The sequence below is a fragment of the Sorex fumeus genome, unplaced genomic scaffold, assembly GCF_029834395.1.
Source record: "Sorex fumeus unplaced genomic scaffold, SorFum_2.1 ptg000094l, whole genome shotgun sequence".
Lineage (NCBI taxonomy): Eukaryota > Metazoa > Chordata > Mammalia > Eulipotyphla > Soricidae > Sorex > Sorex fumeus.
The window spans coordinates 6,194,429-6,266,517 of record NW_026606151.1 but is presented as its reverse complement, the minus strand read 5'-3'; the positions used below and the strand labels follow the sequence as shown (position 1 = coordinate 6,266,517).

The window sequence follows — 72,089 nt, the reverse complement described above, 5'->3', positions numbered from 1 at the left end:
TCCAAATATTAATGGTGGGACTTCAAAATACTGAATGTAATCAAAATAGAGAGAGAGAGTAATGTGGAAATTATATGCTACACTGGTAGGGGGAGGGGTGGGATGGGGGTTACTGGGGTTTTGGTGGTGGAAAAAGGGCAATGGTGAAGGGATGGGTGTTTGATCATTGTATGACCAAGACTTAAACCCGAAAGCTTTGCAACTGTTCTCACAGTGATTCAAAAATAAATTTATAAAATTTAAAAAAATAAATTTGATAGCACAGCGGGTAGGGCGTTCGCCTTACAAGCGGCCAACATGGCCGACCCGAGTTCGATTCCTCCGCCCCTCTCGGAGAGCCCGGCAAGCTACCGAGAGTATTCGATATGCCAGACACAGTAACAACAAAGTCTCCAATGGAGACGTTACTGGGCCCGCTCGAGCAAATCGACGATCAACGGGAGGGCCTTTTTATAAACAGATCAATGTGGAGAGTATCATGCTGAGTGAAACAAGTCAGAAGGAGAGGAACAGACATAGACTGATTGTACTCATTTGTGGGATATTTTAAAAACATGCATGAGATTAATACCCAAGAACCGTAGAAACAAGGGCCAGGATGAGAGGTGCATGCTTCGAAGCCTGTCTCAAGGGCAGGGGAGAGAGAGAAGTTGGGAGAAGGTACCAATTATGGAACCACGATAGAGAAGGGACCATTATGACACTGATGGTTGGTTGGATGCTCTGGGTGGGAGATGTGTGCTGAAAGTGGGTAAAGAACCAAATATGGCAACCTCTCAGTATCTGTATTGCAAACCATAATGCCCGATAGAAGAGGGAGAGAGACAGAGACAGAGACAGAGACAGACAGAGATAGAGACAGAGAGACAGAAAGGCAGAAACAGAGACAGACAGAGAGAGAAGAAAAGTGCCTGTCAGAGGCAGGCTGCAGGGGAGGGGGGCATGGCAGAAGGGACATACAGGGATATTGGTGGTGGGAAATGTACACTGGCAGAGGGAGGGACGTTGGAACATTGTGTGACTAAAACCCATCACCAAAGCCTTGTAACTGTATCTCGTGTTGATTCAACAAAAGTATAAATTTTTAAAAAAAAGAATAAATTTAAAAAGAAGAAGAAGAAGAAGAAGAAGAAGAAGAAGAAGAAGAAGAAGAAGAAGAAGAAGAAGAAGAAGAATTGTATTTTTCCAGTTTCACAGGACACTTGACACTGATGTTGCTTTTTTGGGCAAAGGCCACATGGAACTAACCAGGGTAGAAACCCCTTTCTTATGCCAGCAGAGCTGACAGTCTTGGCACAGAGCCTCTGGGAAAAGGACCAGTGCTCTCTTCCCTCCCCGCACTCCTCAGATGCTGAAAAGTTTCCTAGATGAGATTTTTACATTTAATACACGTTCACTGTCTGGGACCCACAGGGCTTCTTCCCTCTCAATGCTCTCCTTTGATGAGAAACTACCCAAAATGTCATTTTATCAAGATAAAACAGCATCAGATCTGAAAGGAGATGTGTTTGCAAGGTTCCCAGTATCATATAATTACACGGTGATGTCCACATGGATTATATTCTCAAGGTACAATAATTATTTCAGACTGCAGGTAGTTCTTTAATCTTGAAATAAAAGGTGCACAAACATCCCTGGAGTCTAGTAGAAATGTACATTGATTAAGGAAAGAAAAGCACAAGCAAAGGATAATCTATTTTTCATTTTCGCTCTTAACTGACTTACCTTGATTCCAACTGTATAGAATATCTGGGGTTTCATTTCACATCTTGATTTGTGTGTGACTGTCACCTCTTCTAACACCAATATCCCAGCTCCCCTCCCCCACCCTCCCTCCTTTTCCCCTTCTACACTTTTCCCTCTGGCGACCACCATCATTTTCACCAAGTCTAGGAGTTAGTTTTGTTGGGTCTTGCCAGTTCATTTGAACTGGTAATTCATATTTCGCACAAGAGTGAAACTGAAATCATACAAGAATGGTTTTGGTTTCCTTACTCATTTTACTTACATAATAACCTCGAGTTCCATCCATTTTGCCCCCAAATGTATGATTTCATCTTTTTTAATATCAGAGAAATATTCCATCGAGTATCTATATCTTAGCTTTTTTTTTTTTGTTTTCCTTTGTGAGTCACATTCAAGGTTTACTCCTGGCTCTGCGCTCAGGAATTACTCCTAAAAGCAGAATAGGAGACTAACACCCAAGAATAGTAGAGATAAGGACCAGGAGGTTTGCTTGGAAGCTGGCCTCACATGCTGGAGAAAAAGGCAGCTCAGACAGAGAAGGGAACACCAAGTAAAGGGTGCCACTCAGGTTGGGAGCTGCCGAAAATAGACTATAGACCAAACACAATGGCCACTTGATACCTCTATTGCAAACCACAATACCCAAAAAAGAGAGAGAGAACAAAAGGGAATGTACTGCCACAGAGGCGGTGAGGGAGGGGGGAAGAAGAGGTGGGGGGAAAGGGATACTGAGATCATTGGTGGTGGAGAATGGGCACTGGTGGAGGGATGGGTAACCGATCATTGTATGACTGATAAACATGAACATTTGTAAGTATGTAACAGTATCTCATGGTGATTCATTATAAAATTTTCTTTAAAAATTTTTTTTAAAAAATTACTCCTGAAGTGCTTGGGGGACCATATGAGATGCGGAGGATCGAACCCAGGTCGGCAACGTGGAAGGCAAACACCTTCCCCACTGTACTATTGCTCTGGCCCCCTACTTTAGCTTCTTTATCTATCTTCATTTATGCTGATCCCATGAACAATGCAACTATCAACACAGGGTTGCAAGTACCCTTTCAAATCAGTGTTTATCTGCCCTTCAAACAAATGCCAGGAGGGCTATTCCTGGATCCAAGAAGCCTCCACACTGTGTCTGTGCAGCTATAGCAGTTCACATTCCCACCAAGAGGATTCCCAGGCTCCTCTTCCACCTCCTTGCCAGCTCTGATTGTTGCCGATAGTTTTATATAGGTTGTAATCTGTTCTTTTCCCAGTCATACTAGAAGCCATTGAACCCACTAAGTATACAAACCTCTAAACAAAATAGAATCATGTCACTAATAATAGAAATGGTAATAACCATCATGGAAAAACAAGTTTTGGACACACACACACACACACACACACACACACACACACACAGTCTGAGAGACTGAAAGACCTTCATTTACCACTCGCACAAATTACCTCAGATCGCAGAGATGCGTTCAAGGAAGACCTCAAAGAGAGAAGAGCAGAAGAACTGGTAGATGCGGCAGAAACTGGGAAAAGTATTCGTAACGCCCGCCTGTCCTTCGCCAACTACAAGACCAAGATGACTGCCCTCCGACGTCCTGATGGATCCATCACATCCTCCAGAACAGCAATGGAGAAGATTATCCATGACTTCTACTCAAATCTCTTCCATAGCCATGTCCACTTGCCGACATACCAAATTCCACAGGATGGATATGTCGTTCCCAACATTCTCCCTTCCGAAATCTGACCCGCCATTTTGGTGGTAAAGAAACAAACAGCACCCGGCCCAGACAAGGTCAGACCTGAACACCTGAAGAACCTGCCATCAGTACTCATCAATACACTGGCTCGGCTCTTCAGTCGCTACCTGTCTGAATGCAAGGTTCCGTCCCAATGGAAAACCAGCAGGACCGTACTACTGTTCAAGAAGGGAGACATCCATGACATTAGCAACTATCGCCCGATCTGCCTATTGTCTGTCATCTACAAATTGTTCACTCGAGTCATCCTAAATAGGATTGGCAGAACACTAGATGAAGGACAACCATGCGAGCAAGCCGGGTTCAGCAAAGGATTCAGCACCATCGACCATATACACACAATAACCAAACTCATTGAGGTTTCTCGGGAGTTCAAGATGCTGCTCTGTTTAACGTTCATTGATTTAAGAAGGCCTTTGATTCTGTTGAGACGGAAGCGGTCATTGAAGCCCTAGCCAATCAGGGCATTCAAGCCCAATACATCAGGATCCTCCGTGAGCTGTATTGCGGATTCACTACCAGGATCTCACCATTCTACAAAGAAGTGATCGTTGATGTCAAGAGAGGGGTTCGGCAGGGTGATACCATTTCACTGAAACTCTTCAGTGCCACCCTCGAGAACATCATGCGATGACTGGAATGGGAAGGAATGGGAGTGAAGATAGATGGTTGGCAATTACACCACCTCCGCTTTGCTGATGATATTGTTTTAATAACACCAAACATCAGCCAAGCGGCACAAATGCTGGCCGACTTTGACCATGAGTGTGGAAAGGTAGGACTACAGCTGAATCTTACGAAGACAATGTTTATGAGAAACAACCTCGTTCCTGATGCCCCATTCGCTCTCAACGGAACGACCATCTCCGAATGCAACAGCTATGTGTACCTAGGTCGAGAAGTCAACATGACAAATGACCTGGCACCCAAGCTGCGCAGGAGGAAGAGAGCGGCTTGGAACGCCTTCAAGAACGTCGAGGAAATAGCTAAGAGGACGAAGAACCTCCGGCTCCGGGCACATCTCTTTGATTCCACTGTTCTTCCTGCATTAACATATACCTCAGAGACCTGGGCCCTACGCAAACAGGATGAGAATGCTATTCAGGTCTCCCAAAGAAGAATAGAAAGAGCTATGCTTGGAATATCATGTTTCACTCAAATGAGAGAAAGAATCCGGAGTTCTGACATCCGTTGACGATCAAGAATCAGGGACACTGTCTCATTTGCCAAGGTGTCAAAAATCAGATGGGCTGGTCACATAATGAGATTTAAAGATGACCGCTGGACTAGAGCTGTTACTGACTGGATTCCACGGGATGTCAAAAGACCACGTGGCTGCCCACCTACCAGATGGTCAGACTTCTTCGTGAAGATCATGAACGATCGGTTTGAGGCTCTTCATGATCCCAGAGCGAACAGATGCCATTGGGCTACATTAGCACGTGACAGGGACAAATGGAGATGTTACTGGCACCCGCTCGAGCAAATCGACGACTAACGGGAAGTTAAGTGATTAAGTGATTAAGTATCACAGATTTAAATATAAGAATAGAGATCAGGATGGCAGAGAAATAGAATAGAAGATGGATTCAAGTACTTGCCTTGTGCACTGCTGGTCACAGTTTGATCCTTGGAACCACATATGCTCCCAAAGCATCACCAGGAATGACTTTTGAGTGCAGCACCAAGAGTAAGCACTGAGCACAGCCCTGCCACATGTGATCCAAAGCCCCACAAACACCAAACACCAATTTTTTTTTCCTTAGGACATAAAACCATGAAACTCCTAGAAAGAAAGCACAAGAATAAAGTTCCTTTATATAGGTTTAGTAAAAAAAAAATGGATATAACCCTTAAAACACAAAGAATCAATCAAAAATAACTGAACTGAACAACTTTTCTATTGCCAAAAAATTAAGTTGGAAAAGTAGAAAGACACCGTAACTGGGGGGAAAAAATCACAAAGCATATATCTTATAAGGGGTTAATATCCAAAGAACTCAAGAATTCATGCAGCTCATAAGTGGATCAACATGGAAAGTATCATGTTAAGTAAAATGAGTCCGAAAGAGAGGGACAGACATAGAAAGATCATTTGTGGAATATGAAGTAACAGAATGGGAGACTAACACCCAGGAATAGTAGAGATAAGTACCAGGCGGTTTGCTCCACAGCTTAGAAGCCAGCCTCACATGCTGGGGGAAAAAGCAGCTCAGCTAGAGAAGGGACCAAGTAAAGGGTGTTAGGAGGTCCCGCTCAGGATGGGAGATGTGTGCTGAAAGTAAACTATAGATCGAACATGTTGGTCATTCAATACTTGCATTACAGACCACAACACCCTAAAGGAGAGAAAAAGAGAGTAAAAGGGAATGCAACTACCACAGAGGCGGGGGGTGGAGGGGGGAGTGGGAATGGGGGGGGGATAGGAGGAATATTGGGAACTTTGGGGGGGATAGGAGGGATATTGGGAACTTTGGTGGTGGAGAACGGGCACTGGTGGAGAGATGGGTACTTGATCATTGTATGACTGAAACATAAGCATGAAAGTTTATAAGTCTATAACTGTACTTCATGGTGATTCATTAAAAAAGAAAAAAGAAAGAGAATTCATGCAGCTCAATAGCAAAATAATAATAAACCTAAATAACCCAATTGAAAAATGGAGAAGGCTCATTAAAGATATTTCTACAAATGATTAAATGCTACCTGATTAAATTCTCAATATCACCTCATATAGGTTAGAACGGTCACCATCAAAATGACAAGAGAAGCTAGGGTGTGAGTCAGCAGTAGAGTACATGCCTGCATGTATGAGGCCTTGGATTTGATCGCCAGCACAACATACACACCTAAGACAAGAAGAAACAAATTCTCACATGGATTAGGGAAAAGGGAGGCATTGTGCACTGTTCATGGAAGCTAAAGTGGGTACAGCTAGGATGAAAAACAGTCAGATGGAACAGAGGAGACTCAGACTTAAAAAACAAAAGAGACGGGGCTGGAGTGATAGCACAGCAGATAGGGCGTTTGCCTTGCTGGAAGCCGACCCGGGTTCGATTCCCAGGATCCCATATGGTTCCCCGAGCACTGCCAGGAGTAATTCCTGAGCGCATGAACCAGGAGTAATCCCTGTGCAATGCCGGGTGTGACCCAGAGAGAGAGAGAGAGAGAGAGAGAGAGAGAGAGAGAGAGAGAGAGAGAAAGGAGCCTTTGAGGCCAGAGAAAGAGCAATAGGTAAGGAACATGCCTTGTACACAGCTAACCCTGCTTCGATCCCCAGAACCACACAAGTTCCCCTGCTCACCACCAGGAGTGATCCCTGAACAACAAAGATCCAGGAGTAAGCCCTGAACATAGCCAGCTGTGGCTCCCAAACAAAACAAACAAACAAAAACCAGAAGGAGACCAGGGACAGCTCAAAGCCAGAGCTCCTGTCTTCCAAATGTTAAGGTCAGTAAGACTGTGAGTTTCGTCCTGGGTACCACCCGAGTAAGATGCTAGCAGCACTGCTATTTGGAATCCCTACAACAAAGTGTGATCTCTGAGGTAGTCCCAACAGAGTTGAGCAAGCACCATGGCTAAGTGTATCAGCCTGAGACCAAGAGTGTGGAATCCCTAGCAAGCACTACCACAAACAAAATGAAGTGTGTGAACACCCCAACTAGAAGTATACATGCCCCAGTAGAAACAGTAAGTTAAAACAGTAAGAAAACGGTAAGCAAAAATGTGTGAGAGCACCACAACTATTTGTACTTTTTAATTTTTTTTGTTTGTTTAAAGTTGTTCACAATAATTTATTACATTCAATATTCCAACACCAATCCTACCACCATTATTTTGAATTTTCCCATTTTGCACTTTTTTAATGTGCACGCTCTGCCCCCAAGTATTGTGTGATTCCCCCGACACACACACACACACACACACACACACACACACACACACACGTCATGGCAGTAGCAATGAAAGAAAAGGGAAGGTGGGAAATATAAAGCAATAATTTACAAAATTAAAAACAGCACTGCCATATATGCTCCGCTACAAACTGACAAAATTGTCAAAATGCAAGTAACATCACTGTGATTCAGAGATCTAGACTATTTCCTAGAAAGAAAGAAGGAAACTAAATATAGTTACTATGTGAAAGGCTCAGAATTGAATAATTACAATGTTTTCTAGGACTCTTATATAAAAGTGTCTTTAAGCTGGTGACTTAAACTCCAGAAATGCTTGTGTGGTGAGAGTGCAGTAACTGTATGGCAAAACCATAGAGGCTAATACTATTGTAATCTTGCTACCTCAGCAAGCCACCACACAAACATTTTTAAAAAATTAAACCATGGAAGTGAATTCTTTCTCAGTTCTGGAAGCTTCAAGTTCAAAGTCGATGTAAGGGAGAATTGGTTCTGTCTGGAGATGCTGAGGAGTGCGTCTCTGTGTCTCTCCCTTGACCTTTAGGAGTGCTGACAATCCTCTATGCTCCCTGGCTATAGACACAGCTCTTGTCTCAATCTCTGACATCATGTGGCCTCCCCACCTTCCTTTTATTCACATCCTCTCATGCTCCGCATCTGCATCCCTGTATCTGTGTATCTCTCTTTCCAAAGATGCCCCCTACTGGGTCAGGGCTCACCCCAATCCAGTACAAACTCATTTTAATCAATTACATCTGCAATGACTCTGCTTCCAAATCAGATCAGATATCAAGGTTCTAGGAAGAAATGGGTTTAGGGGAGATAACATTCAATCCAGTAGAAGGAAACAATGGAGATACATGAAAATACCCCAAAATTCCAGTTCATTTTATATGTGAATGAGCAAGGCCTATGCCCTTGAAGTTGCATAAAATACAGTAGCACTTTATCCATGGTTCCGCTTGCCGTGGTCTGTTAGTCATGTGTAGTTGCCATCCCAAATATTACACACAATAAAATTTATTGAAAGACAGACCATATTCTCTTCACTTTTATAACTGGATGGTGTTATAATTGTTCTATCTTGTTATTTGTTGTAGATTTCTTACTCTGCCTGCAATATAAATTAAACTGTGTTATGGGTGTTTAAAAAAAACTACTATTCATGGACATCTAATGGAAGTCCATGCATTAGAAGAACTACTGATGTGCTATTAGACTAACCTGTTTCCCCACAATTTGGGTTAATTACATTAATTCATGTTCGGTCTTAAATGAATGGCATCCACTTTCCCACACTTCACCTGCCAAGAACCTGCTCCTCCCTCCCCATAAATTCAAATCAATTTTCCAGGAAGAGGAATGAGTCATTGTGGATGTGATAGACATTCTACCCAGGTAACAGAGTGGTGAATGGAATCTGAGTGCTGACCTTGTGGAACTTGCATGAACCCTGACTTCATGGAACTTGCATCCTAAGGGTAAGATGGACTTTACATTATGCAGAGTGGACATGACAGTTCTATTGATGAGTTTTAGGACCATGTGTGTGAGAACCCCCCAAATCACTCTCCTGTTCACGATTCATTAGGGATACTCATAGGATGGACTCAGTTATGGCTGAGATTTATAGCCAGCACAACCCCAAAGAGAAAAGGTACATGAGACTCCATGAGATGAAACCAGATCTGGGCCCGAGAGATAGAGTAGATAGATAGATAGATAGATAGATAGATAGATAGATAGATAGATAGAACAGCAGATAGGGCGTTTGCCTTGCACACGGCCAACCCAGGTTCAATCCCCAGCATCCCATATGACCCTACAAGCACTTCCAGGAGTAATTCCTGAGTGCAGAATCAGGAGTAACCTCTGAGTATCACTGGGTGTGGCCCAAAAAGAAAAGAGAGAGAGAGAGAGAGAGAGAGAGAGAGAGAGAGAGAGAGAGAACCAGAAGACCCAAGCTTCCCAGGCTCTCCTCCTTTTGAGATATCCAAGATACTCTTCAGCCCCCAGCCACTGTAAAGCATTGTCAACCAATGGAGGCTGTAGTGATACATGCCTGGGGTAGCAGTAGGGTCTGCTCATGCAGACAGACTCTTACCATGCAGACCCAGGGAACACACTAAACTTTCAGACTCCCAGAAGGAAAGTAGGTGCTCAGCATGAACCACATCGCTTGTAGAATCTTGGACCCATGAGCCACTCTTCTGTGGTGACAGTGCTGGCCGTTCCAACATCGCAGGGGTAAGGAATCTCCCAAGAGCCAACCTGTCCGGCAGACCCAACAGTTTAGGCTTCCTAGTATCATAATTCATTGCAAAATCATTGTTTTCTGTTTTCTTAATAATGCTAGCAAGATCTTTTTAAACTTCACATCACACACCTGGCCTTTTTTTTGAGAAAACAAACCTTGGAAATTTGTTTTCCTGTGAAATCCATGATGGGGCAACGTTTCTGCATGCCCTGAGATTCAACAGGTCAGCAGACTGTCATGAGTGGGTATTAGAACGCGTTCCTCTGAAGCCACATTCACCCCCTGAACAAATCCTGTGTTCTTGTCTGGATAGAGCAACAGTCCAGGGAAACATGGGGTAGAAACAGAGCAGGTTTGTGTACTGGGCTCCAGCCAGTATTACAGTTGATGAGTCAAGTTGAGAAGGCAGTTGGGAATGAGAGGAGGCCACCCTGAGCTGCCAACTGGGCCAGCTCGTATCTGGGCATGGTCACAGAGAGCAAGACTTACTGTGTGTGTCCCCTGGGAGATCACTGGCGAGGGAGACTGGGGTTGTGCAAGGTAATCTTCATGATATGCAATCTTTGAAGCAACCTAGAAAATGACACCGTAGCACTTTAAGAAATGGTGCCTGGGATCTAACGAGTAGATCTAAATGATGAGGTTAAGATCTTGTGAGACGATGGAGTCAGAACTTTAGAAACGTTGGGATAGGGTTCGAGGGGACATGGAAGAACCCCATGGAAAGACCCTGACCCTCGTCAATGTAACTGATGACCGGTCTAACGTTAACACCTTCAATCTCCTGCAGAGAATGAGACTAACAAACAAAAAAGGAGACAGACAAACATGCAATGACTTTCCAAGTTTTGGGGGCAGCCCTAATCGAGCTCAAAGACTGACCATTTCTGTAGTACAATATAGCTCCCCCTCGAGGTCTCCCTTACTGTGAGCCATTGTTTAAGTTGACAGAATTTTTTCTTTTTTGCTTCTTGGGTCACACCCAGAGATGCTCAGGATTTATTCCTGGCTCTTGCACTCAGGAATTGCTGCTGGCAGTGCTCGGGGGACCATATGGGATGCTGGGAATTGAACCTAGGTCGGCCACATGCAAGGCAAACGCCCTACCTGCTCTGCTACCGTTCCAGCCCTAAGTTGACAGACATTAAGGATAGTTAACAAGACACAAAAGCACAACAGATACAAGAGCAGAGGCTGAGCACTTCACTTAGCTGACCAGAAGGGCCCCTTGGAGTATAGAGTCCAGGCCTGACAATTTCCTATTCTACTTTGCTTAAGCTGCTCTCTACATCCAAAGACCCTAAACTGTTATTCTACCCTTTCCTAGACAGTTTTTCTTGCCCTGTAATCTGTTCTGCTCTTTCCTGGGCACTTCTTTTTTTTGTCTGCCCAATTATATTCTGTGAGACCTAAAATGTTTTGCTCAGGGGACTATCCCAGTCTTGGGGTTATTGTTAGAGAGATGGTCTACCAGGCCTAGGGCATCTTTGATTCAAACACAGGGCTCTAGGTGGGTCATGCTTCAAAAGTAACCCCTCTCAACTCTTTGATTAAAGAAATAAGATACATATTTTTGAGCTTCTGATTTTAAACTTAACAGAAGATGCATCAAGAGGGATCAAGAAGTTGGTTCAAAGGACCAAGCACATGCCTTGCATGAAAAAGGCTCAAGCTTCATCCCTGAGCACATGCTTTGCATGCAGAAGGCCCCAGTTCCATTCCCAGCAGCACTTGGACTCTCTCGCACTTCCAGCAGGAGCACTCAAACGGGAGTAGCCTCTGAGCACTGCAGGCTGTGGCCCCCAAACAGATAAGCAAACAAACAAACAAATCAAACCAGGTTCTCCAGGCTGCAATCTCTTAAGTGATAACATCCGAAAGTCAGCATCGAGGCAGGCTCCTCCTCAGGACTGAATCCTGAAGCGAAGCAAGAGTCAGTGGCGTTGAAATGGGATTAATCAGCACTTGGAGGCAGCATGGAGACTCCCAACTTGGCATTAGTCAAATGTCAGGCGTGAAAGAAATAGTAGATAGTTCATTAAGAAATCAAGTTTGTGTTTGTATGTGGTTATGTACTCGTGAATGTGAGTGCATGTGTGTGTGTGTGTGTGTGTGTGTGTGTGTGTGTGTGTGTGTTTCTGGCAATAGAAAAATCTCTCTCACATACAAACACACCAAAATACTTTCAGATACTTTCAGGTAGAACAGATTCTTTTTTTTTTTTTTTTTTTTTTTTTTGCTTTTTGGGTCACACCCAGCAATGCACAGGAGTTACTCCTGGTTCATGCATTCAGGAATTACTCCTGGCGGTGCTTGGGGGACCATATGGGTTGCTGGGAATCGAACCTAGGTCGGCTGCGTGCAAGGCAAATGCCCTACCCACTGTGCTATTGCTCCAGCCCCAGAACAGATTCTCTTTTAAGTAAAATTGTCTTTCAGATTTCACCCATCAGCACTATTTTTAATTTACATAAATAGACCATGGGAATTTATGATGATTTTATTAAAACAGCCAAAAGATATGAGTTTAAAAAAAAAAGTAGGTAGGCCAAAATGTCAAGATGAGAAGTAATAAAATTTTTCATTTTATCATGAAAATCTTGTTATGTTAGACTTATTTTGGTAAGTATGAGGGTAACCCAGATACTCTTCTACCCTCAAAAAGGTGGAAGAATGACTGGCATGAAATTCAAGTTTTGCTTTCATAGTGAGCTCTGATAAGAGGCAGAATTTGCCTCCGAGTTAACCACCAACTTCTGAGCAATGTTCATCACCCCCAGAAACCCAGAGGAAGGGCAATGGGTGGGTGTCTCTGCTCTGAGAAAATGTGCTGTAAGAAGAGGTGTTGCCAGGGCTGGAGCGATAGCACAACAGGTAGGGCGTTTGCCTTGCATGCAGCCAAACCGGGTTCAATTCCCAGCATCCCATAGGGTCCCCCAAGCACCGCCAGGAGTAATTCCTGAGTGCAGAGCCAGGAGTAACCCTTGTGTATCACTGGGTGTGACCCAAAAAGCAAAGAAAAAAAAAGAAGAAGAAGAAAAAGAGACGTTGCCAAGAGGCTTCCAGAGCCCCTGTAGCTAAGAAGGAAACACTCATGTGGAATGATAATGAGCCTCTGTGTGCTCTCTTGTTTTCTTGTAAACTGCCCCTGAGTTCATGACTAACAACAATAAGTTACTAAGTAAGCCTGTGCAACTTATTAAATCCATTCTCTAAGTTTAGAAATTACCAGAGTTTCTTATGCAAGGTAATAAAAAGGGAAAACATTTAGTCAAGAAACTTGACCTGTTTCTCTTCAATCAGCAACAGTAAACCACAGTGCTAAAAATTATTGGGGGAGAGGGGGAAACACCTCACATAGAGCCTGGTGGAAGGGAGGGAAATGGTGTGTGTGTGTGTGTGTGTGTGTGTGTGTGTGTGTGTGTGTGTAGGGGGAAACTGGGAGAGGTAAGTGGATACTGGCGAAGGGATTAGTGTTACAACACTGTATGCCTGAAACACAATCATGACTAAACTTTGTAATGCAGAGTGACTAAATTTTTAAAAACGTTTTTCAAAAGAAACCTGGGCTAGCCACCAAGTTCCATTATATTCAAGTTCTCTGGCCTCAAATCTCAAATCTTTAAGTCTCTGATGCTCATTTGTTGAATGGTAGGAAGTTGTTATAAAAAAGTTAAGAGGAGTGTGTGTGTGTGTGTGTGTGTGTGTGTGTGTGTGTGTGTGTGTGTGTGTTTAAAACAAAAGTCCCCAGCAATAACTTTAGAGTGAAAGACTGATTGTTATTTAAAACGCAGAACTAGAAGGGCAAGTTCAATGTGTGTTTGGCAGGGGGAACCATTGTTTTCTCCCGTATCTGAGTTCAAAATAAATGTGTGAGTTTTTCTTTCTAGCAGAGCAAACAACATGAATTACTGACATAGACATGTGTTCTGTTTCCGTACAGGCCAGTGGCTTTGGGGATCTAATAGACAGTACAAGAGGTAAGATACTTGCCTTGCACGCAGCAGACTGATCTCTATTCAATCCCTGGTACGGCTTATGGTCCCTTAAGCTCCACCAGGATGGATCCTGGAGCACTTCTGGGTATGGCCAAACAACCAAAAAATGGAGCCAGACAGGCCTTTTAACCATTGTTCCTTTGCGTGATAAAACCACTCAGAAAGTATCATGCTATATAAAATGAGCCAGAAAGAGAGAGACAGACATTGAACGACTGCACTCATTTGTAGACTATAAAATAATATAGTATGAGACTAACACCCAAGGACAGTAGAGACAGGGGCAAGGAAGATTGCTCCATGGTTGGCAGCCTGTCTCAAGTGTTGGGAGAGAAGGCAGCTGGGATAGAGAAGGGATCACTAAGTCAATGATGGTTGGAGGGATCGCTCAGGATGGGAGATGTGCGCTGAAAGTAGATAAAGGACCAAACGTGATGGCCTCTCGGTGTCTGTATTGCAAACCATATGCCAAAAGTAGAGAAAGAGTGAAAAGGAAAGTGTCTGCCAAAGAGTCAGGAGTTGGGGGGCAGTGGGAGGGATACTGGGGACATAGGTTATGGGAAAGCTACACTGGTGGAGGGATGAGTGTTTGATCACTGTATGACTGAAACTCAATCATGAAAGGTTTGTAACTGTGTCTCACAGTGATTCAGTAAAACAAGTTAGAAATAAATCCACTCAGAAAGCTTGCTCCCTATACTTCATTCACTGCAGATAAGCTGCAAGACCATTCTTCCCTGTTGCCATCTGAGTGGGCAGCTGGCAGGGCTGCACAGGGCTACAAAGCGTTGGCCCAGGAGTTTCCTTTGCTGGCACAGAGGCAGCCAGCATACAACAATAACAGCAGCAGATGAACCAGACTCCGGGATGCAGAAATGTTTCAGAGCCAGGGTCGATACATTGTCAACCTTAACCTCCTGGCACAAAAGCGAATGGCAAAGCTTAAGCCCAGTGGTTACAGTTTCTTTTTCCTTTCCTTTCCTTTCCTTTCCTTTCCTTTCCTTTCCTTTCCTTTCCTTTCCTTTCCTTTCTTTCTTTCTTTTTTTTTTTGGGGGGGGGGTAGTTGGGAGTTTTTTATTTATTTATTTTATTTTTATTGAATCACTGTGGGACTGGAGTGATAGCACAGCGGTAGGGCATTTGCCTTGCAAACAGCAGACCCTGCCAACCCAGGTTCGGTTCCTCTGCCCCTCTCAGAGAGCCCAGCAAGCTACTGAGAGTATTTCACCCGCATGGCAAAGTCTGGCAAGCTACCTGTGATGTATTCAATATGCCAAACACAGTAACAAGAAGTCTCACAATGGAGACATTACTGGGCCCGCTGGAGCAAATCGATGAACAGCAGGAGGACAGTGACAGTGAGAGTGAATCACCGTGAGATAGACCTTTACAAAGTTGTTCATATTAGATTTCAACTATACATCGTTCCAACACCCATCCCTCCACCAGTGCACATTTCCTAGCACCAGTGTCCCCAGTTTCCCTCCCATCGACCCTCTCTTCCCAGACTTTAATATCCATGGTCAGAGAAAACAGGGGCTCAGAGTACTGGTCAGTGGTTGAAATCAACCACAAGTGTGTGCGGGGTGGAGGGTAGGTAAGATAGAGAAGGGACCAGTATGACAATAATAGCTAGAAATGATCACAGTGGACAAGAACTGAGTGTTAAAAGTAGGTGAAGGGATATACCTGATAACTTCTCAGTATCTGTATTGTGAACCACAATGCCCAAAAGGAGAGAGGGAGAAAGAGAGAGAGAGAGAGAGAGAGAGAGAGAGAGAGAGAGAGAGAGAGAGAGAGAGAGAGAAAGAGAGAGAAAGAGAGAGAGAGAGAAGAGAGACAGACAGAGAGACAGAGAAAGACAGAGAGAGACAGAGAGAGGTGGCAGTTTTCTAAGCAAACCAGTTTTACCATGTGATTTGAGACCCAGTCCTGGAAGCTGAGCTTCAGAGGAAATTCCTAAGAATTGTGTGAGCCATTGTTTTTTTGTGCTTCCTTCCTCTTCTCCTTTGTTGTTGTTGCCCTGTTGCCATGACCCCAGCATTACACAGCTTGTGGCAACACTCATACCCTTGGCCTGGATGCCTCTCCCTCCCTGGTGGCAACAATTGCTGGAGGTCACTGTGGGACTCACACAAGCCAGTGTTCTCACACCTTCACTTGCGAATCTTGCTCATGCTCTCCTGAGTGCCAGGGGCTCAGATGGCAGAGCCTACGTAACTGTGTTCTTGTGATGGGCCGCACTGGGGATCAAACTCTTGACCTTGGACTTGCAAGACAGGACTTTTAACTGAGTCATTTCTCCAGGGGCCCTCAAAGTTATTTTAATTAGATTTTTTTCATTCAATTAGACAGAGTCTGGTGTTTTTGTGTCTGTGTGTATGTTTTTGGCAGGAACTCAAACTAGTGCAAACGCCTTTATAAATGCAGAGTGGTCAAATCTTATCTTTGCGTCAGTGGTCCAGTGGTCTCCCCTGTCATCCTGGTGCCTCTCTTGCTTATCTTGCCCCCAGGTTCTCACGCGCCCACCCATGCACCCCAACCTGCTTGCTGTTACCCTTTGTTTTCACCTTCACCCTTTCCACAGATCTTTTGCCGTGCCCTTTCTGCAAGGGCTAGAAAACCAGTCATAAAGATTGAAGGAAGTAAGGTCATTGGAATTACAATACCAGAAAGCGAATAAAGCAGAAATGTCAGGGGGACTGAAAAAAGAGAAACCACAGAAATCATAACTCAAGTATTCTGGGTTGGTCTGCTGCACTGCTGATTGTGACGTATATGTTTTAGGTGAATTCTATACTCAAACAACAAGAAAAAGAAACACCAAATAGTCTTTAATGAATCTAGGTTTAAGTGCTCATAATGGATCAAGCTCTGGGGAAGGGAAGAAAACTTTGCTTCCCTCCAGCATTCACTTTGTCTTTCTTTCACCTAGTGATAACCACCCCGGCTTCACTTGTTGTTGTTTTATTTTGCTTATTTATTTATATTCCCCCTTCCCTTCCCTTTTTGTTGGTGCTACTGCTTATTGCTCACACTTGATTGCAGTTCACCACTTTATAGTGGCACTAGGGATCCTTAACAGCAGCTCTCGGAGAGACGATTCAGGGATGTGGGGTGCTGTTGGGAACCGAACCCATGGGCCCTTCTGTAAGGCAAAATTTCCACAACAAAACTATCTTCCAGGGGTACCAGAATAATAATACAGTGGGTAGAGCTTTGCCTTGCATGTGGTCAATATCCAGCATCCTGTACGGTCCCCTGAGCATCGCCAGGAGTGATTCCTGAGTGCACAGCTAGGAGTAAGCCCTGAGCACTACTGGGTGTGACCCAAAAAGCCAACACATAGTCGTTGGGTAACTCAATTCCTAATATGTTTGTTTTGTTTTGTTTTTTGGATACACCTGGCTCTGTTCAACGCTTACGCCTGGTAGTCTTGGAAGATCAGATGGGGTGCCAGGGGTCAAAACCAGACTGGCCACATGCAAGACAAGAGATCCAGTGACTATACAATCACTTTGGCTCTTCAACCCTATTTTTATTGGATATAATTATTTCCTTTGCCCCAGATGACTACATTTCCTTAACTTTGGCAGGCTTGGTTACAGAACCTGTAACTATTCTGGCCAATGGGATGTAAGTGGAAAATATGTTAAACTTCTAGGTCATGCTGTTAAAGGGAAGATGCATGCTCTCCCCTTCTCCTTCTGACTGCTTAGAAATTTGGTGCACTGCCTTGGCAGAGAGTAACAGCCATCAATAGGTATGCCAACAAGGCGGGGTCACCAGATCCATTCAATAGGAGTATGCAAATGAGAAAACATCTCATCGTTGCATGTTACATACCTTGGGGGATGGGGGCCATGGGAGATGCTGAACTCACACCCTAAATAGTACACCAATTTGGTAGATCAGCAGAAAATAAATTTCATAAATAATCTTCAGTCGGGGGCTGGAGCAATAGCACAGTGGGTAGGGTGTTTGCCTTGCACACAGCCAACCCAGGTTTGATTCCTCTGTCCCTCTCAGAGAGCCCAGCAAGCTACCAAGAGTCTCCCGACCACACGGCAGAACCTGGCAAGCTCTCCATGACGTATTAGATATGACAAAAATAGTAACAGGTCTCACAATGGAGACGTTACTGGTCCCCGCTCAAGCAAATCAATGAACAACAGAAGGACAGTGCTACAGTGCTATAATCTTCAGTCACAGAATTTGTAAGAGGATCAGAGTAAGGTCTGGGGACTATAATGACTGGAACAATATCCAGAGCATTCTACAATCCTACCCCAGCAAAGACTGCCCCAGGTTATACCCCAAACCTTCACCGCCCTTGAACTAGATGCCTGTACCACCCTGAACCCAAGAGAAGTTGAGCCGGATTCTCATATGTTCATCTCCCATCAGCCTCACTGGAACACACTGGAACACTGATGGGCAGCTAATAGGTCCCTTACCTAACTGCAAGGGATTCTGGGAAAGTAAGTTTCTGGTGTCGCTCTTGGAAAGGTTAGAAGGTAACTATGCAGCCCAGCATCTACACACAGCTGAACTCTAGGGATCAGCATTCATGATGGGGATGGCGTGTTAGTCTGAATATGCTAACACTGGCACACACATCCTCTAAGCCGAAACCTAACCTATCGGACGTGGAGCCCACTCATGTTACAGTCCAGCCAGGCATTCACCAGGCAGCTTCTCAGCAGTCACTGTTCTACAAGGGGTCCGGAGATGATTTATGCGGCAGATAAAAGATGCTTCACTCAGGGCTATGCTCGAGGGGAAATGATGGCAGGCAGACTTGAGCCAAAGCCACTCTGAACACTGTTGTAGCTGGATCGTGAGTTAGATGTAGGTGAGAGTTAAGAGGATGCGAGAGGGTACCTCAAAGGTGCTGATGATACACTGCTTATATCCCTGTTCACCTTCAAGAAGCCATAGTTAAGCCCTCTATATCTGCAAATCCTTCCAGCTTTGTTCAATACCCAGCACACCAGGACTGGGCTAGAGAGGATTGGTGACTGACTTAAGCTCAATATTCTCATCAATGTATTTTGTTTGATGCCACACTCAAAGGTCCTCAGGCTCTGTGCTCAGGGACCACTCCTGGCTGGGCTCAGAGGACCATATGTGGTGCTGGAGATTAAACCTGGGTCAGCTGCATGCAAGACAAGCACCTTCCCAACTGTACTATCTCTCCAACCCCCCTCACCAATCTTAAACCAACCACAAGCCAACATCCAGAGGAATTGCATGTTACAAACTCAGTTTATTCAACTGTCCTTTCAGGGAGCTGGAACGATAGTACAGCAGGTAGGGCTTGCCTTGTATGCAGCCGACCCAGGTTTGATCCCTGGCATCCCATATGGTCCCCTGAGCACTGCCAGGAGTCCAGGAGTAATTCCTGAGTTCAAAGCCAGGAGTAACTCCTGTGTATCGCCGGGTGTGACTCAAAAAGCCAAAAAGTTAAAATAAAATAAAATCAAACCAAAACCATCCTTTCATTGCCTCCCAACCACACCAGGCAGACCTTCCATGAGCTCAATTACTAATGGCCAGTGATTTACCAACCACTCCAAAACGCTAACGCTTCAGGAAGACCCCTTCAGAACAGGATTCTGAGATCCTCTGGGCTGGTGCACACCTCACAGTGCCGAGTGTGTGGCGCCCTGGGAGAGGGCGGGAAAGGAGGCCTTATCACTTGTCCTACGGCAACTCTCCCCTTTGTTGGTTGCTGAAGTCCTGTGAGTCATAAGCTTCAAGGGCAAGTGAAAAGAAGGCATTGACTTGAGGTCTTTGGGGAATGGCTACAATTTAGGTGCACTGTTTTATGTTCCAGTATAGGAAAGAAGCGCAAAGCTTGTCCACAAGAACGGCCTCCAATAAGTCAACTAATAATATTAATTTCTTAATTTCTTAATCACTTCACTTAATCACTTAACTTCCCATTAGTTGGCGATTTGCTCGAGCGGGCGCCAGTACCGTCTCCATTTGTCCCTGTCGCGTGCTAGTGTAGCCCAATGGCATCTCTTCGCTCCGGGAACATGAAGGGCCTCAAACCGATCGTTCATGATCTTGATGAAGAAGTCTGACCATCTAGTAGGTGGGCAGCCACGCGGTCTTTTGACATCCCATGGAATCCAGTCAGTAACAGCTCTAGTCCAGCGGTCATCTTTAAATCTCATTACGTGACCAGCCCATCTGATTTTCGACACCTTGGCAAATGAGACAGCATCCCTGATTCTTGATCGTCGACGGATGTCAGAACTCTGGATTCGTTCTCTCATTTGAGTGAAACGTGATATTCCAAGCATAGCTCTTTCTATTCTTCTTTGGGAGACCTGAATAGCGTTCTCATCCTGTTTGCGTAGGGCCCAGGTCTCTGAGGCATATGTTAATACAGGAAGAACAGTGGAATCAAAGAGATGTGCCCGGAGCCGGAGGTTCTTCGTCCTCTTAGCTATTTCTTCAACGTTCTTGAAGGCGTTCCAAGCCGCTCTCTCCCTCCTGCGCAGCTCGGGTGCCAGGCCATTTGTCATGTTGACCTCTCGACCTAGGTACACATAGCTGTTGCATTCGGAGATGGTCATTCCGTTGAGAGTGAATGGGGCATCAGGAACGAGGCTGTTTCTCATAAACATTGTCTTCGTAAGATTCAGCTGTAGTCCTACCTTTCCACACTCACGGTCAAAGTTGGCCAGCATTTGTGCCGCTTGGCTGATGAAATTAATATTAATTTCAAAAGGAGAAAACCCACGCAGAAGGGGAGGAAGTCTGGATGCCGGTTCTGCTCAAAACTCTTCTTGGGCCTGAAGACATAGTCCAGGAGGTAAGTTACCTGCCTTATAGTCCAGGAGGTAAGTTACCTGCCTTGCCAGTTCTATTACTGGCACCATATGATTCCCCAAGCACTTCCAGGGAACGCCCCTCAGCACAGAGTCTGGGAACAGACCCCAGGCACTGCTAGGTATGCCCCCTAAACCAAGATAGGTAGGTAGATAGATAAGGTAAACTTTGAATGGGGTCAGTTCAGTGGTAGAGCTCATGCCTTGCATATATATATATATATATGTATATATATATTGGAGTGATTGCACCGCGGTAGGGCGTTTGCCTTGCACGCAGCTGGCCCAGCTGAGCCGGGTTCGATTCCTCCGCCCTCTTGGAGAGCCTGGCCAGCTACCGAGAGTATCTCGCCCGCACAGCAAAGCCTGGCAAGCTACCCGTGACATGTTCAATATGCCAAATACAGTAACAACAAGTTTCATGATGGAGACGTTACTGGGCCCGCTCGAGCAAATCGATGAACAACAGAGGACTGTGACCAATATATATATATATATATATATATATATATATATATATATATTTGAGTCCTGGGTTCATTGTGCATTTTTAAACACTACTTATTATCAGAATGATAATTTTGAATATCTTAAGTAAAAGTGTACATGGATATTTGAGGTTTTTTTGGTTTTGGTTTTGGTTTTTGGCTACACCAGCAGATTCTCAGGGATTTCTCCTGGCTCTGCACTCAGGAGTTATTCCTGGTGATGCTCAAGGGACCACACGGGATGTTGGGGATTGAACCTAAGTCCATAGTGTTCAAGGAAAGGAGTACCCACTTTATTATTTCTCTGGCCTCCCGAAAGTATATTTTTGAAATTAATTTTATGCATTTCTTTTTGCTGTTAAAACATACCCAGTAGCAAAGTTAAATTTAAAAGGGCCACATTTATAGCTCTATTTCTTTTGGACACTGCTTGGTCTTTTTTGCAGTCTTCCTTGCAGTGCCAAAGAATGAACCCAGGACTCACATGTATATATGCAAGGCATGAGCTCTACCACTGAACTGACCCCATTTAAAGTTTACCTTTATCTGAACCCTCAAACAATGGTCGTTTTCAGCATGCTCCAGTAGCATTATCGATCTTTCAGTCCCTAAGCTGTAATAACGTGTAAGTCTTAATCTTTCATTTTCTATGATCCGAATTGTTTTTATTACTTTTGGTGCTAGATGTTGAACCCAGAGCTTCTCCCATGCCAGGCAGATGCTGTGACCCTGAGCCATAAAACTAACCCCCGTTATCATCGACTCGTCCATCATCATAAGTTCATATAACTATTTCCCTCCAATTACTTTCTCTCCCCCCTCAAACTCAGCATCTTCAAACTATTTCTCACCAATATTGCAGTAAGACTCACTTCTTCAGTCTCCCAAATAGACTATTTTAATCTGTCTTGACTTTGACACAAGATTAATGCTCCAAACATGTGTTTTTTTCCAGCTACTGAGGGAAAGTGGGTATATGGGAACTTGAATAGCCATCTTTGATCCTCTCACTGAGTGATAAATTGCAGAAAAATTTGTTTTCTTTCAATGGAAATAGAATCACTCCTCCATCAACTCCCCCCTTCCCCCACCCCCCGCATCTTTCATCCAGCCCATCAAGGAGAACCCAGGGCTTTTGCAAGACCCTGACTCAAACTTCCACAGAACGCTAGAGCCCAGTATTTCTTTTTCTTTTTTTTTTTTCAAGATTTTTTTTTAACTGGGGCTGGAACGATAGTACAGTGGGTAGGGCATTTGCCTTGCACATGGCTGACCCAGGTTCGATCCCCAACATCTCATAGGGTCCCCCAAGCACTACCAGGAATAATTCCTGAGTGTAGAGCCAGGAGCAGCCCCTAAGCATTGCTGGGTGTGACCCAAAAAGCCAAAAAAATTTTTTTTATTGAATCACTGTGAGATTACAAAGCTATTCATGGTATGTTTTAGTCATACAGGGTTCCAACACCCATCCCTCCACCAGTGTACATTTCCCAGCATCACCAGTGCCCCCAGTTTCCCTCCCTTCACCTGCTTCTTAGCCTGACTCCAAAGCAGGGTCTCTCCTCTCTCTCTCTCTCTCTCTCTCTCTCTCTCTCTCTCTCTCTCTCTCTCTCTCTCTCTCTCTCTCCCGGTATTTCAAAGATAGTCTGATGCCTTAACTTCTCCCCACCAGTGCCAGAACTTTAGGCTACAGAAAGTAACTGACACAAAAACCACATAGACCTGCTGTAAGTTAGAGGCAGAGACAAAGAGATTGAACCCCCAAATAAGAAAGAGGTTTGCACGTAGATCACCCCCATCCATGCAAGGTGAGAGGGTCTGCACAGAGCCACTCCCTTTAGTATTGTCAAGACTGGGGGGGAAAGCCGTATGGGCTATTAAAATTAATTTTACTGTGAAGGAAACAAGATTAAGAAACAAAGATATAGAACTCAGTATTTAAAAAAAAGCCAGAGAGGGAAAATATCTCTATCACTATTTCTCTATAAAATAATTAAATAAAATATTAATTCTATAAAATAAAAATTCTAAAACAGGGGTCAGTGTGATAGCACACCAGGTAGGGTACTTGACTTGGATACATCTGACTCTCGTTCCTTCCAGACACCCCATATAGTATCCTGAGCCCCACCAGGAATGATCCCTGAGTGCAGAGCCAGGATTAAGCCCTGTGCCCAGCCAAGTGAGAACCTCCCCATGTGCACTGGTGGAGGGATGGGTGTTGACCGTTGTGTGATTTTAACCCAAACATGAAAGCTTGTAACTATCTCACGGTGATTCAATAAAAATTTTTTAAAAATGAAAAAAAAGAATGTAAATAGTAAAAAAAATCCTAAGACATAACAGAGGAATTATGAAATGAATATTTTTGTCAGCAATGTGATTCATGAAAGAATATAGAATTGTGAGAATTTATTGGGATGCCACATACAAAGAAAGGCAAAATGTTTGGGAAAGACTGTGCTTTCAACATGTCTCTACTGACATATATTTTTTAAAAAAAAATTAAGTTTTCAGAATAAGATTCACACTGGGATTACTGTTTTGAACAATAGATGCTGTCATTACCAGAAAGTCTATAATTATCTTCAAAAGGAAAATAAGGAAAAGGACTGGGGTAAAAAAAAAACAAGTGGGACCCTCCCCACCAAAAAGACCTAAAAATAAGATGAGAGCCTGAGAAATAGTAGGGGTAAGGCTTTTCTCTTACGTGGTATTGAGCTAGTTCTATCCCTGGTACTTCAAATGATGCCCAAGCATCACCAGGAGTGATTCAGGAGCACAGAGCCAGCGGTAGTTCCTGAGCACGCCAGATTTGACCCAAACCCTTCCCACCATCGCCAAAATAAAAAAAAAAAAGATGATGATGTAATTCAGTGATAGAGCTCTTGCCATACAGATATGAGGTTCTGAGTTCAATCTCCAGCACCGCAAAATAAATAATAAAAAGCAAGATGGGGAAGGGAGCAATAGCATAGCAGGTAGGGCATTTGCCTTGCACGCAGCTGACCTAGGTTCAATCCCCGGCATCCCATATGGTCCCCAAGCCCCACCAGGAGTAATTCCTGAGTGCAGAGCCAGGAATAAATAACCCCTGAGCATCACTAGGTGTGACCCAAAAAGAAAAAAAAATCAAGATGGCTTTCTCATAGGATATGTTCTCTGAAATACTAGTCCCATTAGCAGTTTTATGGAATTCACATTAAGGCAATTTGAAAGAAAATAGGAAACATAAAGTTACAATATGGAAAGACAGATCTACCATTTGAACTAAACACATCAAAAACAGAAACTATGACAACAATCTTTTGTCTGAAACATTTCTTTGCAAGCAATGCCTTGTGCCACAAGCAATTTCAAACCACAACACAGTTGGTGTACCCAACTAAAGGGAGTAATCCACAGCAACGGCCCAAATTAAAAGGATATATAAACCCCACAGCCAGCAATAATCCCTTCCACCCTCCACTCCCAGGTCAAGAGTGATCACTGAGCACAAAGTCAGGAGTGAGACCTGAGCACCACCGGGTGTGGCCCCCAAACAAACAACAGAATGTCCTTGAGACTACATCAATGTTTGTAAGAAAAAGAGACTGCTGCTCAAATCTCCTGTCATTAGATCCCAGTTTCACAAAGACCAAGAAGGTAAACTAAGATTGCAGAGGTGGGGCTTAAGAAGGGAGGGGGGTTGGAATCCTGGGAGAGGGAGGTGGGTGATGGATGTGGAGTTGGAATTATCTGCATGAGAAACTATTATTCATAGTATTGTAAACCACAATGGGGCGGAGCGATAGCACAGCACATAGGACGTCTCCCTTGCACGTGGCTGACCCGGGTTGGATTCCTCCATCCCTCTCAGAGAGCGTGGCAAGCTACTGAGAGCGTCCCGTCCATACGTCAGAGCCTGACAAGCTTCCTGTGGCGTATTGGATATGCCAAAAACAGTAAAAACAAGTCTCACAATGGAGCCGTTACTGGGGCTCACTCGAGAAAATTAATGAACAATGGGAGGACAGTGCTACAGTGCTACATTGTAAACCACAGAGTCTCAATCAACAATTTTTTTAAACAATCAAATAAGTTTTATTTATTCATTTATTAATTTATTTATTTATTGCAGAGGCATCCCCAGGACACCCAGGGAAGCTCAGAACTCTGCTCTAGTAATACCTCCTGGGCCCCAGAAAACGTTTTTTAATGCGTTGGAAAGTGCCAAATACCATGAAAGGTCTTGTGCTTCTGCCAACCTCAGAGACGGTCTCTGCTTGGGATCATGAGAAGGATTTGAGCTAAAATGCTTGGGGAATAAAGAGACTAATTAATTCTCTTATTAAATACTTCATCTCAGAGAGCATGCATCGACTGATTCTTATCTAACCAAGTAGTGTTTCCCAGTAGACCAAACATTCAAATTATCACTTCTCTTTGCATAGAATTAATTTGTTTGGGAAATTTAAAAAGTAGAGGATTGCTCACAATTGTTGCACATGGTATCAAAGCAGTACTAATTTTGCAGTACTAAATCAGGCAAGTGCGGACATACACATATGTACATATAAGATATAACACGTGAAACTGATACTAGGTCTCCACATTGGCAGAAATGTGAACATTAAACCCTAAAACTTCGGTTGGAATGATAGGCGAAAGCACTTGCCTTTCATATAATACAGCTGACCCAGGTTTGATCCCTCGCATATGATCCCCTGAGCGCTGCCTGGAGTGATCGATCCCTAAACTCAGAGCCAGGAATAGCCCTAGGCACTGTTGGGTGTGGCCCAAACAAACAAACAAACAAACAAAAAACAAAACTGCAAATAGTATTTCACCATAAATATTTACAAAGGAGGCCAGGAGATGACTCAGTCTTTCTGGACTAACATGCCCCAGATCTCTTGGAAGAGAGCATAAAATGACGCCCCATGCTATCAAACCCAGGCCCGGCTGTTTCATTTGTGGCAACCAGGAGGGGGTCAGATGAGTTTCCCTCCCAGCCCCAAGGACCCAAGGATGGCATTCAAAAACCCCCAGAACAGACACCTCATACCTCACACCACTAATATTCCAAGAATGTGCACCACATTTGATGAGCTTTAAAGTAAAAGGCAACCATCTTAGAGGGAAATATATTTTTACAGATATAGACATATAAATATATATATGAAAGCACATAAGGTTCAACCTTTAACAACATGTTAGTAATTTCTTACAGAAGGGCTTAAGGGTCCCTGGATGCAATACAACAATCTTTATGCACTTTCCTCTAAGGAAACTTTTTTGGATCATTTTCAGTGGTTTTTCATAACAAACAATACAAAATAAATTATTTCAGTTCTGCTCTGCAGCAGGGGTTGGAGTTCAGTATGGAAATTCCTGAAATATGGTGGTGGGAAGTTGTAATGGTGGTGGGATTTGTGTTCGAATGTTGAATGTAATAAAATATTGTGAACTTACATTATAAAAATTGAATAAATAAATAAATGCCCCATATTGTAAGCATGAGGCCAGGAGTTTTGTGCTGCTCATAGGCTCCAAGGAAAGTTCTGGCAGCTCTGAGCCACAAGCAATGTCCAACTACAACACAGTCAGGTTTTTCCAACTAACGGGTGCAATCCCCAGCAAAAACCAAAACTAAAAGGGTATGTAAGTTCCACAGCCAGCAGTGATCCCTCCCACCCTCCACTTCCAGGTCAGGAGTGATCTCCCAGCACAAAGCAGTGCGGCCCCCCAAAAAACGAAAGAATGACCTTCCGACTTCATTAGCACATATGATGCTTCTTTTTCCCCTTTTTGGGTCACACCCAGCAATGCTCAGGGGTTACTCTTGCTCTGCACTCAGGAATTACTCTGGCGGTGCTCAGGGAACCATATGGGATGCTGGGAATCGAACCCGGGTCGGCTGAGTGCAAGACAAATGCCCTACCCACTGTACTATCACTCCAGCCCCATATATGATACATTTCAATGATAATTTGGGAAGGCAGGATACACCCATATGTGCTGAGGGTCTGTTTCTGGCTTTGTGCTCAGGAGTGACCCCCAGCAGTGCTGAGAGAATTGTAGAAGGGCCCAAGGATTGAACTAGGTCAGCTGTGCACAAGGCCAGCCTCTTATTATTTTTCTGGCCTCTAAAATGGCAACTTTAACTTTGATTTATACTTTTTTATCTCTATTAATCAAAATTATTTTGTTCTGCAGTAGAGGAATTTCAATATTCTAGAACAATATAAAACACTAAAACAACTCAAGTTAAACATTTTCAAATTTACGTTGATTTTGATATGAATTATTCAACTTTTGTTTAGTCTGAGCACAATTTGTTTTTTAATCCTTTAGGCCGAGCCTCTCGGGAAAATATTATGTAAAAACTCTTCATCATACCAACCTAATTAGTATAATTTTGCTAGGAAAGAGAGAAAATTTAATTTTGTAGAGCAAATAAAAATATAAGAGCAAGGAAAGTCTTTAGTACTCATCGAAACATCGCTGGCCCGTGAACAGAACACATAAATGTGCCTAATGATAATTACATCCATTGACTTTAATGCTTTGCCAGATTTTAGTCATTTAAAAACCATATAAGGCCATAAAAATTAAGGCATTTTTACCCTTCCTCTCTATTTTGTCTGTAAGTATGTGAAAATATATTTTTCAAGTACGGGAAGAAAAACTATTTTTCTTAGGTACATTGGCTGGAGCGCCATAAAGGAGATTGAAGAAAAACAGATTTATAAGAGAAAAACCAACAGAAGTTTGTTAATATGTACACGATGCATACTCAGGGGAGAACTCAAGAGAGTAATGCAAAGGCGTAGCTAGAACTCGGGCTCTTGGAATTTTTATTGAAGAACTATTAGTTAGTAGAGAAGGAACAAGATGAAAGAAAAGTTTGAATTTCTAGGAGTAGCCAGCCGTGGAAAGCAAAATTACCAAAAAAGCAATAAATGAGGAACTGATGGCAGAAAAGCTGAGTTTGAACTGGATTTGTTGATTCTGCTGATGCCATCTCTGGGTTCTGGAGATTCTCCTCCGGTTCTACCTAGCCTTTAGTCCTTTTGGGTGTGAATTTTGCCTTAAGAAATGAGGAAAATGATGGGCTGGAGCAGTAGTACAGTGGGTAGGGCGTTTGCCTTGCCTGTGATGGACCTGGGTGGTGCGATCCCCAGCATCCCATATGGTCCCCCGAGCACCACCAGGAGTAATTCCTGAGTGCAGAACCAGGAGTAACCCCTGAGCATTGCCAGGTGTGACCCAAAAAGAAAGAAAAAAAAAGGAAAGAAAAAGAAATGAGGAAAATGAGGAGAATGTCTCCCCTTCCTTATCCTTTCCTAAGGGATAAGGGGATGGAGATCTTTTATGGTTTTCTTTTCTTTCTTTATTTTTTGTTAAGTTGTCATTGTTTTTATCTTTTCTCCTTTTGGTTCACACCCAGGTGTGCTCAGAGCTTACTCCTGGCTTCGTGCTCTTTGACCACTCTGAAGAAATAAGCCACACCAAAAGCAATGGCAACGCCATGACAGGCAGCAGAAATGAGAAAAATCAGGTAGGCCTCAGGTTCAGTTCCTGGAACTGAAATAGTTTCGGTTTCCCAGAAATCAAACAATGCATAACTAGCCAGGCTGACCCCACCTGGAAGGTTCCTGGGTCCAGCAAGTGGGCTCAATTAATCCCTATGTTCCAGAAATTGTCTTTTGTTAACCGTAAAGAATGAGTAGCTTATGGAACCATATGCTATATAATGTCCCCTGAAACTAGAGTTAGGGTCCTTGTCAAGACTCCACTGCATTGGATGAGACTTGGACCCTAGCTCGAGCTAGCAGTAAAATTCCTTGCTTTTGCATCACAGAATGATCTCAAGCCCAGTTTTACAACTCCCGGAAGTGTTTGGGGAACCATATTGGTATTGAATCCTGGTTGGCCACATGCGAGGCAAGCGCCTTACCTACACAATCCTAAAATGACAGAAACCTTCATCTGAAACCTTTACTTGTGGTCCCACCAGAGGAGTGTCTCTAGGAATCAGCTCCTGAAAGAATTCTATTCCTCTCCCTGGTGCCTGCCAGCCTAGAATCCACCCTTCTTGCAAATCTTAAAGTGGGCTTCCCTGCTCTCTATCTCCGTGAAATCCACTTCCTGCAACCCTGCAGACCAGAGGGTTGCTTTGAGGACAGCTGTTCTCCCTTGTCCAATCTACTCGTCCCTGGCCAGTAATTTCTTCTCAAACTGCCATTGTGTCTGGTTTGGCTAGCCCTGGAACCGCGCTGGAACTGAGTCTTTAGATGTACAGGTAGAGGAGGAAAAGGAGTAACCTTTACAGATTCATGCCTGCTTATAAGCAAGTGGGAGAGAGTAGCCACTTTAGCTGGTATCTTCTTAAAAATTGCCTTCAGCTCAAAATATTCCTTAAACTGAAGCAGCCTATTCTGCCACTGCTGTTCGTGCTGGGGCTGGTCACCAGTATGTGGATCACGAGAGAAGTCACGGTGAGCATTATAGATGAGAGGAATGCTTGGTAGGGAATGGGACACTTGCAAAACAGCACTGGGTCTTTCTCTCCAAAGAGCAAGACACAACGCTACTCTTTGTTGGGGTTTACACCACCTTTCTTGGACGATACACGTACAACTGGGAATGTGACCCGGCCTGGGAAAGTCTGCCTTATCATGCAGATACTTCCTGAAGCTTCCTGACAATTATTGTTGTTGAGCTGATATATAAGTTTTCATCCATTGGTGTTACTAATGAGAACGGAAATACAATGAGACATTGGCATGGGGGTGGGGTGGGGGGAGCAATGGGACTTGTGTGCCCGTTGCAGTTGCCTGACAGTCTTAGGCTTGTATTCCTGGCTTCCTGCACCTGGGTCTGCACCTGGACACAAAGAACCTCCTAGATACTTTTATTTTCATGTTTTTTTTTATTTTATTTAATTATTTTATTTATATTGAATCACTGTGAGATAGGCCCTTACAATGCTGTTCATAATTAGGTTTCAGTTATATAGTGTCCCAACACCCATCCTTCCACCACTGCACATTTCCCAGCACCAATGTCGCCAATTTCCTGCCTGTCACCCCCTCCATCTTCCCCACACACACACCAGCCTGCCTTTATGACAGGAACCTCTCTCTTTCTGTCTGTCTGTCTGTCTGTCTGTCTCTCTCTCTCTCTCTCTCTCTCTCTCTCTCTCTCTCTGTCTGTTGCATCATTGTTTGCAACACAGATACTGAAAGGTTCTCATATGTATCCCTTTTCCTACTTTTAACACTCAGTTCTGGTTCAGTGTGATCATTTCCAACTATTATTTGTCATTGTCATACTGGCTAGACAGTGTTATTTTGTAAATGTATCACCACTTAGCAAAAAAATGAAGGTGAAGCTCTCCAATATTCATCACTTCACAAGGAAGGAGGATAAACTGTGTTTTATTTCATTGTCTCTAAGTTGACTTGACTGCAGCGATAGCGCAGTGGGTAGGGCGTTTGCCTTGCAGGTGGCCAACTAGGCCCACCCAAGTTCGATTCCTCCGCCTTTGATTCCTCCGCCCCTCTCGGAGAGCCTGAAAGCTACCGAGAATATCTGGCCCACACGGCACAGCCTGGCAAGCTCCCCGTTGATGTATTCGACATGCCAAACAAGTCTCACAATGTTACTGGGCCCACTTGAGCAAATCGATGACCAACGGGAGGACAGTGACAGTGACAGAAGTTGACTTGAAACTCATCAATATTTGGATATACAGGGCTGTAGCGATAGTGTAGGGGTTAAAATGCTTGCCTTGAACACACCCAGGTTCAAATCCCTGGTATCATGTGTGGTCTCCTGGGTACCACCAGGGATCACACCTGAGCACAGAGACAGGAGTAGTCCCTGAGTGCAGCCAGGTGTAGCCTCAACTCCCCTACATAAATATTTGGATATATGGTTATTGGGTCTCTGTTTGCTCTCATGCTCTGTGATCGCTACAAATGTCAGAGGTAATATGACTGCTTAGAAGAGCAGTCTAAACAGAAGTAGTTTAGAAAAAAAAAAATTATAACTCTTTCCAGGGAAGAAAAGCTTGAGAAAGTGAATACAAAAGAATTTTTAAAAAATTGACAGGACTGAAGTCATTCAAAAGAATAGACAAAGGATCCAGTACATGCAGAGTAGTTGCTGCAGTTAAAATTCATTGTTACTGTCACTGTCATTGTCCTCCCGTTGTTCATCGATTTGCTTGAGCGGGCCCAGTAACGTCTCCATCGTGAGACTTCTTGTTACTGTGTTTGGCATATCGAATACGTCACGGGGAGCTTGCCAGGCTCTGTCATGCGGGTGAGATACTCCCGGTAGCTTGCCGGGCTCTCTGAGAGGGGCGGAGGAATTGAACTCGGGTCGGCCATGTTGGCTGTGTGCAAGGCAAACGCCCTACAGCTGTGCTATCGCTCTAGCCCAGTAAAAATTCAGCAAAAAAAAAAAAAAAAAAAAAAAAAAGGATCCAGAAATACAGGGAAGGATGATTAAAACAACAACAACAACAAAAAGAGAATCTGTATATTGAAGACAAAGTTCTTGAAAGGTGAGAATCATATAGAATGAACACATAAGAAGGAGACATTGGTTAATGTCTCAGGTGGTAAAATCTACTTTTGGGGTGCAGAGGAAAAGAAAAACTATCAAGGTTTAAGGCAGTAGTGAGATTGTCAGCTATGAAGACCTCCGCAGAACTGGTCCATTTCTACTCCAGCCCCAATGATCTCAGCATGGGAAGCCCAGAGGCACCAGGAGAAATCAGGTAGGGAGTGGAAGGAAGTGGGGAGGACCGTGCCTCAAGAGATCGTCTTTATCACAGATGCTAAGTCTTTGTTCTAGTATTTCCTCTCACCTTACATCTGCCAGACACAACCATCCCAAACTCAAAAGTTCAAGTATGTCTTTACCACTTGGATGGGAATGATAGAAAATTACCATATGCCAGCTGAAGCAAATACTTTGTTACTTTAGTATGTTGCTTTAATGTCTTTGTTTCCCCCCTATGAAGAATAGCGCAACAGTTGAAATGTTATATAAATTGGGACCTCCTTGGTTGGAGAGAGAGGGCAAGGGGGTACAATGAACTAGATATGCTTCACTAGGTTTTTTTTCTTTATTTATAGTGCTGGGGAATCAAACCAAGGACCTTGTATTCTGTCAGGAAGCCACACCTCAGTGCTAACTGGGATTGCCTTCATGATGATGGGCTCCTTTACTCCAGGGTGATTCTCATTTTGACTCTGAATAACCTCCTTCTCTTCTGCTACACCTGGAATGACTCATTTCACAGCAGAAATTATTTCAGTTTCTATCTTACATCACCATTATGAGGTCCAGTGGTAATTAGGCTGTCTCCTGACATGCTTTAAGTACTTGAGTGTCTTACTTCTCCCCCTTCTCACTTACTGATTCTTATCTGCAGCGATGGTGGAGGGACTTACTCTCGCATGCAAAATGAGAGCTGTAAATCGGCACAGCAGGAGTGTCCCTCAACCTTAGCACTGTCACAGCTCAACTATGGTTGGAGTCATCTTTTATTTCCACACTCCAGGCTGGTATCAAATGCTGGGATTACTGGAGGTCTGCTGCAGTCTTTCAGAGGAGAAGCCAAGCAAAGAAAAGAAGGACCCCTCCTTCTGTTAGATACCACCCCATCAGTGGGTCTACCATTATCTGTCTTGCTAAAGGGATGGAGGCAAGCATTGACCCAAACAATGTTTATAACAATGTTCTCTCTGCTCCAGCATCACAGGACACAGCCATGAAACCCAGTCTTAAAACTGAGACCCCTCACTCACTGTCATGGCACTGTGTCTTCCTCAGGACGTGCCCACTGTAGATTCACATACTCGCAAGGGTGGGTAATCAGTGTGTTTTGCTTATTCCATCTCCACCAAGCCTCGGCCTTCCTTTGGGGGTGATTGCACAAAATAATAAGCTCAGAGGTTAGGGCTAAATCACCAGCACAATCCATCCTTCACTAGCAGGTCTTGGGGCCAGCACTCCTCCCTTCTCAGCTGACTGCATGCCCAGAAGGAATTCCGTGGAGAGTTCCACTGTGGTGAGATGCCTAGAGGAACACCCTTCCTTCTTCACCCTGCAGACCTACTTAGTCCTATGGCTGTGCTTGGCATTTCTCAAGTTTTCTTCCTAGGTCAATCCCAGTCTACAATTTGCTTTGGAAACAAAGAAGAATGCAGAGAAGTTGTAGGTAGCCCACAAAGTCAAAAATATTTACTATCTGATCTTAAATTTGTTGTTGTTGTTGTTGTTGGCTCTTTCTTCTCTCTCACTTTTTCTCTTATCGAAAAAAAGGAAAAGAAAACAATTGTCACCACATTATCTGTCTTGCTAAATAAATGGTTTAGATCACTTTCATTGAATGCAAAGTTGACACAAGAACAGCCACACCCAGTGGTTCCAAGAGCTCACTCTTACTCTTGGATCTACAGTCCGGCCTCACTTGTGAAGGGGCTCGAGGGAATATATAGGCAGTGCCAGGTATCAAACGTAGATCAGTCTTGTGCAAGACAAATGCCCCAGATGCTATACTATCTCTCCAGATTCTCTTTCTTCATTCTTAACATTCTAAGTGTCCTTTTACTATGTCTTCTACCTATTTCCCTTCTACCTAGTGAATTTCCTTGAGCAGTTATTTTTACAGTGTCAGGTATCAAACCCAGGGTCTCACACACGCAAGGTAAGCACTCTACTGATGAACTATATCCCCAGCCCTTAGCAATTCCTTTCAATCAAGCCTGCTGGTCTCCAAGCACTGGCAGGTATGTCTGCCTAAACATAGAGCCAAGAGTAGTCCCTGAGCTCCAGAGGGTGTGCCCAATGCCCCCCCCCCAAGTCTATGTTTTTCTTCTACAAGACGGTCATCGTTCAACTTTGTATCACTTGTATCACTTGTCATCCCATTGATTTGCTCGAGTGGGCGCCAGTAACATCTCTATTCATCCCTGTCTCATGCTAGTGTATGAGACAATGGCATCTGCTTGCTCCAGGAACACGAAGAGCCTCAAATGGTTTGTTCCGGGTTTTGACGAAGAAGTCTGACCATCTGGTAGGTGGGCAGCGATGTGTCCTTATGACATACCGTGGAATCCAGTCAGTAACAACTCTAATCCAATGTCGTCTCTAAATTGCATTACGTGTCCAGCCCATCTGATTTTCGATGCCTTGGCAAACAAGACACTGTCCCTGATTATTGATTGTCAGTGGAGGTCGGAATTCCGTATTCCTTCTCTCACTTGAGTGAAGCGTGATACTCCAAGCATAGCTCTTTTGATTCTTCTTTGGGAGACCCAAATAGTGTTCTCATCCTGTTTTCATAGGGCCCAGGTCTCTGAGGCGTATGTTAGCACAGGAAGAACTTTATTCCCAAATAAATTTTAGCTGGGTATAGAATTCTTGTTTGACAGTACAGTGTAGAAGGATCCCAGAGGGTCTTATAAACAGCAAATTCTACATCAGTTTAGCAGTTCATTGAAATTTTATCCATCTTCCACTGTTTGCCACGGTCCTCAGTATCTGTTCTATGCCTTCTCTTTAGGTCTCATAGTCTCACTGAGTTGGAGCAATAGGAGAAGTGATCTCAAGCCATTTACCCAGAGCCAGAACCCTCTCCTCACCCTTTGCAACTCTTTCACTGAGGAGAGGAGCTAATCTGATGTGTACTGGTAAATGGGGTCATTGTGTTAAAGGTCACACCCAGCCCTGTCCCAGGTCCTCGTTCACCCTTTGACCTGCCTGCACTGGGATAATCAATCTTGCCCTTTTCTGTTTGCCTGGCAATGCACTTGAGAGCAGGCCCATGACCTCTTCCAGAGTCAGCTCTGGGAATGTGTGGGAACCCCAAGATCTCACAGCTACTGGGTTTCAGAGGTATGCTCTATGAATCCAACTCAGTTCACAGATGGATCCTACATCTTGAAGTAGGGTGAGAGCAGGGGCTCCCTACTGTGGCTGGTCCAATCTATGTCAGAAAGACCAGAACTCAAGGGATTGTTCAGACCCCCCACCAATGCCCCCGTAAGAAGATATTTTTATTTTGGTCATTAGACTCCAGTATCTAGGTTTTCTGTCCATTAGACTCCTATATTAGTCAGGATTAGAGATAAGAATCTGGCACATATATACAATTGAACTCTACTTTGCTAAGAAGAAAAAAAAAAACGAAATCTTGCCTTTTGCCACAACAAAGATGCAACTGGAAAGGAAGTAAGTTACAATGCAGAAGAGAAATCCTGGACAATCTTACTCTTATGTGGGATATAAAGAAACAAAACAAGGAGGTAGAAAAAGCCCAACAAACATTCACCCTTGGACTCTGACCACAGTACAGGGATTAGCTAAACTGAAAGACTGGAAAACCCCAATGGACTGTGATGGAGGGAAGTACTGGGATTTAGGTGAAAGATATAGTGTGGTAACATGCATTATAATGAGACATAAACTTGAGATCTAAAGCCTAGTCTTATAAGTTAATGTTACCTCTGTTGTGAGAATAGAACAACCAAAAAAAAAAAAGCAACATTTGTCACTCCTTTATTCAAGAAAAAGTCATATTTAACCAAAATTGGAACTGATATTTATTATGTACCAGCTATGTGCTACACTAAGAACTTCACTAAGGTCATTAATAGCATTACTTTTCTAAAAATTAGGGTTCTGAATCATCAGTGGGTAAGGTGCTTGCCTTGCATGTGGCAGACCAGGGTTCAATTTTTGGTACCACATATGGTCTCCCAAACACTGCCAGAAGTGGGCCCCAAGTGCAACTGTTTATGGCCTCAAAAAACCTTACCCAAAGGGATTAGGGGTTGTTTCTAGCCATGTTGGGGAGACCATGTGGTTCCAGGGATCTAATGGGGGTCAATTGCATGCAAGCAAAAGCCTTCATCCCTGTATTATATTTTTCAGTCTCAGTATTTAAAGATATATGTGTGTGTGTGTATATGTATGTATGTGTGTATGTATGTATGTATACTTGGGGACCACACCCAGTGGTGCTCAGGACTTTCTCCTGGCCATATGCTCAGGGATCACTCCTGACTGCCTCCGGGGACCATATATGGTACCAGAGATCAAACCCAGGTGGGCAGCGTGCAAGGCAAGCGCGCCACCCCGTTGTACTATCGCTCTGACTCCCTCTTTACATTTTGATGGTTACACCTCTCTGATAAGTGCTCAGTAAGTCTTACAGCTCCAAACGTAGTCTTCGCTAATCGTTTATGTGTAAGCATTTTGATGTATAGGAATTCTCTCAGAGCAAAAACCAATACAAAATCATATTTTGTTGTATCTCTTATCCTGGCATCTTGTGTATTTTATTCATTCTCTCAACAAACATCCGAGACCGAAGAAATACCTCAACGGGCTGAGCACTGGAAGCCCGAAATTCTATCTTGGGCACGGCACGGTCCCCAAGAACCTCAGGGAACCCACCCCCAACCCCAACCCCAGCACAGAGTCATGATGTCCCTGGACCCCCGCAACTGAGAAGCATGTAATCCCCCCACCCACCCCCACCCAGCGCTGTGTGCCCCCTGCGTACTCCAGCAGCGGAGCTGGGAATGGCCCCAAACGGACAAAAAAAAAAGCGTCTGCAGAGTTTACACGTGGGCTGGCAACTGACAGGAGCGGCAGGCGTTCACAACGTGCACCCACCCGACCCCCACTAGGTCCCAACCATCCACGCCCGGAGTTTGAAAGCCCCGACTGGGACTCTCTCTCTAGCGTGCGAGGCTGGGGAACAAAAGTCCAACCCGTCGTATCGCCTTTAAAAGTATCGGCCCGGCTGAGCACCCAGCCCCAGAGCCCGGTTAATCATTTCTCAGAACCCGCCCCCACGCCACACCTTCGCGCACCCCAGGGGGTGCTGCGGGGACCCTGGGCGGGTCCCGACGGGCACGGGGCGGGGTGGTGGGGGTGGGGGTATGACATCCCCTTTGCATATGCAAACTAGGCCGGTGCCGGGGCCCCCCCGGCAGCCTCGGGGAGCCCAGGGCCGCGTCCGGCTCCTGCGGCCAAGCCCGCGCCCAGACGGGGCGGGAACGCTGGGCCCACCCCTGCTTGGCCGGTGACGCGCCCCGCCCCGCGCCCCCGCCCGCCCCCGCCGCGCGTCACCGGCGCCGCTCGGAGCCGCATGAACGCGCGCCCGGGCCCGGCAGCGCCGCGGGGATGGATCGCGGCTGGGAGGCGGGCGGAGGGTGGGGGACCCCGGGTGGTCGCCGCCGGCTGGTGCGCTGGCCCCCCGACGGCTGCCGCGGCGTGTCCGGCTTCCCCGGCGGCTTGGGGCTGCTGCGCCCCGGGGCCCGGGCGTCCCGCGGCGCCGCGTCACGTGCCTCCCCGCTGCTCCTCCTCCTGCTGGTGCCGTCCCCGCGCCTGGCCACCGCCGCCCCGCGCCGCCAGCTCGGGGACTGGGAGTGTCTGCGCCCCGCGCCCACCGCGGCCGCCCGGTGCCACGCGTGCCACGGCCCGACGGCCGCGCTCGCGCGCTCCAGGAGAGGTGAGGCCGGGCGGGCGCGGGGCGCGGGGCGCGCGGGGCTGGCACCTCCCGAAGGGGAGGGCCCGGCCACCCCGGGGTGATCGGGGTCAGCCGCGGTCACCCGGCTCCTCCCGGGGCGTGGGGACGAAGGTCTGGCTGGCCCCGCCCTCCTCGCCGGCGGAGACCGGGCCGGGTGTTTCTTGAGGGGCTGGGAGGGGGGGTGTTCAGGGCCACCGGGTTGGGGGCGCAAGTTTTCACCGGTGCCCTCGGTGCAGGGGCGGATGCTGGGACCACCGCTTGGGGACCAGCCGGGTGCCGGAGTTGTGCGCGCAAGCCTGAGACGAGATAGGGCCGTTGAGACGGGGACGGATAGTGCTTCCTCGTCCGGGAACTGAAACCGAGGCGTGCATTGGCACGTGAGGCGCTGGCGTCTGGCCTGTGCCGGGCCCGCTCCCGGTGCGCCCCCCCCTGCCCCCCGGGACCTGTGCCCACAGATCTTTCCCTTCCTGGAACTCAAGTCCAGGGTCGAGCACTCTCAGGCAAGATCGAAGTAGTCGGGAGCAAGAGAGAGAGAGAGAGAGCGCGCACGACGGCATGGAGTTTGCTTTGCACGCAGCTGACTCTAGCTGGATCCCCGGGTGTAAACTCTGAGCACTGAGCCAGGAAGGAGCCCTGAGCACAGCTGGGTGTGGCCCAACAACCCACAACCTCCCCCACCCCACGCCCGTTTTAACTGCATAGCTGTTCAATGACAAGACTATTACTGAGGTGAAGTTTGAGGACGTAATTATGCACAGCCAGTTTGAAATAAATATGATTTGCACGATTGATCAGAGATAGGAAAGAAATGGAAGGGTTAAGGGGAAAGGAAGTTGGGGGGGGAGGGAGTTGTCCTATGAGTTTGGAGGGTCATTAAAACAGGTTTCACCCAAGAAGTGTCATTTGACTCCGTTTGATTTAGAAATGAGGGCAATCGAGGACATCTGAGATACGGAAGGAAAACAGACTATTTTCTGGGTAGGGTGGATTGTCAGGTGTTTTTGTTTGTTGGTTTTGGTGTTTGGGGTTACACCTAGTGGTGCTCAGGGCTTAGTCCTGCTCTGTGCAGAGATCACTCCTGGCAGGGCTCTGAAAGCCATATGTGGTGCTGGGGACCGAATCTGGATCAGCTTCGTGCAAGGCAACCACCTCACCCTCTGTACTCTCTCTCTCTCCAGTCCCATAAATTGTGAGTTTTCCGAGTCTTTATTAACATGGCAAGACAAATACTTTCTTTATTAATAAGGGGCCTCACCTTGGTGCTGGGGTGAGGGTACTTACTGGGCTCTGTCTCTGTCTCTTTCTGTCTCTGTCTCTCTGTCTCTCTCACACACATACACAAACAAACACACAAATACACACTTGGTCATCAGTGGGAGGGAGATAGTGCAAGTGGTTGAGCACATGGCCAAATCATTGTTGGCACACCTGCAATGTAAAAATTCCATTAGCTGGAGGGGAGCCTGGTTGCAGAACAGCACAATGTCAATGTAGAAAGCTCTGTGTGCAGCGGGGTGGGAGGTGTGTTTTGCCTGCTTCCCAGCCTGCAGTAAAGAGGTGTAACAAGTGGTTTGGGTCTTTCAGTGTACATTGCCTTTTGCTCCTCCTCCTCTTCCTCCTCCTTCTCTTCTCCTCCTCCTCCTCCTCTTTTTCTCCCCCTCCTCCTCCTCCTCTTTTTCTCCTCTTCCTCCTCCTCTTCTTCTCCTCATCCTCTTTTTCTCCTCCTCATTCTTCTCCTTGTCTTCCTCCTCCTTCCCTTTCTCCTCCTTCTCCTCCTCCTCCTCCTCCTCCTCCTTTCCTCTTCTTCTCTTCCTCCTCCTCTTCCTCTTTTTCTCCTCCTCATTCTCGTGTCCTCCTCCTCTTCCTCCTCCCTCTTCCCTTTCTCCTCCTCCTCTTCCTCCCACCTCCTCCCACTTCTTCCTCCTCCCTCTTTCTCTCTCATAATACAAGAAACTGCAGCCAAAGAAAGAATGCTCTTCTAACCCGTTTTCTGACAAGTCCTGTTGGATGCTTCAGTGGTCTAGTTCTTGACCTCATGGAAAGTAAAGATGCAGCATAACTGTAGGACACAGAAGCAATAGCGAAGGGAGAATGTTTAACCAGCAACAAACATCTTTCGTACCTTTGTTTTTGGCCTGGTAGTTATAAGCCCAAAGTCCTGGAAAGGCCTGCTTAGGCTTCAGGATAGAAATTTTGTGTTTGGCTTACTTTTTTAGTTCAAGGCTAACTTTGGGCCTGCTGTGGGTGCATTTTTAATAGCTTTTTTGATATGCAGAAGGTTCCCAAAAGGAGAAGTACGAATCCCACTTGCTTACTTGTTTCCTGACTGATAGGGGACTTTATAGGTTTTTTTTTTTCTTTTTGGGTTACATCCAGTAATGTGGGGTTACTTCTGGCTCTGCATTCAGGAATTACCCTGGTGGTGCTCGCGGGACCATATGGGATGCTGGGGGTTGAACCCAGGTCGGCCACCTGCAAGGCAAATGCCCTCCCCGCTGTACTATCGCTCCAGCCCCACTTTGTAGTTCTTGAGTCTTATTTGGATGCCACATAAAGGAAAAAGAGTCAGAGGGGGGTGGTGCCCAGACTGGGCCTCTGACAGAGAGACCTGGCTGTAATCTTCTGCAAGACGAGGGTGAAATGCCAAGTGGGAAGTGACCAGCCCTTTCCTCCAATTCTCGGACGGCAGCCTTTGCAATCAACTTGACACTGGAGTATATTCCAGTCTTTTCTTTACTGGAGAAGAAAACAAATTGCTAGATAAGAGTTGGCATAGTTTGTTTTCTCTGTGTGCAAGGGGAGGGAGTGATGGTTATTTTAAATTGCGCATATGGCTAATTTAGTATTAAAAACTGAAGAATTTGGGAGCTAATAATAATCCCTCTCTCTTCATAAACCAGTGCTTGACACAGATGTCTGCCAGTGCCCTGACCCACAATCTGTTTCATTTTGTCTTTTGCTGTTGTTTCTTTGGTAGGGGGTGTTGTTTTGGTTTTGGGGGGACCACACCCTACAGTGCTCAGGCTTACTCCTGGCTCTGCACTCAGGAATTAGTCCTGGTAGGCTAGAGGACCACATGGAATCTCTGGGATTGAACCCCACTTGGTCACATGGAAGGCAAGTACCCTACCCACTATGCTATCTCTTTGGCCCCTAGTCCAGGACAGTTTTTATTTTTTCTCTTTTGGTCACAACCGGCGATGCACAGGGATTACTCCTGGCTCGCTCTGCACTCAGGAATTATTCCTGGCAGTGCTCAGGGGACCATATGGGATGCTGGGAATCGAACCTGGGTCAGTGGTGTGCAAGGCATAGGCCCTACCCGCTATGCTATCGCACCAGCCCCAAGACCAGGACAGTTTTAAGAGGGGCAGGGGAGCCTTGTGAGGGCCCCTGGAGAAATGGTTTCATTCATTCATTCATGCTCTCATTCATTCCCCACTGGCTGTTTCTCCAGGTTCGCTCATTCATTCATGCTCTCATTCATTCCCCACTGGCTGTTTCTCCAGGTTCGCTTTCTGTGACAGGCAAACAGTCTTGTCTTTTCTCTTGAAGGCAATTTTGCCCGAGGACTGAATGGAGATAAAGGCGGGGAAAGGTCGTATCCAATTTAAGTGAGCTCAGTGATGCGGAAAGGGAAAGCTAACTAGAGACGAGAAACTGGTCTCAGACTTTCTCTGTGTCTCATGATCTCAGTGGTGGTAGAACTGAGTTTTTTAAAACATGGATTTCTGTCCTGCAGCGCGCTGGGCCCTCTGCTGGGTGCTAAGGATAGAAAAATTACTAAGACTGGCAGTTCTTGCAGAGCTTGGGCTAGCAGATGCTATAAAGGAAATAAAGCAGTAAATGCTGACTCCCTGCCATCTCTCCCTGAACTCACTGATAAGGGAGCAATAAAAGCTGTCCCTTGACCCCTGGTGGAAATGCAGAGAATCTTACAGTGTAAGGTAATACCATAATGCTGAGCCTGACCTGAGCAGAGTGGGTACTTAGCAGATTTCAATGTCAAGTTGAAATGAAACGGGATAAAAAGGAGTACTTAGAATTGACAGGTTGAGAAATGGAAGTAAATCAAGCTTAAGGATGGACCAAGTGTCACGATTATGAGAGTATCAAAACCAGAATAGTTTTGCCGGCAGGAGAAGGCTGAAAGGGCCAAGATGGGTGAAATTTGGGCTGACGTTGTAGCCCTGACCCTGGCCCTGGCCCTTGTACACTCGGCTAATGGCTGTTTGACTCCAAGGGCCCCATTTATGCCATTACAAAAACATAGAGGTTCATAAAAGAATGGCTTCATTTTTTTTCTTCTTTTTTTTTTTCTTTTAGGGTCACACCCAGAGATGCTCAGGGGTTACTCCTGGCTCTGCACTCAGAAATCACTCCTGGCGGTGCTCAGGGGACCATATGGGATGTCAGGGATTGAACCTGGCTACGTGCAAGGCCAATGCCCTCCCCGCTATTACTCTGGCCCCAATGGCTGCATTTTCTGTTTGGTCAGCCTACAGCGTGTACATCATTGGGGTCACTTGAACCAGAGCCTGGGCTCACACAGACCAGAGCCCAGCTACCTGCTTTTTCCAGGGCAGAGGCTGGAAACCACAGCTCAAGGCTATCAGACCCACCAGGGCCCATCCTTGTGTGATTCTTCTGACTTGAACTTCCCGGAGAACCCTGGGGAACTGTTAACAGTAGGAGCTGACTGTTCCAGTCTCTTCAGAGACTGAGCAAACCTTTGAACTCTTGGTGGATGGAGTAGTTCTCTCTTCTACATAACCTACCTCATAAAAAGTCTGGACAAATCTATAGTAAGACTTTCACTCATGCTTATTATATATATATATTTTTTAATTTTCTTTATTTTTTAAATTTTTAATAGATGAGGCTGGAGAGATAACACAGCAGGTCGGGTGTTTGCCTTGCATGCGGCCAACTTGGGTTCGATTCCCAGCATCCCATATGGTCCCCTGAGCACCGCCAGGTGTAACTCCTGAGTGCAGAGCCAGGAGTAACTCCTGTCCATCGTCGGGTGTGACCCAAAAAGCAAATAATAATAATAATAATAATAATAATGATAAATTTTTTAATAGAACCATATGAAGAATCTTTGGCTACTTGTATGTAAACTCAACTCTTTAACTTTTGTAAGTGCAATAAGACAGAAATCGGGGGAATGATTTTCTGTCTTTTTTTTTTTATAAGCTTGTGTCTTAGATTTTTCTTGGGAACAAAACAAGTGCTTACTGCTCACAAAGATTCTGTCTTGTCCAATCCTGGGTTCTCTCCCCAATGCCCTCATTTGGACTAGGCTGCCATACAGTCAGACAAAAGTGCCAGGACACTTCTTGCATCTGTAGTGGAAACCTTGGCAGTAGATATGATCACATTTAAATGGAAATTGCCACTGCCTGCTGGTGTGACCCAAAAAACAAACGAAATGAAAGGGTTTTTTTTTGTGTGCTTTTTCTTGGTGGTGGGAGTGTGTGGGGAGCAGGGGGGTTGAGGCACATTTAGGATGCTCAGGGGCTAGGACTCTAGGTAAGTTGCTCGGGGGTCTGAGGTGCTCCCTGCAGTGCAGCGCAGGACTTCTGGGTGCAAAGCATTTGGAAAATTGTAACTTCGTTTTGCCCCATCTGGTGTTGCCGCTTCACAATCCAAATGTGATTTGGGATAGTAAGAAGTTATATTTAAATATCCTTTATGATAAAATTACAGAATGGCATCACCAGTCAGCACATGGAAAGATACTCAAAACCTTTTAGCCATAAGAGAAATCCAATTTCAAACCCCAGCTAGGCACCGCTTTATGCCCACTGGGATGGTTATAATAAAAAGCCAGAAAATAACAGATATGTTGTTAAGAATGGGGAGAAATTGGAACCGTCACTCACTGTGGTTGGGAATGTAAAATAATGCAACTGTGGGAATTGTTGGCAGAGTCTCCTTCAAGGTATCAGAATTCTGATATGATATAGTATTTATGTGCTCAGTTATATGTCCAGGAGCTTCAAAATCATGCTCCCACAAAACATCATTATTCATAATAGCCCAGATGTGGAAATGGTCCATGAGTCCTTCTGCTGATGAATAGCATCAACATTTTATGTTCATGCCATGGAGTATCGAAAAGGAAAAAAAAATCAGATTCTGACACTACAAGGGAGATGAGGGAAATGAAAGGTATCTATTCCAAGGCCACATGCTTTATGACCTTGTGTAAGATATCCAGGCAAAGCAGTTCCAGAAATAGAAAATAGACCAGGAGTTACCAGAGGGTGGAGGAGCAGGAGAGTTAAAGAATGGTAGCTAAAGGGGGAAGAATTTCTTTTAGGGTGATGCAAATGCTCTAAAAATCAGGGTTTGGGGGCCAGAGCGATAGTACAGTGGGTAGGGCATTTGCCTTGCACACGGCCAAACCTGGTTCGATTCCCAGCATCCCATATGGTACCTTGAGCACTGCCAGGAGTAATTCCTGAGTGCAGAGCCAGGAGTAACCCCTGAGCATCGCCTGGGTGTGACCCAAAAAGATAAAATAAAATTCATGGTTTGGGGGAAGATGTCACAACTCTGAATACACTCCGAGCAAGATCCTGGCTCCCTTGAAATTGGCGTGTTCTGTGTGAATCAGCTCTCAGCACAGCTGTCGTGGAAGCAGGCTTTGCCGCCAGCATGCCTGGTGTCTTGTAGGGTGCTGAGTTACTTCCGTGTAGCGTCAGACTCTGTTTTGAACCTTTTTTGTCCTTCCCATTCTAGATCTAAGCCTCTCCACCGGGTGCCCGCAGCTGGAGCGCAAAAACAGAGACTTCACCTCTTCCGGGAACAGAAAACTCTACTTTGACACCCACGCCTTAGTGTGTGTGCTGGAGGAAAATGGTAATCCACACCCTGGCCACCTGGTGCTTTATACGAGGACTGTGACCCCGGCAATGCATAGGGGTTACTCCTGGCTCTGCACTCAGGAATTATTCCTGTTGGTGCTTAGGAGACCATAATGGGATACTGGGAATTGAACCTGGGTCGGCCTCATGCAAGGCAAACGCCCTACCCACTGTGCTAATCGCTCTAGCCCCAGACTGTAACGACTCTTAGTTGTCCTGTCATTTCTCCTTTCTCTGACTTAGAAGTTTGCGGGTAATCTCTTGGGCCAGCTTGTTTTCATGTCTTCCTTTTGTGTTTAGGACTTTTTGATTTCTCCCATACAATTGAGGAATCTCTCACACGTTTTCATCTCTTTTTTTTTTTTTTGTTTCGTTTTTCCAACGAAAGTATATTTTTTCTGACATCCCCCTGGAAAGCATAGTGTTATTTAAAAAAAAAAATGTAGCTACTACTAAACCAGACTAGGAATGATTCCTATGCCAACTCTCTGATACAGAAAAATGATAGTTCTTTCCTGTGCATCTTGTGTGTTGTGTGTTTGGGGTTTTCTTTTTTTCTTTCTTTCTCTTTTATTTTTTTAAGGATTATTTATTGATTGATTTTGCAGCATTCGGGACTTATTCCTGGCTGTGTGCTCAGGGATCACTCCTGGCAGGCTCAGGGGACCATAGGGGGTGCTTGGGGATCAAACATGTGTTGGCCACAGGCAAGGCAAACAACTTACCCTCTGGTTATCTCTCCAACCCCTGTATGTTTTTTGGCCACACCCAGCAGTGCTCAGGGCTAACTCCTAGCTCTGTGCTCAGGGGTGACTCCACACGAATTCAGGAGACCATGTGGGGTGTCAGATTGAACCCGCATCTTGTGTGTTTTTATTTTATTTTATTTATTTATTTATTGCTTTTTGGGTCCCACCCAGCGATGCTCAGGGGTTATTCCTGGCTTTGTACTCAGGAATTAACTGCTGGTGGTGCTTAGGGAACCATATGGGATGGCCGCGTGCTAGGCAAATGCCCTACCCGTTGTGCTATCATCCAGCCCCTTATGTGTTTTTAAAATAATGTAATTAAAGGGGAAACTGCTGAAGAGACATCCCCATAAATGTGGGAGCCTCCTGCCTTTCCCTCTCTCCTTTTATCCTTTTAAATCCATTCTCTTCTGGATCTGACCACTAAAAATATTTTAATAATAAAACAAAATCATGAAATTAAAATAGCTGAGCAGTAGGGCCAGGGGGTAACTCGAGGATTAAGGCACAGGCCTTGTATGCACCCAACTCCATTGGATCCCCACATGGTCCCCCAGGCATCAGTGGGTGCAGCCTTGGGGGGCTTGAGTACAGTAGCGTGTGGCCCCTGGTGGCCCTGAAGTATCCCTAGGTGACCCCGGTATCACTGCAGAACCAGGGCCTGGTTGGCTGAGAATGGCTGGGAGGAACCCCCCCCAGCTGCACCTCAAAATAGTTGAGCAGCAGTTATTGATAGTAGTTTCAACTTTGCTCTCTTTAAAAAAAAAAAACTTTTTGTGATTTTTTTTTTTTTTTGGCCACATCTGGTGATGCTCAGGGGTTACTCCTGGCTCTGCGCTCAGGGATTACTCCTGGCAATGCTTGGGGGACAATATGGGATGCCGGCAATCGAACCTGGGTTGGCTGCATGCAAGAAAAATACCCTACCCACTACGCTATCGCTCTGGCACCTAAGGAAAAAAAAAAAAAAAACTTCTCTATTGAATCACAGTGAGATATACAGTTACAAGTGTTCATGATTGGGTTTCAGTCATATAATGTTCCAACACTCATCCTTCACCAGTGCACAATTCCCATCACTGATGTCCCTGGTTTCCCTCCCACCCTTCCTCTGGGCCTGCCTCTGTGGCAGGCACTTTTCTTCTCTTTTTCCTTAGTATTTAGACTCATGCTTTGCTTTGCGGACATTGAATTGATGAACATAAAAGATTGTTCTGACATATGATGTTTAGTGAATGTGTACTTCATGTAACATTTACTGAAAATGTACTTCATATATATATAGAGATGACATTTTGATACTTAATTGTTTGGGAGGAGGAGTTGTTTTATTTCTGTATCAGTATAAATTCTATGTGTTTTGGGCTTTCTCCTGTCTCAGGGGTCACTCTTGGCAATGCTCAGTGAACATATGTGATGCCTGGAATCAAACCAGGATAGGCTGCATGCAAGGCAAGTGCCATAGCTACTCTGGTGTGATCTGTCTGGTCCTAATACTTCATCTTTTTTCTTTTCTTTTTTTTTTTTTTTTTTTGCTTTTTGGGTCACATCTGACGATGCACAGGGGTTACTCCCGTTACTCCTGGCTCTGTACTCAGGAATTACACTGGCAGTACTCAGGGGACCATATGGAATGCTGGGAATCGAACCCAGGTCGGCCGCACGCAAGACTAATTTAATCTTATCTGGACAAAATCCCTAGTGGTAGTTCTCTAAACTGAGACACACATATGCTCCAAATCCGAATCTCAAATTAGTGTGGGTTCTGTCTTTGAAAAAAAAATACATGTGCTTTTTCTTCAAGTACTTTCTCTGGTTGGACCTGCCCCTTTCCGAAGAGCCAGCTTCTTTCCTTGTCAGGACAAAGAGGAAGGTCTAGGCTTGGAGAAGGTGTCGGGAAATCAGGCTGCCGGGGGGGCCAGTCCCCCCTGTAGAAGCCCAAGGAGCTCAGTGTCCCTCTTCTCACCTCCAGCACGGGCAGCAACAAAAGACCCTTTGAGACTTAAGTGCAATAATTTACTTGAACTCTGTAGCACTGTAGCACTGTCCTCCCGTTGTTCATCAATTTGCTCCAGTGGGCACCAGTAATGTCTCCATTGTGAGACTTGTTGTTACTGTTTTTGGCATATCGAGTACACCACGGGGAGCTTGCCAGGCTCTGCCGTGCAGGCAGGATACTCTTGGTAGCTTGCTGGACTCTCCGAGAGGGACAGAGGAATTGAACCCGGGTCATCTGCATACAAGGCAAACGCCCTACCTGCTGTGCTATTGCTCCAGCCACTTGAATTCACTTTGTTAAAAAAAAAAAATGTGAAATGCTGTTATCATTCTGTGTCATCCCGCTTATGACTTTTCCTTCTCAAACTTGAAACAGTAGGTCTTTACAGCTACACTGCTCCCAGCTCAGATTTTCAAGAAGAGAACTGGAATTTAGATGAGAGAATCTAAAATTAGCTCATTAAGCAGGAGCCTTCCTGATTGCCTCTCTCTCTTTCTTCTTTTTGTGGATTTCATGTTCATGTATTCAAAGAAACTATTTGTACAAAGATATTAAGACCCTGGGGCATGTGTGCAGATAGACTAGGGTTAGATGATATCAATCACTGTAGCACTTTCCTCCCGTTGTTCATCGGTTTGCTTGGGCCCAGGAAACAGCTTAATTTTGTTGAGTGTGAGCGATTGGGGAACTAGAGGATTCAGAATGGTTCCACATTTTTCCTGCCTTTGAGAGATTTATTTCCCTTCCCCATTGATAACAATGTATTTTGTTTTGTTTTGTTTTGTTCTGTTTTTTGCTTTTTGGGTCACACCTAGCGATGCTCAGGGGTTTCTCCTGGCTCTGCACTTAGGAATTCCTCCTGGTGGTGCTCAGGGGACCATATGAGATGCTGGGGATCGAACCTGGGTCGGCTGCGTACAAGGCAAACACCCTACCTCCTGTACTATTGCTCTGGCCCCAACAATGTTTATTTTATTTTATTTTACTTTATTTATTTTTAAAATAAGGACTACATAGATTTTTCTATCACTGTCACTGTCCTCCTGTTGTTCATCGATTTGCTCGAGCGGGCCCAGTAATGTCTCCATCCTGAGACTTGTTGTTACTGTGTTTGGCATCACGGGTAGCTTGCCAGGCTTTGCCGTGCGGGCGAGATACTTTCGGTAGCTTGCCGGGCTCTTCGAGAGGGGTGGAGGGATATAATCTAGAATTGTTCTAGGATGTCCATGTGGTTTTTCTTGATTTTGATCCTTGATTTTGTTTTTGTGCCACTGCTATGTGAATCCCACTGATGTGGAGGGTCTGACAGTGCCCACCAGCCTGGCATGGTGATGAGTGATGGCATTGGAGGTAAGGGATTAGGATCAGGCCAGGGAGGACTTTAGGGACCATTTTATCCCTTGTTCTCTCCAGAGCAATGACTTTTTAAAAAATTTTTAATTTTTTTTTAAAAATAATTATATATATATGTGTATATACATATATATAATCACTCACAGTAATTTATTACACTCATAAAGTACCGGCAGAGGAACAAAGGCATGCGGGTCCCAGGGCTGAGATCTCTAAGCCTGCTCGGATCAGGGCTGAGCATCCTCCACCCAGATCCTCCAAATTCCAGTAGGCAGGGGTCACACCCACCAACTGGCCCCCTGGCACCGTGTAATCCCATCAACAGCCAAGACTCAGAGACTATAAAACCCAGTTCCCGGACATCCTATTATCTCATTCCTACTTTGGACAAACTGGCAGCTACCGAATGTAACCTGCCCACACGGCAGAGTCTGGCAAACCCCCCGTGGTGTACCCAATTACCAAATACCAGTAACAATGATGGGTCTCATTCTCCTAACCCTGAAAGGGCCTTGAATATGGCACTTTTTAAAAAATCTCGGCTAGGATGAAGGAGACGTTACTGGGGCCTGCTCGAGGCAATCGACGAACAACAGGATAGTCGTGATCGTGATATATATAAAGTCATTCACAGTAATTTATTACACGCAGTATTCTAGCACTAATCCCACCACCATTACACCTTCGAACAACCATTATTTTGAATTTTCCTAGACTCCAGAGCAATGATTCTTGATCAGGAACACTTCCCATGTGTGTAAAATCTCACTAACTCTGGTTGTTTCTCTTCCCCTTCTTGCAGAAAACTCATTTGTATCTGGTATCTTGGGTTTTGAAACGTAACTTCTGCTTTTTTGTATCTACTTCATCTCTAAGCTGTTACAAAATTGCAAATGCTGACTTTAAAAAACAATTAAGACTAGAAACAAAAAATATATTTCTGGATCCCAGCAAGCTACAGGCAACCAATATTAACATTTTGGTGCATAGACCCTGGGGTGTTTTTTTTTTCTAGAGGTGAATAACCCCCTCATAACTGAAGGATTTGGGGGCTCAGGAGATAGCTTAAGAAACTGGGGTATCCAGTGTGCATGTAGAAGCCTGCATTTCTGCATTTAATCTTCAAAGATGCGAGGTCCATGCACCTCCAGGTATGGTCCAAAACCAATGAAACAAACAAACAAACAACCAAAATAAAAGGATCTTTGAATAAAGTGACCAAAGTAGGTCACTGGAAGTTTTGCCTCTGTTAAAATTTTCTTTAAAATTTTAATTGTAAATAAAATTTTAATTGTAGCCCCATGTTAAATCCCACTAAAATTGTACCAGTTCCAACTTTTTTCAAGCAAATGGGTCTTTACTTATAAGGACCAACATATTCTTTTTCAGTTCTTATGGGTAACAGTATTAGCCCAGCGGTAGGGCATTTGCCTTGCACTTGGCTGTCCCGGGTCCGATTCCTCCATCCCTCTCAGAGAGCCCGGCAAGCTACCGAGAGTATCCCACCCACACGGCAGAGCCTGGCAAACTCCCTGTGATGTATTTGGTATGCCAAAAACAGTAACAACAAGTCTTACAATGGAGACATTACTGGTGCCCACTGGAACAAATCGATGAACAACGGGAGGACAGTGCGACAGTGCATTGAATAATACTTATTTTTTTATTTCTAGAGGCTTACTTTCAAACATATTATTAGAATTTCCAAGGTAATATGTTGCTATCTAAAGTTACTAAGAATATTAATTGAGTATCAGTATTTTTCCCCTTTGGAGCCTTTCCCCTGATGACTAAAGAAAATAGTAGGGAGGAAATGAAGAATCGATTTGTCTTCTAGCATTAAATTAACCACTGAATTCCCGTTTACATAGTTAATGATTTAGCTGAGTTGTGCAAGGTAGAAGTAATTGAGCTTTCCCACTGAAATAAATTAGTTTTTAACTGCATTTTAAAGTTAAGGAAGTCACATCCATTGTAGAAAATTGAAACAGCACAGAAAATGATAAAAATCACCTAAACTCTGTTAAAATCATGAGAGCAATCATTGTATCACTGTATCACTGTCATCCCTTGTTCATGGACTTACTGGAGTGGGCACCAGTAACGTCTCCATTCATCCCAGCCCTGAAATTTTAGCAACCTCTCCTTACTCGTCTTTCCCAATGATTGGAGGGTCTTCCAGAGTCAGGAAAATGAGACCCGTTGTTGTTACTGTTTTTGGCATATTGAATATTCCACGGGGAGCTTGCCAGGCTCTGTCGTGTGGGCGTGATACTCTCGGTAGCTTGCTGGGCTCTCCAATATGTATATGATTTGTTGCCTACTGTCTGAACCCCATCAAATATGGTGTGATAATTATGGAAAATGGGTAGGGAATGTCTTATGATGTGTCCAGGAATATGTTCACTCATATATGAACCTTGGTCTAAGCATGTGGAAAGCGGTCTGGAGTGTTGGGTAGTGGAGGTCGGCTGTCAGGGCTGGGTCCCTTGGGGCGGGGAAGGCTCTCACCCACCCCCCACTGGGGCACCCCGAGTGAAAACAGCCTGGTGCGGAGTGTGGTGGCATGGTTATGGGGGCCTCATTTTATGCTCCCTTCTGGGAGAAGCAGCCGTGAGTTCTGGAGGGTGGCAATATGACAGGTAAATTTTGATCTGGCTTTTTTTTCACTGCACTTGTGCCAGACAGGGAGACCAATGAGACACCTTTGACCAGCATGACAGACACCAGTTGCTGTTGACAGACGCCGTTTCCTGTGCTTTAGGCCCCTCACTACTTTTTCCACCGGCTCCTGAATTCAGACATTTTCCTGAATATTTACATTTGCAAGTTTTCTCTTCCAATCAAGAAGGTGTTTTTTTTTTTTCTGATTTTTGGGTCACACCCAGCAATGCTCAGGGGTTACTCCTGGCTCTGCATTCAGGAATTATTCCTGGCAGTGTTTGGGGGACCATAGGGGATGCTGGGAATCGAACCCAGGTCGGCCATGTGCAAGGCAAATGCCCTAGCCGCAGTGCTATTGCTTCAGCCCCTCGAGAAGGTCTCTTTCAACCACCACAGGCAATTCTCCTGATTCTGATGGTCTCTTGTATTTTTTAGGGTTTACTACTCAACAAGCAGAAATCATTGTATCGGCATTGGTCAAGATCCTGGACACCAACCTGGATATTGTCTACAAGGACATGGTCACTAAGATGCAGCAGGTAGCTGAGTTGGGTGCTTTCTAAACTCTGAAGGTGGAAGATACATTACTGGAGAGATGCATTTTTCGAGTATATACTGTTGAAGAGCATGCTGTCATTTGAACCATAGTTGAGAGGAGTAGTCAACTATGTGTGTCAGGATAAAAATAAGGTGTTTAGGGCCAGAGCAATAGTACAGTGGGTAGGGCATTTGCCTTGCACACAGCTGGCCCAGGTTCGATTCCTGGCATCCTATATGGTCCCCTGCGCATCGCCAGGAGTAATTCCTGAGTGCAGAGCTTGGAGGAACCCCTGAGCATTGCTGGGTATGACTCAAAAGGCCAAAATAAATAAATAAATAAAGATGCTTATTCAAAGCTTTAAAAAGGGTGTTTATTCATCACAGGAAAGTACCAGAACCGTGGCCGTGGGCTCAGGTGCACAGACTGTTATCCTGGGCTGATGCACATCATCAGAAAGTGTTTTCCTTCTTCCCTTTTTCTCGCTTTGGAATCCCCGGCCAGTGTGCTGCTCACTCCTGCCCACCTTCTTCTCGTTTCTCAGTCAGGTCACCCCAGGCAGAGGGGCACGGATGGAGGAGGTACATGGTGGGAGGGGGCTGTTGAAACCTGACAAGGTTGGACGTTTTGTGTTTTTGTTCCTAGGAGATCACTCTTCAGCAAATCATGTCTCAGATCTCTAACGTGAAAAAGGATATGATTATTTTGGAGAAGAGTGAATTTTCAGCCCTCCGAGCAGAAAACGAGGTAAAGCTATGCAGAGCTGATGACACTTATGACACTTATGACACATCTCTTGTTAAGACCTTGAGCTCCAGATATTCAGAAGGGTGCAATGTACCCGGCACCACACAAGTCAGAATAGTTGTCAAGTTATTACTCAGTCAGCACCACCCACCCATCAGGAAGCAAGGGTTCCAGCTCCCCCTGTCTCCTCAACGCCACCCCTCTACCCCCCCCCCAAGAACTTAATACTAGATTAATTCAACTCTAATAAGGATTGCTCTTGAAGTTCTTCTGATGAAATTGGAGTATGTCTTGCAACCATAAATCATTCTTTTTTATTTTTCAATTTTTTTAATGAATCACCATGAGACACAGTTACAGATTTACAAACTTTCGTGATTAAGTTTCAGTCATACAATGATGGAGTACCCATCCCTCCACCAGTGCCCATTCTCTACCACCAATGTTCCCAAGTATCCCTCCCTCCACCCCCCACACCACACCCCATCCCCACTTCTGTGGCAGGCACATTCCCTTTCACTCTCTGTCTCCTTTTGGGTGTTAAATCATTCTTTTTTAATTGTCTCTGGTATTAAGTAAAGGGGTCACATTGTTTTGCTGTTACATTGTTTTTTTTTAGCATTTTCTTGTTATTAATGCATAAATTCTGCTATTCTGCTTTAGTTTTTTTTTTTGTTTGTTTTTTGTTTTTGGGTGTGTGGAGAGAAAGAGAATTTTTTTGGTTTTGTTTTTTTGTTCATTTTTTTGTTTGTTTGTTTTGCTTTTTGGGTCACACCGGGCAATGCACATGGGTTACTCCTGGCTCTGTGCTCAGGACTTACCCCTGGCAGTGCTCAGGGTACCATATGGGATGCTGGGAATCGAACCCGGGTTGGCCGCATGCAAGGCAAACGCTTTACCTGCTGTACTATTGCTCCAGCCCCCAAGAGAAGAAGTGTTTTGAGGCCATGCCCAGTAGAGCTCAGGGGCTACTCTTGGTTCTGAGCTCAGGGGTCACGCCTATCAGTGCTCTGAGGAACGTGTGATGCTGTGAAGCCTGGGTCCCAGATTTGCAAGGCTTGCCTTGTCATAGCTCCTGTACACCCTCCCCAGCCTGAATTTCTTAAAGGTGGGCACAGCGGCTCGGGTGTTTGCCTTGTACGTGGTCTACCCGGGTTCGATTCCTCTGCCCCTCTCGGAAAGCCCGGCAAGCTACCAAGAATATCTTGCCTGCAAGGCAGAGCCTGGCAAGCTCCCCGTGGCATATTTGAGATGCCAAAAACAGTAACAAGTCTCGCAATGGAGACATTACTGGTGCCCGAGTAAATCGATGTACAACGAGACGACAGTGCTACGGTGCTACAGTCCTATGGGATTAACATCTAAGTTCCCTGTGTCTTTATTCCTTTGCAGTTCTAGTTAATGTCCGTAAGGAAGTCCATTTATTCCCTGGCGATCTTAGTAGCCCAGTAATGAACTTTGGAGCAGAAGATTTGCTAGAAAAGGGTTAAAGTTTGAACTTTCAAAGTTGTCCTTGAAGTCAAGGTGCTTTGAGGGCAGAATTAGTTCAAAGTCAAATTGAAGGAGGTACTCAGGGAAACTTGGTCCCCAAAGGAAGTTGTGTATCCTAATAATAGTTGTGTTTGGGCCAAAGAAACAGTACAGTACCATGGGTAAGGAGGTTGGCTTACACGCAGCCAGTCTGGGTTAGATCACTGGCGTGGAACTACAATATGGTTCCCCGACCCTGCCAGGAGTGATCCCTGAGCACAGAGCCAGGATAAGGCAGGAGCACCAAAATCAAAACCAAGCTCCAGAACTGTGTTACTTATTTTATACAACCTTTAAGATGTGTAGGTACAGTATGAAGGTACATACTTAATGATAGGACTGATTTGGTGTGACAAATTCAGCTTTTCTGCTACTGAGATGATTCAACCCATGTTGTATTCTGGGTACAGCCAAGCGGGTGTGGAAGGAAGCAAGAACTTACGCATAAATACATGTTTTAATAATCATTTATTACCAAGTTTTTTGTTTGTCTTCCATCCTTCTAACTATATCCTCTTGCTTCTTTCTGTGTTTTTTTTTTTAGAAAATGAAACTGGAGCTACATCAGTTAAGACAACAAGTCATGGTGAGACCTTCCCCTGCCCACACGTGTGCTGCTTGTATGTAATCACCTAAGCTTTATATGTTCCTAAACATGTGACTATATTAGATATACAAATCTAATTGATCTGTCTCAAAAGCACATCAGATTTAACTAATATTTCAGCCAAGGCATAATTTACTGATGCCAATCGCCAAGCTCTGTAAGAAAATTATGTTCTTAGAAGAATTAAGTCATCTTTCAATTAAAATTTCCTAAAGCAGCCTTGTGGAACCCTTAGATTCTCATTGAAGCAGCTCTCTTAAGATTATTACATGAGATTTTAAAATACTTGCCGGTCCTGTTGTTTAATTATTATTTTTTTGAAGTGGAAAAGATATTGGTATTAAAGAAAAAAAAGGTCTTGTGTAAGAATCAGGTGAGGCTTTATTTAATCCAGAATTGATTAACATTTTGGGCTCCATTTTGCTTTCCAGAGTTGCCCATGGAACAACATTATTAATAAATTCCACAAGGAGATGATACTGAAAATCTTTTTTTGGGGGGGGGGCTTTTTGAGTCACACCGGAGATACCCAGGGGTTCCTCCTGGCTTTGCACTCGGGAATTACTCCTGGCGGTGCTCAGGGGACCATAAGGGATGCTGGGAATCGAACCCGGGTCGGCCTTGTGCAAAGCAAATGCCCTACCTGTTGTACTATAGCTCCACCCCCAATACTGAAAATCTTGAGATTGAATGCAACAGTCACCCAGTTTAGAATGAATTCACCTTCAACAGGTTTATTCCCAGCTGGAAGTCCCAAGGCTGGATCAATTCCACGTGTCCCCTGGCAACCCAAGCTCCAGCTCTGTTTCTCTGCCAGCTCCTGGCCCTACCCTCGACCTTGTCTGCCCCACTAGATAGAAAGAGGGAAAGCAAACCCCAGACTTGGGTTCTCTGTGACTTGGTTTCTTATCTTGTGATTTCCTTCCCTTGTTTTTTTGCCCTCCTACTAGGATGAAGTGATCAAAGTCCGGACAGATACCAAATTAGACTTCAATCTAGAAAAGAGCAGAGTCAAAGAATTGGTATGTTCCTTTATGTAAAAGAGAATGTGAATTCATTTCTGTGGACAGTGGGTGCTTGGTTTTTTACTGTGTGTAAAATACAGTTCACTCGTCTTACTAATATTTACCTGTTCACCAGTATTAGTGTGTCTTCTTTTAAATTCTATTTTGGATTAGGGCTTGAATTTTGATACCTTCAAGAGTAGCATTAAAATGAAAATCCTGATCATATCACGTTGGAATGTTTTAGATTTAAAGACACTAAATTATGTGTCACTGAGACATCAATAAGGAAACTCAGTTTTCGTCTATATTGTTGATTTAAAATAACAAGCATTTAAATTGAAAATCCTGATCATATCATGTTGGACTGTTTTTGATTTATAGACACTAAATTATGTGTCACTGAGACACTGATAAAGAAAGTCACTTTTGATCTATATTGTTGATTTAAACTCCCCAAAGTCCTGATTTTACCAACACAAAGTTGGTTATCTCGAATAATATTAAGTTAGTCATATTGGATTCTACATTGAAATTCAAATTTTAAAAAAAATTCCTTCTTGCTTTGAAATGCAAATTTGAAATGATTCTTTTAAGTATGTTCAATTGAGATGTTCCATTAGAAATAGTGCTGTACATATATTACTGAAAAAAAGAGGTCACAGAATGTAGATAATTAAGCTGAAGAATAAATATGTCTGTGCTTATGCTTAAACAACTTGTGCTATTATGCATTAGACCTGAGAAAACCAGAAATACGATTCTGCTCTTTTTGCTTTGTCAGAGAAATTGCATAGAGATGCAGTTACTTCCTAGACTTGCACGTCCATTTTTATGTTATTTCTAATGTATTTTGTTCCAGTCCAATTGACAGCTAACAGAAGGGTTAGGCATGCCGCATAATGATACAATCTTTGTTTATATTGCAAAATGATTGCCACAGTTAAGTGTCCCTGCATCTGGCTGGCCATGGTTTGGTCCCCAGCACTGCAGATAGACCCCCAGCACCGCCAGGAGTGGCCCCTGAGCACAGAGCTGGCAGAAAGCCCTGAGCACTGCTAAGTGTGGCCCCCAAACCCAGACAAAAGGCAAACAAACCAAAACACCCGCTGATTTCCCATTTAGCTGCAGGTATCTTCCGATTAAATCAAGTGAATCCAGAATTTGCTAAGTACACAACCCCTCAGGATCAAGGTAGTAAAGAGTTTTTTCTAGATGAAAGTCAGTGGCTAATGATAATTAAATATTTCAGTGACACTCGGAAACATCATCTTGATGGCTGAAAAATATTTTAAGACTAGAAAAGAGGTAACATGGGCATACTGATTATACAACAAAGCTCATCTTGGGGCCGGAGTGATAGCACAGCAGGTAGGGCATTTGCCTTATACACAGCCGACCCGGGTTCGATCCCCAGTATCCCATATGGTCCTCTGAGCACTGCCAGGAGTAATTCCTGAGTGCAAAACCAAGAGAAACCCTTGAGCATTGCTGGGTGTGACCCAAAAAGGGGGGAAAAAAAAAGCTCATCTTTACTCTGGAATTCAGAACCAGATAGAGTTAAATATTTGTCTGCTGTTCATTTATCCCTGCAACTTATTTTGGTTAAAGGCACAGGGTGGGGCTGGAGCCATAGCACAGTGGGTAGGGCGTTTGCCTTGCACGCAGCCAACATGGCCGACCCAGGTTCAATTCCCAGCATCCCATATGGTCCCCCCGAGCACTGAGCATCACCAGATGTGACCCAAAAAGAAAAAAAAAAAGGCACAGGGTAAGGGCCCGGAATATGCCTCAGTGGCAAAGAACACAGGGCCTGAGTTTGATCCCTGGCACTGCAAAAAAAAAATTAAGCAGTTCATTGTGAAGAATGAGGAGGTTATGACTCCCCTTAGCGCCTCCCTTTCTTGCATGTGTATCCAGGTCTGTGTCAGTGAAAGAGATCTCCTCTCTCCAATTTCTCATCATGCTAAGAATGAAAAAAAAAAAGCCACTGAGCTAATATCATCAAAATCATATAAGCCCCGAATAAGAAGACAAATGGATCAAATTTCACGGGCATGGCAGGCAACTCAGCACATAAAGAGAACGTGTGGGTTATAGAGTAGAGCATTACCTGACTCCAGACAATGATAGAAACAGCCTTTTGTCACAACTGGAAGGAATCCCAAGAGCATTCTACTGAGCTAAATAGGCCAGAGAAAGGCATGTACCATATAAGCGCACTGGCGTGTGGAATTCAGAAAGCAACCCAGATGTTCCTGAGCTTGGGTCCTCACTGCTGTAACAGCAGTGAGGGAAGATGCTGAACCCACAACCCTATTGGCTGTGGTTTGAGACCCGGAGCACCCCAACTTCCTGCGCAAAATAAAATCACCTAATTTTGAGCACACCCCTCTCGGAGAGCCCGGTAAGTTACCGCGAGAGTATCGCGCCCACAGGTAAAGCCTGGCAAGCTACCCGTGATGTATTTGATATGCCAAACACAGTAACAACAAAGTCTCCAATGGAGACATTACTGGGCCCGCTCGAGCAAATCGATGAACAATGGGAGGACAGTGACAGTGACAGTGACAGTGACAATTTTGAGCACAGACTGATGGTTTCCAGAGAACTGGGAACTGATGCTGGGAGGATGGTAAAATGGAAGAAGAGATTGAAAAGGTAGAAACTGGGTCGGAGCAATGGTCCAGTGGGTAGAGCATTTGCCTTGCATGCAGCCACCCCGGGTTCAATCCCCAGCATCCCATATGGTCCCTCAAGCACCACCAGGAGTAATACCTGAGTGCAGAGCCAGGAGTAAGTCCTGAGCATAGTCGGGTGTGACCCAAAAGGCTGAAAATTAAAAAAGCAACCAGACTTCCAGTTATGAGAATATAATTCATGGGGGTGGAATGAACGGCGTGGTGGCTAGAGTTATTACCATAGGAACTCTGAGAAAAGTGGCAAAGAGAGTAGGTCTTCAAGTGCTTATTGCAAGGGCCACAGAGATAATTCCAATGCAGAGCACCCACCTAGCACAGGTGAGGCCCCAAGTTTGCCAGCACCGACCCCCAGTCAACTGGAACTGTCAACCACCCAGGTGACATTTCCTAGTGTCACTGAAATATTTAATTACCATTAGCCTCTGACTCTCACCTAGGAAAAACTCTTCATTACCTTGATCCTTATGCAAAAATTCTGGATTCAGTTGATTTAGGAAGAAGCTTGTAGCTAAACTGGTAATCAGTGGTTGTTTTTGGTTTGCTTTTCTCTTTTGGTTTGGGGGCCACACCTTGCAGTGCTCGGGGCTTTCTGCTGGCTCTGTGCTCAGGGATCATGCCTGGCTGTACTGGGGGGCATTTGCAGTGGTGGGGATGGAAGCAGGACCAGGCAGGTCCAAGGCAAGCTCCTTACCTGTTGCATAATCTCTCTGGCCCCAAAGCCAGTGGTTTTTAAGTGAGTCACTCACCTCGATGAGAAGTTATTGGTAATCCTAACTTGGATGACTCTGACTTTCAAGGTAGGGTATCATTCTGCAGCTAGAGCCTATTGGGACACGCACTGGTGAAGATGAATTCCTTGACCCTCTCATTCTCCTTGGTTATCATTCAATGAAAAAACTGGTGATGGGCCAGGGCACTAACTAGTTCAGTAGGTAAGCCGCTTGCCTTGCACGCAGCCCAACTGGGGTTTGATCCCTGACATCCCATATGGTCCCCCCCCCCCCGCCCCCCCAACACCAGTAGGAGTAATTCCTGAGTGCAGAGCCAGGAGTAACCCCTGAGCATCGCTGGGTGTGACCCAAAAAGCCAAGAAAAAAATAAATAGAAATTTTTAAAAAATACAATAACTGGTGCCACAGCCCATTTCAGAAGCAGGGAAGCCTGCTAAACTGCACTGGAGAGATGGAATCTCATTTTTTTTTTTTAAATCTGTCTAGTTTGAGACTAAAGCCTGGAGGTCTCCTTTGTTTAGGGCGCACAGAAAACCTGGTGCCACCCGCCCTCTGGTGGCGACCCGATGCATAGCACCCTCCTCATCAGAAACCTTCCCCGAAGCCGTGGGGGCTGCTTGAACTTCTTAGCAGTGCTGTTTCTATATTTTTCATCCTTGCTAATCCCAGGAGGACATTCCCTACCTAGAAAGCTCTCAGATATTTCCAAAAGCAGTTTTTCTCTATATACAGCGGTAATTTAGTGGATAACTTATTTCTCTGTTTATATATTTATTGTCCTGCTTTTCTAAGTTATGCCTGGTAGTGCTTAGGGAGTTTCTGGTGGTCACTTAGTACTTGGGATCAAACCCAGAGACCTGTGCCCCTTACTCTGAGCCCCACATGGTGACCAGTTTTCTTTTAAATTGATTTTTAGCCCGGCAAGCTACCGAGAGTATTCGATATGCCAGACACAGTAACAACAAAGTCTCCAATGGAGACGTTACTGGGCCCGCTCGAGCAAATCGACGATCAACGGGAGGGCCTTTACCTTTACCTTTATTAAAAACACCGTTATTTACAAAGCTGTTTCTGATGCAGCTGTTTCAAGCATTTAAAGGTTCCAACACCACAGTGTGACCTTCTTTCTCCACTACACCCAGTTTCCTTCCTATTCCCAACCTACCCCCTTTGGCACATAACAAATTTGCTTTATATAGTTTATTCCAAAAAAGAGAATGATCAAAGAGTAAATCAGTAAGGGCCAATTAGTGATTACTATATGATTTTGACCTATGTAAAAAAGAAAATTGAGGGGCCAGAGCAATAGTACAGTGGGTAGGGTGTTTGCCTTGCACGTGGCCAACCTGGGTTCGATTCCCAGCATCCCATATGGTCCCCCAGCACTGCCAGGAGTGATTCTTGAGTGCAGAGCCAGGAGTAACCCCTGAGCATTGTCAGGTGTGATCCAAAAAAGCAAAAAGTAAATAAATAATTAAAAAGAGAAAGAAATTAGAGCCATTTAATACAGTATTTTTAAAATGCCTATTCACATTTACTTATATACATTTTCAACTCTGGAGTATAAAGATCATCGATTTGCTCGAGCGGGCCCAGTAACGTCTCCATTGTGAGACTTGTTGTTACTGTGTTTGGCATATCCAATACGTCACGGGTAGCTTGCCAGGCTTTGCCGTGCGGGCGAAATATTCTCGGTAACTTGCCGGGCTCTCCAAGAGGGGCGGAAGAATCGAACCCGGGTCAGCCTGGCCGGCCGCGTGCAAGGCAAATGCCCTACTGCTGTGCTATCGCTCCAACCCGGAGTATAAAGTATATTACATTATATTTTATTGTATACTTGGATCTCCTTATGGTAATAATCATGTCTTACATGAAGTTGTGACCAGTTTTATTTGTAACTATGATGGGACAGCCACTAGAATTAATTCAGCCTCACTTTTGTTTGTCCTTTTGAAGCTTGGCTTGCCCTCTCCCTCACTGGTTCCAAGGCAACCAGTTGAGTTCCTGTTTCATGGCTTTTTCCTCTCTCCTGTCCCTTCGTTGCTACGGTCACTGTTGTGGTATCTGGGAGTGACACTGTATGGTGGGGGCATGTCAGAGTTCACACACTTGGGGTGCCAGGGATCACACACACTATGAGGGTGCCACCAGCATCTGACTCTGCATGAGGACAGTGCTGGGGATTATAAAGCCTCAAGCCTACCATGGAACCACATCCCAGGACCCTCAGTGCTCAGGGGCTTCTCCCAGAGCAGTGTTCAGGAGATGCTCCAAGATAAGTGCTCAGGAAATGCGCCTAAATTATTATTCAGGAGCTACTCCCAGATCAGTGCTCAGGGATACTCCCAGCCGGGTTCGATTCCTCCATTCCTCTCGGAGAGCCCGACAAACTACCGAGAGTATCTCGCCCACATGGCAAAGCCTGGCGAGCTCCCCATGACGTATTCGATATGCCAAACACAGTAACAAGAAGTCTCACGATGGAGTTGTTACTGGGCCCACTCGAGCAAATCGATGAACAACGGGAGGACAGTGCTAGAGTGCAGTGGAAGAGAAAGAATAAGCGAGAGGCTGACCCATGTTCTCTGTTTGTTGCAGTATTCGTTGAATGAAAGGAAGCTACTTGAAATGAGGACGGAAATGGTGGCCCTGGTAAGAATGGGACTGGCTCACTTCAGTCCTCTGACTCAGGATCTCGGCCTCCCCTGCTCTCTGCACCGTCTCCCCAGGCAGGGGACATGCAGACTCGTATCACAGGAATTTTTCCCCCTAGTTAAGGCAAAGTGCACTCACACATTTGGGCGGCCCTCATCCCCATCTGGCCTCGGAAGTATTTTCATCATCTTGCAAAACGGAAACTTTCCCGATTAAATACTCATTTTCCATCCTTCCCCCAACCCCACGCCCACCCGCACCCCTAGCTACTGCACTTCTGCATCCTGTGACCTGTGACCTCATGGGATCATCCTGTAGTATTTGTCCTTTGGTTTGATCTTTTTTTTTTTTTTTGTCTGGAAGGTTTTGGGTTTGGGTTTGGGGGCTACCCCTGCTGGTGGTACTCAAGGGACCAGGTGTGGTGCTGAGCCAGGATCAGCCACATGCAAGGCGAGCATCTTTACCCCCTGGCTTCTCTCCATCCCCTGGTTATTTTTCCAAAAGGGTTTTGTGCATCCTTTCCATTCAGAGGGATTTGGAAGGATCAGAGAGTTCCATTGTATGGAGACAGAATGGCTTCACCAGGGGAACTCGAGCGAGGTAGCACATTTGATTTCCTGAGCAGGTCTGAAACAGGGCAATTGGTATTCATTTATTTATCTTTGGGCAGAAGGAAGCAGGCGTAGAGGTGTGAGGGTCTGTGCGCTCCTAGCATGAGACTGAAGCCCCGGCCTCCTCTAGTTAGCCCAGTGTTGGGAAGGGCCACTTGGATTGAGCGCAGAGGGGACAGCACCCGGAAGATCTGATGCTGGGAATCTGTTGCTCTCACCAGCACGCACAGCAAGACCGGGCCGTCACCCAGACCGACAGGAAGATTGACACGGAAGTTGCCGGCCTGAAAACCATGCTGGAGTCACACAAGCTGGATAACATTAAATATCTCGCTGGTGAGTTGTTTTGAATCAAGGAGATTAAAGTAAGCCAAAATAAATAAATCAAAGGAGGGCTGGAGAGATAGCACAGCAGGTAGGGCGTTTGCCTTGCATGCTGTCAATCTGGATTTGGATTCGATTTCCAGCATCCCATATGGTCCCCTGAGCACCGCCCAGAGTGATCCCTGATTGTACAGCCAGGATAACCCCTGTGCATCACCGGATATGGCCCCAAAAGTAAATAAATAAATAAATAGATAGATAGATGGAATATAATTTATAAAATAAGTCAAAGGCCGGTATTTCAGTTCACGATGCTATACTTTTTTCACAATTGAACGACGGCCTCTGAAATTGGACAGAAGTTTTCAATTTCCAAGAGATGGTCTACTATATTATAATTGTTTTCTTTTTTTCTTTAGTAGATAAAATGATGTGCTTTACAATTGGTGGGATTTGATAAGATGCTGCCATTTGATAAAATGGAACTGCCATTGAGTGGCTTTTGTTCTTTGTTTGTTCTTGGACCACACCTGGGTATGCTCAGGGCTGACTCCTGGCTCTGCACTCAGGGGTCATTCCTGGTGGGCTCAGGGGAATTTACAGGGTGCCGGGCATTGAATTCAGGTCAGTGGGATCAAACTCAGGTCAGCTGCGTACAAGGCAAGCACCCTACTCTGGACTACCACTCCAGCTTCTGGATTTTTTGGCATGAAATTCAAGACTGAATGTTTTACAGAAACAATGAAAGGTTTTGATCTTCCAGCCTAGATTGGTATAAGAAGTTATTTTGTTTGCAGATTTTGAGCCAAAGGAGGGATTGATTATTAATGTTTAAAAGTATGTAGTCATTGTTTTACTTCAAACTTGACAGCTTGAATTAATGAGTAATTTAAAGTTAGTGTGGTATTTAAACATGACATTTTACTCACTAGGTTAAAGGGTATTTCCCTGTATGATCTTGTACGTAGGTTTATGTGTCTGAATCTAAACTTTCACTGAAACAAGTTCTCTTGAATTTTTTGATATATATATATATATATATTCTTTTTAATGTAGGACTACTGCTATTTTTTCAGCCATTGATTAAGCTGATTGAATTGGGTATGAAATCCACATTACTTTTTAAAAATTTTTTTAAATTGGATATTCGTGAGATCGACCATTACAAAGTTGTTCATAATTGGGTTTCAGTCATACAATGCAGATACATTTATATTGCAAAGATAATGGTATCAAATCGTGGAGTGTCTTGTTTTTTGTTTTTGGGGTTTTTTTTTTTTTTGCTTTTTGTTTTTTTTGGGGTTTTTTTTTTTTTTTTTTTTTTTTGCTTTTTTGGGTCACACCCAGCAATGCTCAGGGGTTGCTCCTGGCTCTGCCCTCAGGAATTACTCCTGGCAGTGCTTGGGGGACCATATGGGATGCCGGGGATGGAACCCAGGTCGGCCACGTGCAAGGCAAACGCCCTACCTGCTGTGCTATCGCTCCGGCCCGTGATTTGTTACTTAATAGACTAATGTTTTGTGGAATATGATATGGCAACTCTTCCATAAAACATCCCTGAAGACTCTTTTTTTTTTTTTCTTTTCCTGGGGTAGGTGCATGTGTGTTTTTTGTTTGGGTTTTGGTTTGTTTGTTAGGTACTCAGAGGTTACTCCTGGCTCTGTGCTCGCTCAGGAATTACTCCTGGCGGCGCTTGGGAGTGCTTGGGGGAATTGAACCCAGGTGGGCTGCATGCAAGGCAACTACCCCGCCCACTATATTATTGCTCTGGTCCCAAGAGTATTTTCTTGGTACACATTTTTTTCAACTATTAGTAGCCCTAATGCTGCTCTCAACTGCATTTTTCTTCCAGGGTCTGTATTTACGTGCCTGACGGTTGCACTGGGATTCTACCGCCTCTGGATCTAGTGACGTGTCTACTGAAAGAAATCTCTGCTTTGGCCTTACGATGCCAGATTGGTTTCCTTGCCCCTCTCTCCGCCATTCAGATTCGAACCCTGATGTTGATTGAATGCAGATTATTTATTTTATGTAAATACGGACATAAACTCAGGACGAGCAACCAGAAGTCCCCCGCCCTCTTCCCTGCGTGCTCCTCTGCTCTCTGCTGTGGCCTGGACACACAGCCCCGCAGTGACTGTTTGCGAGTCTCTAGCCACAAACCCTTTGTCGTGTCAGGGATTCAGAGTTCTCTGTCCCACAGGCTCTGTGGCTGTTCTGAGGGCTGATGGGTCACTGAGCCTGGACGGGAGCCCCTCCCCAAACTGTGTCCTCACCCGCTCCCTGGCTCCCTTCTCGCTCCCATGCTGAGGAGTCTTCCGGCTGGGGAGCACTCCTCTGCCGAAGACACGCTGTACTCTCCACCCAGAGCTTTCTCTTCGCACCTCCGGGGACTCAAGTTATTGTTCTATGTGCCTCTATGTCCATGACCCTCTCACATTTCTACGTGCCTTCCAGCCAGGCAAGCTCATTCCCCAGTGAAGTGTATGTGTGCTGCCTCTCTCCCTCTCTCTGTCTCTTTCTCCCACTCCCTCCCTCCTTCCCTCCCTCCCTCCCTCCCTCCCTGTCTCCCTCTCTCTTTCGTTTCCTCCCTCCCTCCCCCCCCCACATGTTTTAGCACTGAAGGAGCCCTCCAGCTGTGGCCTTACCACCCAGACAACTCGCTCTCCATCCTTCACATGAATTGCTTCTGTTCGCAGATTAGAGTTGTACTCCTGCTCATCTTCATCTGCCTTTTATACCAAAGGGCCAATCTGCCTCCCTCTGTTTCCAGGCTTCCAGGTGTCTCAGAAGCATGGACACTTTTGAAAAATGACACTTGGGTCTTTGGTCCCTCTGTGGCCTGCTGCAAGCTCTGATGGTGTCTGTCTTCCAAACTAGAGAACTGACAAACAGGGAATCCCTTGGGAGGCTAGTGATGTCCAAGCCGGCGACTCTCTCCTGCCTGTTGAAAGCTTCCTGTTGAAAGCAAGAAGGTGTCTACAGATGTAGCCTGGGCTCTTTGTGGAGGCTGTCCTCTTGCTTTCGTGACCTGAGTGCCTGGGAGGACTTTGCATATGTTCCTACACACAGCCAGGCTGGTGGAATCAATGAGCCACAATCCTTGACAGAAAAGTCACTTCAATTTCCTTGAGTGTCCTGTTTAAATTTGGGGAAGTGTTTTGTCCTTGTCTCCTTCTCTCTCTCTCTCTCTCTCTCTCTCTCTCTCTCTCTCTCTCTCTCTCTCTCTTTCTTTTTGGGCCACACCTGGCGATATTCAGAGGTTGCTCCTGGCTCATGCACTCAGGAATTAGTCCTGGCGGTGCTCCGGGGGCCATATGGGATGCTGGGAATCGAACCCAGGTTGGCTGTGTGCAAGGCAAATTCCCAACTCGCTGGACTATTGCTCCAGCCCCTCATCCTTGTCTCTTAAGAAAGAGTAGCATAAAAATTCTGAGTTCCAAAGAAGTACAAAAATCGTGTACTCTTGTGTTCACGGAGCAATTTCAAGGTGGAATGTAATCTTTTTGGCTAGACCTAAAGTGGCCTTAACTGCTCGGCAAAGTATGTTCGCCTTGCAGAGAGAGCCTTGGAAAACATGGGTTGTCATGCAGTTCCCTTAAGTGTTAAATGCTGCAGTGAAGGACATTCGATAAGACCCGATTTACAGCCAACTGATGTGGATTTAGCTTGGCAGTGGGGGCTTAGGTGGGAGGAGAGTGGGGGGGACGACCCCTCCAAAGTAGAGAACCCCCAAGAGGGAGCTTTCACACAATGATGTCTCAAAGCAACACACTCATGCGAGTAGGTTAAAAGCAAAACTCCAATGCCCCTTCCATCCCGAGACGCGCTTTTTAAAGGAACTCTCAAGGGGTGGCATTTTGAGTGCCGGGAGGGTGGCCAGGGATAGGCGGGCACCTGTCCTGTCCCCCGCGTGGTTCCAGCCTTGGGTTTAGCTGTGTGGGGGTCACCTCATAGTCCAGACCACCAGCCCTTGACCGGTCAGTGATGAACGTGCCTCCCAAGGATGATGCTATGGGTCCAGGACTCCTCTCTCTGTCCTCTCCACCATATTCTACCTGTAAAAAAAAGTTCCCACCAGGTTTCTCATCCCGCCAGGCACGTGTGACTGCCACAGGGGGCTTCCCACTGCCAGACTTGTAGGATCGGGGACATTTCAGGGAAGAGGCCTCGGATAAGGATGTTTTCTAGCACGACTGAAGCTCGCTTACAAGCCCCTGTGTCTGGAACCTCGGAGGAAGTCTCTGTCTTTCCTTCCCCTATACTCATCACCCTGTTCCTCCCACCTCTCTGCCTGCCCACCCCTCCCTGGGCCCTGCCCTTTGCCTTACTCAGGGAGCCTAAATTCAAGTTCTGTGGTGCCTGCTCCGTTTGTCAGGTTTTTTTTTGGGGGGGGGGGTCACACCCGGTGATGCACATGGGTTACTCCTGGCTCAGACACTCAGGAGTTACTCCTGGCGGTGCTTGGGGGACCATATGGGATGGTGGGAATCGAACCTGGGTTGACTGGGTGCAAGGCAAATGCCCTACCTGCTGTGCAATCGCTCCAGACCTGTTTCTGTTTGTCAGGTTTTTAAGGAGATGCTGATTTAGATTTTTTTTTTTTCCTGGGCTCTCTTTGCCCTCGGCTGGGCTTGCTGCTGAGTCCTGAAGCGTTGAACTTCTGAGTAGATGCTCTCATCCCGGAAGTAGGCCACCAGGACCTCAGCTAAAAGTCACACATTGGCTCAACGTGAATCAGCTGTCTTGTTGGAATTGCTCATTGAATATTAACTGCTCTGATGCATGTTCCAGCAGGGCCCATCTCCTTGGACAGATGGGCTGTCCCCTGGTGGGCCAAGCTCTGGGTGTATTGGGTGTATGTCTCCCTCCTCTTGGCCCAGCACCACCCCCACCCCCCACCCCCCATCTCCCCAGGGCTGATCCTGGCCTATATCCTCCAAGGCACAGGCTCTGCCCTGAGAGTCCCGATCTCTTTCCTGGACACATAATGATGGTACCTTCGTCGCTAGGAAACTAGGCTGTGGTATCATTTATCATATTTCTCGTGGCCTTTTGACAAGCAAAGCAAAAACATGTTAACCAGAAGTAATTTATTCCTCATGTCCATGACATGCTTGAGAATGTTCAGTCTCCCGTTGGGCTTTTGTTTGGAAAACATCTTTCTACAAGATGTAAAACTATGATTATAATGTAAATCCTCTGATTATAACCCAAATCACTTCTGGAGCCTTTTTATTACTAAAGTAAATGTTTAATTGTATTTTTATATAATAAAGTTGGATATACTATTTTTATCATCTAAAATAAAAGTATTTAATTTCCTTCCGTGTGATATACTGTTGTAATTGTTCAAATTGAATATGGAAACCAAGAACAACTTCTGCCTGCCCTTTATTTCAACGGTTACTCCTTCCCGTTGTCTGTGAGTCGATTGATGGAACACAAGAAAATCTACTACCTAAGAATTTGGATTTCCATAGATAAACTTGAACATAACTGATTTGCAAAATAAATTTTCACTGAAACGCCCTCAGCACGTTTGTGTGAGATCTTTTCATTCCTTGTTTGAAGGGAACTCACACAAGATTTTAGGATTTTAGGGTTTTGCAACCCGAGTCAGGAAAGCTTAAGTTGAAAGAAAGAGCTCCTTTTATTTTTATTCATGTTTCATTTGCATGATCAAATTTCAAGAAAGGCCAAATGCAAGTGGCAAGTGTCATCAGAACACTTCCTGAATCCCCTTAACTCCACCTTTTTTCATTTTTTATTTTATTTTATTTTGCTTGTTGGGTCACACCCAATGATGCTCAGGGGTTACTCCTGGCTCTGCACTCAGGAATTACTCCTGGCGGTGCTCGGGGGACCGTATGGGATGCTGGGAATCGAACCCGGGTAAGCGGCATGCAGGGAAAATGCCCTACCTGCTATACTATTGCTCCAGCCACCATTCAGAGGGTTTTAACAACACAAACTTCTCAGGAGCACTTCCTGGAGGAGCAAAGGGGAGTAGGACACAGGACCCACGGTCTGCTTTGGTGAGGGGCTGCTGGTTGCCCTGGGCCAGCTTCTAGGCCAAAGATAGACACATTTTCTGTCTCTGTCTCTGTCTCTTGGGCCACACCTGGCAGTACTATATAAGATACCAGGGATTGAACCTGGGTCACCTGCCTGCAAGGCAAATGCTTGCTGTACTATCTCTCCGGCCCTGCTTTTATAAAATTTTTAATTTTTTTCTTTTTTTTTTTTTTGCTTTTTTTGCTTTTTGGGCTGGAGCGATAGCACAGCGGGTAGGGCGTTCGCCTTACAAGCGGCCAACATGGCCGACCCGAGTTCGATTCCTCCGCCCCTCTCGGAGAGCCCGGCAAGCTACCGAGAGTATTGGATATGCCAGACACAGTAACAACAAAGTCTCCAATGGAGACGTTACTGGGCCCGCTCGAGCAAATCGACGATCAACGGGAGGGCCTTTACCTTTTACCTTTACCTTTGCTTTTTGGGTCACACCCAGCGATGCTCAGGGGTTACTACTGGCTCATGCACTTAGGAATTACTCCTGGCGGTGCTTGGGGGACCACATGGGATGCTGGGAATCGAACCAGGGTCGGCCGCGTGGAAGGCAAATGCCCTACCCACTGTGCTATCACTCCAGCCCCTCCACTTTCTCTCTGGAGCAGGCCGTCTTCCAGGTGTGGAGAGCAGGCTCAGCTAAGGAATACCCACTTGGAAATGTCTGGAAGGAATCTCCATGGCTCCATCAATCAAGCAGAACAGCCCAGGGGACACACGTGCCCAGTGGGCTGAGAAACCCGGTGGGAACTTTTCCTTACAAGTAGAGTATGGTGGAGTGGACAGAGAAGAGTCCTGGGCCCACAGCACCAGAAAGTGGACGGCAGCCTTCAACCTCCCTGATGACCTGTGGGCAGGATGGAACACCCCCACACACCCTGTGCCAACTGCAGACTATAGGCGGGCACCTTTGGTCACCCACGGTGCTCAAACTGTAGACTCAAGGAATGACATAAGAAAGTGGGTAAATGAATTCAAAAGCTCAGAATTTTTTCCAACCAGAACTGTATCCAGGGACTGGAGCGATAGTCCTGGGTTCGATCCCCGGCATCCCATATAGTCTCCTGAGCACCACCAGGAACAACTTCTGAATGCAGAGCCAGGGGGAACCCCTGAGCTTTGCCAAGTGTCACCCCCCCCCTAAAAAAAAGCAAGAACGGTATCCAGTAAGAAGGCCAACTAAACTAGATTTGAGGGTTGGGTGTCTAAAAGAATGGCAAATACTGTGGGCAAAGACCCTCTCTCACCTTTGTGTGTAAACGTGGTACAGACAGGGCTGAGCCATAGAACAGGGGATGAGGCACTTAGTTGCCTTGCAGGTGGCCAGTGGCCAACCCTGGTGCCATCCTTGGCACCACAAATGATCCCCTGAGCACCACTGGGTGGGACCTCAGAACAATTGGCATGTGTTGGGCATTTTGCCGACCTTGCCTTCTCCTCTGTGGTAATGGACGAAAGAAAACCTTCCATGGGGCCCGAGAAATAATACCGTGGTTAGGACATGTGGCTGGGATGTGCAGGACCTGATTGGATTCTTGGCACCATGAGGATTCCTGAGCACCTCTAGGACCAGTCCTGGGAGACCCCAAGCCCTCAGCACCCTCAGGGTGACCCCGGAAATGCCCAGCCCAGCAGGGCCTGAGCAGCACCCTCTGGTCAGATTGGTCGAGAATCACCCAGTAGGCCCAAAAGGAAAGAGGCTCATTCCTTTGCCTTGGATCTTGGTTTTCCTTAAAAACAGTTGCAAGAGGGCTGGAGCAATAGCACAGCGGGTAGGGCGTTTGCCTTGCATACAGCCGACCTGAGTTCAATTCCCAGCATCCCATATGGTCCCCTGAGCACTTCCAGGAGTAACTCCTGGGTGCAGAGTCAGGAGTAACCCCAGTGCATCGCTGGGTGTGACCCAAAAAGGGGAAAAAATGGTTGCAAGAGGGCTAGAGCAATAGCACAGTGGGCAGGGCGTTTGTCTTGCACGCAGTCAACCCAGGTTCGATTCCCAACATCCCATATGGTCCCCTGAGCATGGCCAGGAGTAATTCCTGAGTGCAGAGCCAGAAGTAACGCCCTGTGCATCTCCGGGTGTGACCCACCCCCCGACGGGAAAAAAAATGGTTGCAAGAGAGCCGGGGAATATATTCCCGGGGAAAAGGTGTCTGCCTTGCACACAGCCCACTGGGAGGAATACTGGGCATACCAAGCCAGAAAGAAGTAAGCCCAGAGCACAAACAGAGGCGGCACAGAAGATACATTTTGTTCTTATTGTGTTGAGACTTACTTGAGAATCTGCTCTTTCTCTGCACTCTGACCCTCGCGGCTTCCACAGCAAGCTTCTCCCCACATTCTACTCCCGGGTTTGTTTGCCTTGACAGCAGTTTCCCTCTGAGCATCTCAGCACCAGTAACACCCCCCACCCCCACCCCCACCCCCACCCCCGCCCCGGGGCTGCAGGAGGCATGTAGTGACCGCTGACAGCCACGAGGCGGCGCGCTGCTTAAGTGGCAAGAAGTTCTAGGTCTTCTGTTGCAAGTCACAAGCAATGCAGTCTTCAGGCAAAGCTTTCAGGAATCAAGTCAAAACATGTGAACACTTTGCAAGAACCTCCCTTTTCCTTTTGGTTTAAGCCGATGCGTTTCTTGTTTTTTAGGTCTTCTAGTCAGTGGCTGATGATTCTGCAGGCCCCTGTTGGCTTAGCACTGAAACCCAGGAAGCAGCTTAGGTGTGATTTCTGTCAACTGTGTTTTGGAAACTTTACACTTCCTCCTCAGTCACTTCAGCCTCCACAACACTCAGGCTTCCAGGAGGAAAGAAATAGCCGCCTAAAGCATCTTGTCCCTTACAAATTAAAAAAAGAAAAAAGAAGGGTATTTGGCTAACACAGAAAGATTTTTTTTCTGCCCTTTTTTTTTCTTTTTGGGTCACACCCAGCAATGCTCAGGGGTTACTCCTGCCTCTACACTGAGGACTTACTCCTAAAGATGCTTGGCGGACCTTATGGGATGCCGGGGATCGAACCCAGGTCAGTCACGTGCAAGGCAAAGGCCCTATCCACTGTACTATCACTTCGGCCCCTTTCAGCTTCTTTTTTGCTTTTATATTTATGGTTAGCAAAGACCTCAGAGCATCCCAAGAAGTAATGAAGGGTCTGGGGTGTGTCTTGGCGCTAGAGCATTTGCCTTGCTTTTGTGAGACCCTGAGTCTGATGCCTGGCACTGCAAGACAAAACAAAACTCTGAGAGGTAATGTCGCCAGCGTTGCCTCTTAAGCCTCAGGAATTGCTGTGTTGGCATGATAAGCTTACCATGAAGCTAATTGTGTGGTTCTCTTTCATGTACAGGCTGAGTTTTACTTCCCGGAACCATGGAACCATATAA

General features: G+C 45.5%; 1 protein-coding gene across 1 annotated transcript; it reads left to right on the top strand.

The window, feature by feature from the left end:
* Nucleotides 1-28,527: 28,527 nt before the first annotated feature.
* On the top strand, nucleotides 28,528-65,220 carry MCUR1 (mitochondrial calcium uniporter regulator 1). The gene is made up of 11 exons (XM_056132130.1): nucleotides 28,528-28,557; nucleotides 29,405-29,471; nucleotides 37,000-37,542; nucleotides 44,311-44,430; nucleotides 51,636-51,739; nucleotides 52,384-52,485; nucleotides 54,560-54,601; nucleotides 55,573-55,644; nucleotides 61,658-61,711; nucleotides 62,547-62,661; nucleotides 64,502-65,220. Exons 1-11 carry the CDS (start codon nucleotides 28,528-28,530, stop codon nucleotides 64,555-64,557), a joined length of 1,305 nt encoding a protein of 434 aa, XP_055988105.1. The 3' UTR covers nucleotides 64,558-65,220.
* The last annotated feature ends 6,869 nt before the right edge of the window (nucleotides 65,221-72,089 follow it).

Bases quoted from the DNA above. Each gene is read 5' to 3' on its own strand.
- MCUR1 (XM_056132130.1), top strand. From the start codon at position 28,528: ATGACAGGCAGCAGAAATGAGAAAAATCAG. The intron at 37,543-44,310 runs GTGAGGCCGGGC...TTCCCATTCTAG, and splicing joins GCTCGCGCGCTCCAGGAGAG to ATCTAAGCCTCTCCACCGGG. The intron at 54,602-55,572 runs GTGAGACCTTCC...CCCTCCTACTAG, and splicing joins AGTTAAGACAACAAGTCATG to GATGAAGTGATCAAAGTCCG.